This window comes from Rutilus rutilus (genome assembly GCF_951802725.1).
Source record: "Rutilus rutilus genome assembly, chromosome: 1".
Classification (NCBI taxonomy): Eukaryota; Metazoa; Chordata; class Actinopteri; order Cypriniformes; family Leuciscidae; genus Rutilus; species Rutilus rutilus.
The window spans coordinates 74862028-74934116 of NC_140209.1; the positions used below are offsets into that span (position 1 = coordinate 74862028).

The 72089-nt window shown below is 38.5% G+C and overlaps 1 protein-coding gene and 1 long non-coding RNA gene across 2 annotated transcripts; both read left to right on the top strand.

Annotated features, from left to right (window-relative positions):
• Positions 1 to 19753: 19753 nt before the first annotated feature.
• Positions 19754 to 24448, top strand: LOC311301110 (verrucotoxin subunit beta-like; the record flags this gene model as incomplete). The annotated part of the gene is made up of 5 exons (XM_084425981.1): positions 19754 to 19844; positions 20056 to 21780; positions 23096 to 23212; positions 23532 to 23660; positions 23754 to 24448. 5 exons carry the CDS (start codon positions 19754 to 19756, stop codon positions 24035 to 24037), a joined length of 2346 nt encoding a protein of 781 aa, XP_084282107.1. The 3' UTR covers positions 24038 to 24448.
• A 937-nt stretch (positions 24449 to 25385) lies between these two features.
• Positions 25386 to 35465, top strand: LOC311289673. Its single transcript, XR_014627189.1, has 5 exons — positions 25386 to 25731; positions 25958 to 25985; positions 26145 to 26390; positions 33226 to 33386; positions 35262 to 35465. It is a non-coding gene; the product is annotated as an uncharacterized lncRNA (long non-coding RNA).
• Positions 35466 to 72089: the final 36624 nt, after the last annotated feature.

Sequence of the window (72089 nt, forward strand, 5' to 3'; positions counted from 1 at the left end):
TAGACTGGTCTGGTTTCGAGCGGGCGAAAAACCTAGGACTAGTTTGCAAAAGTAGGTTTTTAACATAATTACGAATATTTAATAAACGGTTTAATTGACAGCATTAGTTCTTGAGGCAAAGTTGTTCAGCATGAGCAGATCTATCAGTTGATATGCATTTTGTGACGATAAGTGTAACACCACGTGATTACAGAGCCATAAAACTCGTTAGCGCCAACTAGTGGCCGATTTCTTTCAAAACTCTTACAGACCTCTAGGGCCATGAGTCGAACATGCCCATCGAGTTTCGTTCCGATCGGCCTCCGTTAACCTTGTCTAATAGGTGCTCAAATTTCATTGGTCGATGGCGGCCATGTTTTTCGAGATACGCCAATGTCCTCATAGACATACATGGCACCTTGGACCAAGACACTGCATACCAATTTTCAAGTCAATCGGACTAACGGTCACGTGGTCATAGCCGTTTTCATGTTTTTTTCATGTTATAGCGCCACCTAGTGATCAATCGTCGCGATTTTTTTACTGTGACCCCAGAATGAACTCATACACATGTGCACCAAGTTTGGTAAAGATATCTAATTTCATTCTCGAGTTATAGCCATTTTAGTAAAATAGGCTCCTCCCACAACATTAATTTATCACCCCCTGGCGATCAGGAATCGAAATTTCGACTTTTTTTCGATAATTATTGATAGTCAGACTCCAGAGAACATTTCTGCAATGTTTTGGATCCAATTGGACAAAAAACCTAGGACTAGTTCGCAAAAGTAGGTTTTTAACAAAATTCAAAATGGCGGACAATTTGCATACAGGAAATGAAATCGGAGATATACGTTTTGACCTTCAGGTTTCCAGCTTTCCAGTGATATAAGACACTTGAGTCTACGTCATACGGTCTAGGAGTTATGAGCAGTTTCGCGCTTTTGGTTGCTATAGCGCCACCTATGGGCCAATTGGGGTCATATTCTCTGAACCTCTCCTCGATTTTTGTACTACCATCTGGCAAAGTTTCAAAGCTCCAGCTCTTACGGTTTGGGCTGCACGATGAGTTTTACGGCAGAAGAAAAATAATAATAATAATAATAATAATAATAAAAATCAGTACAATTACAATAGGGTTTCAGCACTTCGTGCTTGAACCCCTAATAATAATAATAATAATAATAATAATAAAAATCAGTACAATTACAATAGGGTTTCAGCACTTCGTGCTTGAACCCCTAATAATTAAAGCTGCAAGCAGCATTTATCGGGGTTCAAGCAATTAAGGCCTTTAAGGCATTTAAGCACAAAAGCATCAAAAGTTATTAAGATTTATTTAGCAAGCATGTAACCACTGACATAATAGATGGAAAAGACCATTTACAGCCAATACAGGCAATTTGCCATGGGATATATATGGTTTTAAAGCTTTTTAACAGTTATAGCGCCACCTATGGTCCGATCTCCATAAAATTGTTTACTGTGACCTCAAATTGAACCCATACACATGTGTACTGAGTTTGGTGAAGATATCTCATTTACTTCTTGAGTTATAGCCATTTGAGTAAAATAGGCTCCTCCCACAACGATTTGCCACATTCTAGAATTATTTGATATGATTCTAGCATGATTTACTATCATATACCATGTTCCAGAATGATTTATTAGGATTCTAGCATGATTTACCTTGATACACCTCATTTCAGTATTATTTACTATGATTTACAATGTTTCTAGCATGATTAACCACATTACTAGCAATTATGTGAAGTGTCAGTGCAAATGAGGTGATGAACACTGACAAAATATTATTGTGTTATAATAGTTAGTTATATACGTGATTTTTAGTGTGTGTCCAAGTATGAATGCAAAAGCACATGTAAAATATATCATTATTAAGTAGAATGGCCAGCAGAGGGCACTAGAAGACCACTTATTGGCTCACTTTCACTTTAAACCAGTTTTCTGCACTAAAGCAAACCAGTTTTTCCATGTTAACTCAATGCATTCTTACACACACACACACACACACACACACACACACACACACACACACACAGCATAGTTAACCATGATTTACCATGATATACCACGTTCTAGTATTATTTACCAGGAGATAAACGACAATCTAGTATTATTTACTTTGATTTACCATGTTTCTAGCCTGATTTATCACATTACTAGCAATTATTTGAAGTGTCAGTGCAAATAAAGTGATTAACACTGACAAAATATGATTGTGTTATAATAGTTATTGCTATATAAGTGATTTTTTTAGTGTGTATTCAAGTATGAATGCAAGCACATGTTGAAATATTTCATTAATAAGTAGAATGGCCAGCAGAGGGCAGTAGAAGACCACTTATTGGCTCACTTTCACTTTAAACCAGTTTTCTGCACTAAAGCAAACCAGTTTATCCATGTTAACTCAATGCATACACACACACACACACACACACACACACACACACACACACACACACACACACACACACACACACACACACACACACACACAGCATAGTTAACCATGATTTACCATGATTTACCACATTACTAGCAATTATTTGAAGTGTCAGTGCAAATAAAGTGATTAACACTGACAAAATATGATTGTGTTATAATAGTTATTGCTATATAAGTGATTTTTAGTGTGTATTCAAGTATAAATGCAGGCACATGTGGAAAATTTTAATTAATAAGTAGAATGGCCAGCAGAGGGCAGTAGAAGACCACTTATTGGCTCACTTTCACTTTAAACCTCATGATTTTGACCAGTTTTCTGCACTAAAGCAAACCAGTGTTTCCATGTTAACTCAATAATACATACTTGCTACATATGCTACACACAATAATGCTACACACACACACACACACACACACACACACACACAAACACACACACACACACACACACACACACACACACAAATGTTTCAGTGATATTGGTGTCACATTCACCTTCATCACATTCACCTTCTGTCTTCATCACATTCACCATCTGTCGTCATCACCTGCACCTGCTCCTCATCACCCTCCTCATCATCACCTGCTCCTCATCATCATAACCGTCACCTGTTGTCCTTGTCTTGATCTGTGTATTTAAGTTCCCCTCTCATCCATTATCATTGTCGGTTATTGTTTGTGCACTAGCACTCTGTTATGTTTGTTTTCATGTTGGAAAATAAAACCTTTGTTATATTTGTACCACACACACACACACACACACACACACACACACACACACACACACAGACACACAGACACACCATCATTTATCATGATTTACCATGGCTGATACCAATACCAATATGAGAAAATGACTATTTTAAACAGCAGGGGGCAGTAAAATACCACTTATTGGCTTAACATGCCATTAATTCATATCATTTTCACCTTTTTAACTGTTATAGAGGCAAATTTTGTCCGATCTGTCTGAAAATTTTCATGCTTGTTCAGGGTGATATTTCACACGTTCTGACTTGTTTTTAAGAAGGTCTGAGCATTGATTAAAGAGATATAGGCTTTCGGGGACACTTGGTAAAGGCCAGATTTTGAAGTGAACCTATTATAGCTATCCAAATGAAGTAGTTCAACTTTTTCTGACAATTATTGATCTAGTGAGTCCAGAGAATTGTATTGCACTAGTTTTGAACATTATGATATGAAAATTATATGATCAGAGATGGAAAAGACCATTTACAGCCAATACAGGCAGTTTACCATAGGAAATATATGATTTTAAAGCTTTTTAACAGTTATAGCGCCACCTATCGTCCGATCTCCATAGAATTTTTCATGCTTGTTAATGATGTTATGTCACATATGCTGACCAATTTTTGTGAAGTTCTGAGTTTTTATTTAGGATTTATAGGCTTTTTAATGTATTTTGACACGCCCATTTTATAAATTACCCTATTACAGCCATCCAAATGCAAAAGTTCAACTTTTTTTTGATAATTATTGATCTAGAGAGTCCAGAGAATTGTCCTAGACTGGTCTGGTTCCGATCGGGCAAAAAACCTAGGACTAGTTCGCAAAAGTAGGTTTTTAACATATTAATGAATAATTAATGAACAGTTTGATTGACAGCAATGGTTCTTGAGGCAAAGTTGTTCAGGATGAGGAGATCTATCAAATGATATGCATATTGTGTGGATATTTGTAACACCACGTGATTACAGAGCCTTAAAACTCGTTAGCGCCAACTAGTGGCCGATTTCTTTCAAAATTCTTACAGACCTTTAGGGCCATGAGCCAAACATGCCCATTGAGTTTCGTTCCGATCGGCCTCCGTTAACCTTGTCTAATAGGTGCTCAAACTTCGTTGGCCGATGGCGGCCATGTTTTTTGAGATACGCCAATGTCCTCATACACATACATGGCACCTTGGACCAAGACACTGCATACCAATTTTCAAGTCAATCGGACTAACGGTCAGGTGGTTATAGCCTGTTTTATGTTTTTTTCATTTTATAGCGCCACCATGAGGCCAATCGTCGCGATTTTTTTACTGTGACCCCAGAGTAAGCTCATACACATGTGTACCAAGTTTGGTGAAGATACCTCATTTACATCGGGAGTTATAGCCATTTTAGTAAAATAGGCCCCTCCCACAACGTACGTTTTGGCGCCCCTTAGCGACCGTGAATCGAAATTTCCACTTTTTTTCGATAATTATTGATATTCAGTCTCCAGAGAACATTTCTGCACTAGTTTGGTTCCAATCGGGCAAAAAACCAGGGACTAGTTCGCAAAAGTAGATTTTTGACAAAATTCAAAATGGCGGAAAATCTATCATGGCGGAAATGAAATCGGAGATATACGTTTTGTTCGTCAGGCGTCCAGCTTTCCAATGATATAAGACACTTGAGTCTACGACATACGGTCTAGGAGTTATGAGCAGTTTCGCGCTTTTGGTTGTTATAGCGCCACCTATGGGCCAATCGGGGTCATAATCTCTGAACCTTTCCTCGATTTTTGTACTACCATCTGTCAAAGTTTCAAAGTTCCAGCTCTTACGGTTTGGGCTGCACGATGCGTTTTACGGCGGAATAATAATAATAATAATAATTAAAGCTGCAAGCAGCATTTAGCGGGGTTCAAGCATTTAGGGTCTTTAAGCACATAAGGCAGTTTAGTGAGTTGTCTGAGTTTTTGTTTAGGATTTACAGGCTTTTGAGTGTGTTTTTTGCCATACCCATTTTCTAAATGATCCTGTTATGGCTACCCAATGGATAAAGTAAAAAAAAAATTATATAATTAATAATCTAGAGCTTCCAGAGAATTGTACTGCACTGGTATATTTCCGATCGTGCGAAAAACCTAGGACTAGGTCGCAAAAGTAGGTTTTTAACATAATCGCAAGTATTTAATGAACAAATTGATTGACAGCAGTAGTTCTTGAGGCAAAGTTGTTCAGTATGAGGAGATCTATCAAATGATATGCATCACATGATTACATAGCCGTAAAACCTGTTAGCATCAACTAGTGGCTGATTTTTCAAAATTCTTACAGACCTCTAGGGCCACGAGTCGAACATGCCCATCGAGTTTCGTTCTGATCGGCCTCCGTTAAGAGCAAACTAACAGCTTTGAATTAAAATGGTGAGGTATCCTGTTGTAAACATCAACCATGCCTGTTGACAGTTCTCTTTTGTGGGAAGGGAATGAAAAGTTCTCAAATCCGCAGCACAGCACATAACATTTATATCCATGATCTGCCATTTTCACTATTGTCCTTGCTTGCTTCTTCACAATACCTGCAGATCTTCTGATGATTCGGCTGTGCAGGTCCACATTAACACTGCCTGGCCTAGAACATGGACTGGAAAATGCAAATTTGGGGGGTATAAATATTAATGATCCTGACTCCAACGTCACAGTCGGTGTTATGGTGGGATTCACTCATTTTTCAGCGGTCTTTTGCAAACAGGAGATTTACACATGAAGGAGGAAACAATGGTGTTTGAGGCTCACGGTATGTCAGTTCCATGTCCAGAACTCTTATCATTCAACTATGCCAAGATAAATACAGTTTTCAATTGTATGGCACCTTTAAAATAGATGATTAGTAATATAATGCTTACTTGGAGTCTGAAATGGCTTTAACAAAAGAAGAAAAATATTCTTAGATTTCTGTTCATTCTAATCATGTACAAATAAAGTAGCACAGTAAGATTACATTTATTTGAATGCATTAGTGAGTGTGTGATTGTGCTGTGTGTGCAGCGTGTCAATACTAAAAGTGAAGGTGTAGTTGATATCTTTGGTGATAATATCTGTAGTAATCATAAAAAAACAATTAAGAAATAAAGAATTAAAATTACAAATAATATTCTATTAAGATATGAGTTACAATAACATGATTTGCAATAGTAATAATATCAATAATATATGCACAATACACACAGATTAGACTATCAGGTCTGTGTTTTACAAAAACATTAGTATTGCAGCCAATGTGAGTCTGTGGGATTTATAAACAGACAAAATATGATTTGAAATGTTATTTTAATGATTTTATTAAGTTTAAATAATATTTCAAATGGAAAAAAAATGAAATATAATATTTTAGTGAGCAGAATGAACCAATGAGTGTTCTTCATCTGGTGGTTAAAATGTAAATGAAAACAATAATACTTAAACAATAATACTTAATACACTAACCATGCTTGAACACACACATGCACACACATTTTGTTGTAGATGGAGATATTTAAAATAAAAGATAGGTAACAAAATGATAATTGCAAATCTCCTCTGTATAACACCATTTTCAGATTTCAAATTAATCACTGAGAGGCAGAATTGTTCAAACTGAGAGCTCAGTACAAATGAAGTGATAAACTTTGACAAAACATGACTGTGTTATAATAGGTGATTTTCATGCAAGTAATTTGATATAGTCCAAAAACTAATGCAAAAGCACAGATGAAAATATTTTATTAAGTAGAATGTCCTGCAGAGGGCAGTAGAAGACCACTAATTGACTCACTTTCATTTGAAAGACTTTTTTATCCACCAGTAAAACAAAGCAGTTTCTCCATGTTCTTTCCATTAAGCATGCTTACACACACAGACACACACACAAACACAAACACATCCACACACACACACACACACACACACACACACACACACACACACACACACACACACACACACACACACACACACACACAAAGACAAATATGTTTTCAATGTTTTTAGGATGTGATATTGTGAAAATATCTTCATCTCCTCATCTTGAACAACTTTGCCTCAAGAATCACTAATGTCAATCAAACCGTTCATAATCATAATAAAAAAATAAAATATATACAAATATCATAATAAAAAAAACATCATAATAAAAAAGATTGCTTCTTAAAGCATTTGTTTATTTCCCAATACTGAAGCGAATTAAAAGATCATGCGTAATCCTGCTGCTCCCTCTAGTGGACAACAGTGGTATTATAGCTTACATTTTACAGTTGAGGTGTTTGAATGAATGAATGGGAATTAGTTTTTTTACTTATATCTCAGGAACCAAAAGGCGAAAAATTCTGAAACTCAGAGCATAGATAGTGCTTGAGGAGCCCTGTTGAATGAGACCATCAAGGTGTTTTTGGGCGATTGGGGCTGGGAGTTATGACTGTTATAAGGCATATCTGTTCGGGCTATTATCTCTGGAATGCCCAGGGCAGATAACACCACATTTGAATCGAAGCTAGCCAAGGACGTGCCCTTTCCAACGAGCTCTTACACAATGTTCGGGGTGGTCTGGGTCGGGAGTAATGGCCGTTCAAAATCGGGGGTCCCGCGGGCTGGCGATGCGCGGGGGGCGCGCTCCCGAGGCCCGCGACGACACGTTTCGATCAAGAGCCCGGAGAGGTCCTCACCATCAAAATTTGAGCGCGCAACGACTTTCCGTTTTCGAGTTATGAATGAATTTGTATTCGGGGGCGTGGCTTAAATGCCGTTATACTTTCGTTTCATTTCATTCACTTACTTTCGCCCATTTCCATATCTCAGTGTAACACAATTGTCAATAGTAATACTCAATAGATGAGTTTTGACAAAATGTGATTGTAAATGTTAAAATAATGATTTTATAAAGTCTAAATATGAATTTTATAACAATATTAGGGAGTAGTATGATGAAATGACAGCAGGGGGCAGTAAAATACCACTTATTGGCTTAATATGTCATTATATTCATATAAAATCACCTTTTGAAGAAGTTAAACTTTTTTTCTGATAATTATTGATCTAGAGAGTTCAGAGAATTGTGCTGCACTGGTTTTGAACATTATGATATGAACATTATACGATAATAGATAGAAGACACCATTTACAGCAAATACAGGCAATTTACCATAGGAAATATATGGCTTTAAAGCATTTTAACAGTTATAGCGCCACCTATGCTCCGATCTCCATAAAAATGTCCATGCTTCTTTAGCATGTTATGTCACATATGCTCATCAATTTTTGTGAAGTTCTGAGTTTTCATTTAGGATTTATAGGCTTTTTAGTGTATTTTGCCACGCCCATTTTCTAAATGACCCTATTACAGCCATCCAAATGCAAAAGTTCAACTTTTTTTCGATAATTATTGATCTAGAGAGTCCAGAGAATTACCCTAGACTGGTCTGGTTCTGATCGGGCAATAAACCAGGGACTAGTTCGCAAAAGTAGGTTTTTAACATGTTTGCGAATATTTAATGAACAGTTTGATTGACAGTAGTGGTTCTTGAGGCAAAGTTGTTCAGCATGAGCAGATCTATCAAATGATATGCATAATGTGACAATAAGTTTAACACCACGTGATTACAGAGCCATAAAACTCGTTAGCGCCAACTAGTGGCCGATTTCTTTCAAAAATCTTACATACCTCTAGGGCCATGAGTTGAACATGCCCATCGAGTTTTGTTCCGATCGGCCTCCGTTAACCTTGTCTAATAGGTGCTCAACTTCATTGGCCGATGGCGGCCATGTTTTTCGAGATACGCCAATGTCCTCATACACATACATGGCACCCTGGACCATGAGACTGCATACCAATTTTCAAGTCAATTGGACTAACGGTCAGGTGGTTATAGCCCTTTTCATGTTTTTTTCATGTTATAACGCCACCTAGTGTTCAATCGTCGCGATTTTTTTACTGTGACCCCAGATTGAACTCATACACATGTGTTCCGAGTTTGGTGAAAATATCTAATTTCGTTCATGAGTTATAACCATTTTAGTAAACTGGCTCCGCCTCCTGCGAACGTTTTGACGCCCCTTAGCAACCGTGGATCGAAATTTCAACTTTTTTTCGATAATTACTGATAATCAGACTCCAGAGAACATTTCTGCACTGGTTTGGTTCCGATTGGCCAAAAAAACCCTCTACTAGTTTGCAAAAGTAGGTTTTAGACAAAATTCAAAATGGCGGAAAAATTTGCATACCGGAAATGAAATTGAAGATATACATTTTGTCCGTCTTGAGACAAGGATTACAGTGATATAAGACACTTGAGTCTGTGACAAAGGGTTAAGGAGATTTAAGCAAAACCGTGATTTTTTTTGGTTTTTGGCACTATAGCGCCACCTATGGGCCAATCGGGGTCATACTCTCTGAACCTCTCCTCGATTTTTGTACTACCTTCTGGCCAAGTTTCAAGTCTCTAGCACTTACGGTTTGGGCTGCACGATGCGTTTTACGGCAGAAGAATAATAATAATAATAAAAATCAGTACAATTACAATAGGGTTTCAGCACTTCGTGCTTGAACCCCTAATAATAAAAATCAGCACAATTACAATAGGGTTTCAGCACTTCGTGCTTGAACCCCTAATAATAAAAATCAGCACAATTACAATAGGGTTTCAGCACTTCGTGCTTGAACCCCTAATAATCCATGTAACTACAGTGGTTTAACCTTAATATTATGATGCAACAAGAAAACCTTTTTTTGCACAAAAAAAAATGCATTTTCCATGTCATTCTCCTACGCTGGTGACAAAGTGTAAACTAAATAAATATATAAATGCTAATATAAATATATAAGCGCTATATAATTGAAGGTGACTTGACTTGACACTGTTTACACTACGTCACCAGCGTAGGAGAATGACGTGAAAGAGAAGAGATTGTTGAATAATGTTGTTATATTTTTGTCACTTCATAATATTAAGGTTGAACCACTGTAGTCACATGGACTATTTTAACAATGTTTTTACCACCTTTCTGGGCCTTGGAAGTTGCAAAGACGTTGCTGTCTATGGGTGTTTTATAAACCTCTCAGATTTCATCAAAAATATCTTATTTTTGTTTTCTGAAGATGAACGCAGGTCTTACGGGTTTGGAGGGTGAGTAATTAATGCCAGAATTTTCACTAATCCTTTAACTGAAAACAACTTGCACTGACATATCTTAAAATATGTGACTGCCACTGCTTTGTCTCAAGATGCACACCAGTAATGTTTTTTTATAAGACATTTTTATAAAAGCTGCTTAAATACCCTAATTTTATTAAGGCCTAGACCTGGCTTAAGCTAAGCCCTGTATGGAAATCAGCGCCATATTGTTAATACCCGTAGTCAGTTTAATAAATACTGTCAATACAAGGTTATTGACACAATTCAGTCTAATATATATGAATGGTAAATATGCTAATGACTAACCTCTGAACAAACTCAAGGGTGCATGCTGCCTCTTCCTGGTACTGCAAGCTGAAGTTATAGGAGGAGGCAAACAGCGCTGCCAGGCCAGTAAGGGGCCGCTCACATATCGCGCCTAAAAACGCGTCGAAAACGCTAGGCGCGCCGCATTGTCCTTTTTTCCAAAGCGCTCGGGTGGTTGCGCTCCGGAGGCGTCTGTCGTTGCTAAGCTTGGTTCTTGTCACGTGACCTGCGGTGCGCTTGCGGCATTCTGAAAAGTTGAGATGTTTTTATCTCGATGTGGCGCGGACGCGCTTGGAAAAAACGAGCGCGTCGCACCGCGACCGCGTCGCTTCCATTATAAGCGCGCATACCGCGCGGCTACATTTGAAATAACGAACTTGCGCGCGCAAAAGACGCGATATGTGAGCGGCCCCTAATGAAGTCAGGCTGTGATCCTTCACACACACCTTGACCTTCCAAACTTAATATCCAGCACTGGTTGCTTACAGATTGACCTGTAATTGAAAAAAAAAGAAAGAAAAAAGAATAAATAAAAAATATTAATAATTCAAATAACTATTGTGGGTTCCACTGTGGTTCGATGTAGTTGTCTATTCATAGTTCTACTACATAACTGTTAACCATTGTAAAAGTTCATAAAGTTCATACATTAAGAAGAATTTACTTGTTTTACTACTTACTATTAGTCTTGTGTTCTGAAAAAAATTTGCTTACCGCACTGGCATATTAGTTTGCTTGTTTTAAGCATAAACTTAATTTAAGCATATACATAATTTTGACTTATTCTTTCAGAAAACAAGACAATTTTTACTTGTCGATTAAATGCTTCTTCATGTAAGAATTTTAGATATCTGGACTGGAAACAAGAAAAAAAAAAAACTTATTAAGAAAAACATTTTTTTGCAGTGGGGTGAGTAAATGATGGCTTTTCATTTTAGGGTTAAACTAGCCTACCCCTTAAATGTTTACATACCAATAAATATAAGGCATGGACTCTCTGGCAAATGTAGATTGCTGGTCATCAGAGTTGTATGGAAGTAAAATAATGCCAAATGTTTTTGAAACAAAAAATAGGCATTGCATTAACCATGCTTGCATTTTAATGCGTTGTGTTTTTAGGGCTTGCATTTTTATGGGCTGAAATTCAACATGGTTGAATATTTAAGCTGTGAATACTTCAATTATAAACATTTCAAACACTTTTTCATTATTAAAAATTCAATAATCCATATTCACCTTTCATATTTCACTTCCAAAATATTCAAACTGTTTAAAAATACAACCTATAATATTTAACAGGCATTTTTCAATCCATTTTATTTCGAGTTGCAAATTCGCTTCCACAAATTCAGTGGTTCAAATTCGACAGTAAATTCAACATTGACATCCAGGAACTGCAGGAAAAGCAGTAGATTGCCGAGCATACTCTCCATCTGCTGTTAGTCGACCTCACCAGCAGGGGGTGCAAACAAAGACCAGCAACAGTTAGAGCAAGCCATTCATTCATAAAACTCATTGACAGCAATGTAAATGTATCTGTGATTATTTTGACAGCTGTTTTATGTTAAATTCAGTGTCTTCAAGGTTACTTTTCTTGTGTAGCCTACATGCATCTTTCTCTACCGTGAACGAGATTATAATGTTGGGTATACAGATCCAATGTTACATTTTTGAGGTTGACATTTTTCTTGGTTGTTTAGCTGCCTTAACGTTATATTGTGGCGATGTGCTGCATGCAGGCTATTAGGGTTTCCCTCAATACTTCAGGATTCCCCTGCTGGACATATACAACGCTTAACGTAGCTTAAATAATTTTTATTGTGTTTTATTAATGACAAATTTGGGGAGAGGATAAATATTCCAAAACTGAAAATACAGTATGAGAATTAACTGCACAATTACTAGACATGTTTTCCTTGGATATTATAGGCCAAATTGCAAGCACAATCTGTGGAAAAATAAAAAAGAATTGAGATGCTTCCAACTGTTGCTCTTGCATTCTTGTGGCTCAGTGACTCACCTGAATGAATGGCTCATTAAGTATGCGGTCCTAAGGTGTGAACCACTACATATGTATGATCGTCGACGCCCACTCGAATATTGCTTTTCCAAACAGAAAGTGCTTTGCAAAATTCAAATCAATGTATTGTGTTATGTGAAGGATTAGGCAGGGTGATTGTCACATAATTTTGAAGAAAAAACACTAGGTGATGACATCTATTAGACAAAAGTATTTATTTAGTATATTTAGTATGTGTTTTCTGGCCTTATTTCAGAAACTTTAGTTTCTATTTTTTTCAATAACCACGCATAAACATTATTCTCTCAAAAATGCAGACATGTACATTCTTGTTGCTCACATATTATGGTAGCCCTGTTTGTGCTAAATAGTGTGTACATTTTATTTTGCCATTACTATGTTTATAAGCAACTGAAAAAAGCACAAATGTCAGGGCATGTCAGAACATCTCAAGGACCCCAAAAACACCTTAGACCCCAGAGGGTTAAAGAAAAGGCTTATATTTACCTTTTAATAGTTTGTTTACATCTACCTTGTAAATATTTAAATAAACAACAATTCAAGTGTAATCTTTCTTTGTAAAATTAAAGTATACATTTTATCATACATATTTCAAAGTTAAGGATTTGATTGATTATTTGATTATTTTTGACAAAAAATTGGCAAACAAAAGCTTATTTGAGGTGGCAGATATTTTACAGTAAAAATGTATAATCTATCCAAAACTAATCAACGAAATGTTGTCTTTCATATGTCTGTAACATAGGTCTTTCATTTTTATTATAAGGAATATAAATGTTAATTTGCAGTTTAATACGTTGCTTATACAAATATATATCTATGTGCATACACACACACATATATATGTGTATATATTTATACACAAAAATTAATTTTATTTATATTTTTTATATACATTTTTTTTTTTTTTTTTTCACAAATTGTGCTTGCAAATTGTATAATATCCAAGGTAAACATATCTAGTAATTGTGCAGTTAATTCTCATACTGTATTTTCAGTTTTGGAATATTTATCCTCTCCCCAAATTTGTTACTAATAAAACACAATAAAAATTATTTAAAGAAAAAAATTATATTTACCTTTTAATAGTTTGTTTACATCTACCTTTTGAGGGACATTTTCCCTTATTATTATTATTCCTCACAGCGCTGCGAGACGGTGTAAACAAGTAACGATCTGAATAAACTTGTGTTTTCTCGAGCTGATATGGGGCTCGAGAAAACACAGCCCCTCACAGGTTTGCGCCGTGGATTCCCGCGAGTCAGACGCGGATACTGTGTTTGTTTTAGGCTCGCGCAGTCTTCACTCGGACGCGCGCTTCAATCCGTTGTGGAGACTCTCTTTTCGTTCCAGTGAAATTACAAAACAAAATACACACAAGCATGTCTCTGCCTGATATACAACCACTGATAAACATAATCTGATTTGACAAAAAAAAAAAAAAAAAACTATACGAGTGCAGATTCGAACTCAGAACCTCTGACACGCTAGGCAAATGTTCTACCACTAGACCACTTGAGTACACGTATTTACTCATGTGAAAACTCGGTGTTTACTCGGCGTGATCAATTCGCTCTTGAACATGCTGCCGTTCGTCTGAGTTACAATCTTCCTCTGAGGAAAAGCCAAGGTGAGTTATTCCTCGCTGTCCAGAATCATCTGAAGGGCGTCTTTACCGGAGAAACGCGCCATCCTCTCTAAACGCGATGAACTATCAGTGAATCTGATCTGATGAAACTTCGTGTTTTCAAGGCATTGATCGGGGGGGCGGGTGCGAAGCATAGATCACCTAAACTATTTACCATGTCAATAGCGCCGGGGGCGGGGCGGCCTCAGTTCATTATAGAGATAATTAGGCAGAAGGAAAAAACGGTACCTCTCCTTGCTTTCAAACGGATTACATGAGTTGAAAACGTTTGTTTTTTATATTAATTACTTCATTTAAAAGAAGAGATTCCAAGCTTCATAAAGACATATACCACGTGTCTGTGTGAGAAGTATTCGCTGAGTTATGATTCATTTTCGGACGCGTTTCAGAATGGACTACACGGACAGAGAGAAGGCAGAACTCGCTCCGTGATTATTTTTCTTAATTTGGCGAAAAGCACAACACTTTGTTTTTATTGTGAGTATACACAAAAATAATACACATTTAACAGAATCGATTGATGTATGAAACTCCTATGGAAAATCAAAGTCAACAGAGTATTTATGAGTTTCTTTTACACTGATAAAAAAAAGCGAGCTGGTATGGACTAATTACAGTGACTACGTTTACATGCAGCCAATATCCGGGTTATGGTCGGGTTAGGGTCACTATTTGGGTTTCTGAAACATTCGGAATAACCCGTTTACATGCGTGAGCAGAGAGAGTTACTCCTGTATACATGGAATTTGTAATCAGTTGGGAATATCCCGATGTAAACTGCGACGCACGGTTAGCGTCAGGACGTACGGACAACCTTAAGACGCAATATGCGTCATTTCCAATTCTTCTTCCTGTATCCAAAGACAACAACAACAGCAGCAACACGCGGATAATGAATAGTTCGGGGCAGATAGCGATCGCCTTTGTTTGCGCTTTCCTTCTCGCTCCAAAAGTGTGTTGCTGTGCTGCGTCTCGCCATGTTAACCTCTACTTCTTGTTTACTTCCGGTATACCGCACGTGGGTTTCTGTATGCGCCGTCTCTACTCAAAAGACCAAGATTCCTTGCGAATAGAACATGCGCAGAACACAAATCAATGTTCCTTTTGATGGGGATATGCCGATACGCGTTTAACATGACCAAATATTCGGGTTAGAAAAGGGGTACCCCAGGGGTAATATCCGGGTTTTTAAAAACCGGGATATGAGCATATCCGGGTTTTTGCCGGTGTTTACATGGCCGTGCGCGACCGGGTTATTGCTAATATCCCGGTTTTGAACGGGTTATTGGCTGCATGTAAACGTAGTCACTGATATAAAAGACCAAACTCGCAGGCAAGCAGATGGACTCAGCATAGTTCGGATGGAGCTGATCAACAAACGGACAGGGAACTACGTCTTCATGTTGAAAGGTCACGTCGGCGCTGGCAATACTATTTGAACTACTATTCATATTCATCAGAATGTTATTCATATAATATTCATATTTACTGAATACTATTAGTAATACTAAATACTGTTTACAACAGTAGTTGTAACAGTAGTAATACTGTTGATCAGCTCAATCCAAACTATTGAAGGTAAAAAGTCTATAAATTATATATATTTTTTGAAAATGACCTATCGTTTCGCTAAATAACAACCTCTTCTTCAGCTGTGATCGCGCACAGCCCATTTAAACACTTCAAAGACTTTTGAAACTGCATTGATTTGGACTTAAAGACGATGGTAACCAATGAAGTCCATTGTTAGACAAAAAATCCAGAAATGTTTTCCTCAAAAAACATAATTTCTCTCCCACTGAGGAAAGAAAGACATGGATATCTTGGATGGCATTGGGGTGAGTAAATTATTGGGAAATGTTAATTTTGGGGTGAACTAATCCTTTAACAAACACTGAGAAAGGGTCGCAACCGCCTCAGTATTATAGTGCGAATACTGTATATGTGCGAATCCCATGCACACAAGCAGCGCGCTGCCTCAACAGACGCGGGACCTGATGCACTGGGAATGCGAGCCTGATCTAATTGATCGAACAGGCTCAAACGGGAGCGGAGTTTTTTCATAGGTATCTGAAAACAGTTTGCACAGACAGCGCCCTCGAGCACTGCCCGTGCATGCTCCACTCCCAGACAAACACCACAGAACGAGTGCGTGTCATCCTCGCTCAAATAGCGTGGGCAAGGGGACGCACACCGCCTGAGTCGTTTCTCTACATTCGCCATATATATTTGAGATAGACAGACAACACCAAATAGGACAGTATAGTCAAACAGAACGCTTGCTGAAGATAGAAAGCTGGCTATGTTCCGATGTCCTTTTATAGCTTCCGGATCACCGTCACATGCAACGTCACGAGTGACGAAAGAGACAGCACCAATCAAGATTGGAATAGTTCCACTACAGACTTCAGACGCATCATGCCGAAGGCATTCCCCAAAGCATCGAGTACGATGCAGCGGGAGTTCCCTTACGAAAGGGAATCGATTATAATCCCGTTCATGGTAGAGAGAGCTGATAACATGTAGGCTACACAGGGAAAGTAACAATGAAGTTATTGATTGAAACATAAACACAGCTTTTGTGTGTTTATCATCTTCTCTGCATATATTGACACAGATAATCATTTTCATTTTATGAATGAATGGCTTGCTCTAACTGTTGCTGCTCTTCGTTTGCACCCCCTGCTGGTGAGGTCGACTAACAGCAGATGGAGAGTATGCTCGGCAATCTACTGCTTTTCCTGCAGTTCCTGGATGTCAGCGTTGAATTTACTGTCGAATTTGAACCACTGAATTTGTGGAAGCGAATTTGCAACTCGAAATAAAATGGATGGAAAAATGCCTGTCAAATATTATAGGTTGTATTTTTAAACAGTTTGAATATTTTGGAAGTGAAATATGAAAGGTGAATATGGATTATTGAATTTTTAATAATGAAAACGTGTTTGAAATGTTTATAATTTAACTATTCACAGCTTAAATATTCAACCATGTTGAATTTCAGCCCATAAAAATGCAAGCCCTAAAAACACAATGCATTAAAATGCAAGCATGCTTTTTTGTTTCAAAAACATTTGCCATTATTTTACTTCCATAGAGTTGCAAATTCCTGAAACAATATTTTAAAAGGACAACCATGATCAACAGAACCAAAACATAAAACATATTACAGATGAATTAGATTTGTTGAATAATCTCTGCTTATGTGCTTGAAGGGTAACAGCGTCTAATTTCTCTTTGAAGTGTGGGAGTAGTTGTAGGACCATGGCATGGCAATCAGGAATATTACATTTGTGAAAACAGCAGGAACTTGGATTTTCATGTGCTTGCAAAATTCTGACAACGATTCAAAAGCACAATCACAGAACTGACACCATAGCATTTTTGTTACCACATACATAGACTATAACTGTAACACTACTTTAAAAAAGCACTTACGTTAGCACTGGACAGTCATTGTTCAGTCATTGTCATCGTTTAATTGTTTATTAATAAACAAGTGTTTTCTGTGTCAGTGTCGGCTGCAAAGATAAAGTTGACAATGCTGACTAGCGATCGTCGCAGTAGTGAACGCGGCAGATAGAAATGTACATTTCATACGGATTACATAAGCAGAGAGCAGTCGGTTTTCTTTTGTTTTGAATTGTTCTGTTTAAAAGAAGACATTTCAAGTCTTATATAGATATATTTCTCAGGTCTGTGAGGCAAGTAGCTTATACGCTGAGTTTCGCTTCATTTATGAAACGAGCTCCATTTCACGCACCGGCGCCTCCGTGTCGTGATTATCTATTGTCTGAATATTTACTTCTTATTGAATCCAGGCAATTGGTTCATGAAACCTCAATTAAAATTAAGATACAATTAATACAAAAAGGAATTGAATTTAAAGAAAGGCTTTGTGCTTTCTGTTTGAGGTCTCTGTGAAAGTTCTAAAGCAGTCTTTTAGTGCCGTTTTCAGAGCGGTCACGTCCGTAATAGAGAGAACTGTCTCATCCGTAATATTGTTTTTTCCTCATAAATGCAAACATACGAAAAAATAAAATAAAATAAATATTTTATGTTCTATGCCATCCGGTGGGTAGTATTAGCCTACTTTTGGTTTGCGCAGTATAATTTACAGAATGGCTAAAAAATATATTTTGCCACCTTAAAGTTAAAGATTTTTTTGTGTCACGTCCGTAACGCATGTCTATTTCCCTCATATTAAATATAAAATGCATGTGTTGACTGATATTTTTCTAATGTCTGGACTATTTTATTAAAGGTATAGTAGAGGATTTTCCCGAATTTTAGAAAAGAACCGCCCTCTCCACTTTTTGAAAAAATACACATGCGCCTATTAAACGTGTGCACGACACGAGAGAGCATGCACGAGCCTAGTTCTCCTCGTGCACGCTCTGTTAACAAGTTGCAAGATCGCTAATCATAGCTTACATTAACTTTTACTAGCAGTGATTTTAAATGGATTTCTCCAAATAGCATGCCAAACTCTACCTGTCGAGTAGAAACTTTGCAACTGAGGCATCAGTGGGAAGCCCAACCTGTGCTTTTAGCGCACGCCACAGCGTGTGAAATATTCTCCCAAAAACACTCTGGTCTTGTTTCTTTCTTCAGAGGCCTTTCTCTTCTTGTCATACAATTCGTAGACACTTTTTCTCTTGCGACCCTCAGACATTTTGAAAAAACCCGGTGAGAATGGCGAGCTTCAATGAATGGCTGAAACCGTAGCTCACCACACATATACACCTGAAAGTGCGCATGCGCAGAAAGGACGAGCACGTACGGTAAACATATCACCAGAATGATTGACAATTAGGAGGACCAATAGTCTTGATGATCCACCCGGAAAAAGAAAATCCTCCGCTATACCTTTAAGGGAGTAGGCCTATGGATATATAAACATACGTTTCAATATAATTTATAGTTTTTACTGCAAATGTCACGTCCATAACGCTGAAATTGCCCAATTTTAAAGAATTTATCCTCAACTAGTTTTGTGGTGTAGGTGTGTTTTTTTTATAATGTTAACTTCAAATAATACTTATAGTAGCACAAGTTCCTGGATGGCACGTAAGTCGGAAGTAATGAGTTTAGGTACAAGGGAGCAGAGCCAGTGGTTGTTCTGTAGGCAAGCGTCAGTGACTTGAATTTGATGCGAGCGGCAACTGGCAACCAGTACAATTTAGTGAGGAGAGGAGTGACGTGTTCTCTCTTCGGCTCGCTAAAGACCACTCTAGCTGCTGCATTCTGGATCAGTTGCAGAGGTCTGACAGAGCAAGCTGGAAGATTACATTTTAAGGAATTAAAAAAATACTAATGAGAACTAATGAAATCAGTAACGAGTAAAAATAATTTTACAAAGATACAGTAGTCATTATTAAACTTCAAATGTATAAATGTCCCGATTGTTCATTATTTACTGCAGCCATGCAACCACAGACCATTGAAGTGGCAGCTCTAGGAAGACCTCTGTATCCTGGTATGCTGTATGACTGCCGCAAGGACACCTTCATTCCAGGTGGTGTACAGTATCTACTAAAATGCTTTTTATTCCCTTTTTCACCCAAATGTGAATAAACAAAACAATATATGTCTGGTCATTTTGAGACATAAGATGAAGCACACAACTATTAAATTAATAGTCTTGTAGATACAAAATCGGCATGTGCACTTCAACATTACTTCCCATCATCATATGCAAAGCCTGTTAAAGCCATTTCTCATTTCAGGTGTCACTCTGTGGGATGAGAAATCACTGAAAGCGGATTTGGACAGTCATTCACAGCTCATGACAGATTTGAAGTTCAGTAGCTCTGACTCTCTCTCTAGTAAGTCCAGTCTCCTGGATGTGAGTGCTTCCCTGAAGGCCAGCTTCTTGGGAGGGCTGGTGGAGGTGGGAGGATCTGGCAAGTTCCTGCGTGACACCAAATCCTCAAACCAACAATCCAGAGTTACAATGTATTACAGCGAACGCACAAGATTCGAACAGCTCACTATGAGGCATCTGGGCAAGATCACCTACCCTCAGGTCTTTGACCAGAAAACTGCAACTCATGTGGTCACGGCTGTACTATACGGAGCTCAGGCCGTCATGGTGTTTGATCAGACATTTTCAGAAGAGGAAAAACAGCAGAAGATTGAGGGAGAACTGGATATCATGGTCAAGAAGATTCCTCAATTTTCCATTCAGGGACAAGGAGCTGTAAATATAATAGAAGGTCATGAGGATAGGTCTGAGAGCATCTCCTGCACATTTTATGGGGACGTCCGCCTTGAGCAGAACCCCACCACTTACACGGAGGCCCTCGAGGTGTACAAGAAGCTCCCCACTATACTGAAGGAGAATCCACAGAATGCAGTTCCAATAAAAGTCTGGCTCTATCCTCTTTCTCTACTGGATACAAAAGCAGCTCAGTTGGAGAGAGAAATTAGCACAAGTCTGGTTTCCAACACTGAAGATATAATCGAGGGGCTGGGAGAAGTAGAGAGGACATGCAACGACCTCTCCAGAAAAACACTGGTAAATGTTTTCAAAGACATTAAAGAGAGGCTGCATTCGTTTCAGGGCTCATTTAGCATTTACAAAGCGGTGCTCCTGAAAGCACTGGCCAAGGTCTTGCCTGCTATACGAGGAGGAGAGATGGAGCAACATTCATTGGAATACATCCTGAAGATCCACTACAGCTCCCCCTTTAATGCTGACATGCTTAACCAGTGGTTAGATCATGCAAAGGCTGAAGTTAATCTCTTGAGTTCTCACACCGAGATACTGAAGGGAATCAAAACTGAAGACTCAAACCGTCTCAACACCATCCTCCTTGATCCTAATATTGATGTTGTGGTGTGCTTGACCTTCACATCTCTGAAGTATGAGGACCCAGAGCTTTCAGCCATGAAGAAGTTTCTGCAATCTAACAAGTTTAAAGAGCTAGATGTGGAAGTGAAACTGTTTTCTAGCACATTAGCACCTCTAAGAAAGTGGTCGAACTATCCTGATGTCAAATCAAAGATGAGAGAGAACTTCTCTCTTTTCAGAAGTTTTTCAGAGGCTAATAAAGATAAAAAGAGATATCAATTCATTATTTCTGCCATCCCCGATCCCTCCAGTCCAGGCTCCTCTATCCATCTGTATGAATCAGGGAAGCTGACAGACACACAGTTCCAGCCCGTGTCGAAGCCTCCTCCTCCAATAGTGATGAAGGTCCTGGAGCGCAGTGTGACCCTGAAACTGCAGAAGTCCCCAACTGGAGAAACTGTGCAGTACAGAGTGGAGTACCAGCAGGTGAGAGCAGATTCTGGCACTGAGGAAAAGTGGCTTGTCAAAAACACAGTTGAAGAAGACTTTACTCTGACTGGATTGGAGTTTGGAAAGCAGTACTTGATCCGCTACAGGATAGTAGGTAAAGTGGGAGTGAGTGAAGCCAGTGACACTATCGGCTCCATACCGCCTTCAGGTAAGTGACATATGCACTTTTTTTTTTGCATTAATCTTTATCTTTAAAAAAAAAAATATATAATTTGCTTTATTCACACAGTCAATGTTTGCATTGACAACCATATTACCCTGACAGGTGGGGTTATTAATAAATGTGTAACATGTTGTAAAGTGTTTTCCAAATAATCCTTAAAGACACAGAACATATTATGTATTTAATGTCAAATTTAGGCTACTGTGCTTAATCATATGAAATTCACAATAAGCAATAGAAAAGCCTTGAACAAGTGAAACGTACATTTCTCTTTATGAAAAACAATTGGACATTTAAAAACATTGTTCACATAAAAATTAAATAAAAAAATGAATAAATGGCTCATAACACACACAAACAACAAATAATCAACTTGAAACACAAAAACGGTTGACTCTTAAGCCCATTGTATCATGGCATTTCTGCAGAAAGACCTCAGGCATCTCTGAAAGCGAAATGATTATGATTAATATAAATAGTATCTTTACTTTAACAAATGCAAATCTAATCATTTATATTCTTTAATAATAGTCATTATAAATGATTCATAATAAATGTAAAGTATACAGAAGTTTATTGTGAATCTATAAATCTGTATAGACCTGTTCCCCCAGTGTGCTTCAGCACTAAAGAGCATTTCCCTCAAGAGTGCAAGCGGGTGACGAGCATCTTTTTAAAGAGCCATTCATGTTCTCGTTATGCAGCGCTACCCAGACCAATCGGCGTGTGACATGAAGAAGTGCATGCTGGTTAGAAAGTTTGTCCGATTTGAGAAAGCGCAGATGCCACGTGACTGTGCCGTATGGCGTCAAAGTACCGTGAGAGCGCACAGAGAGCAGCCGGCTGATTCATTCTGCGCAGATTCTCCAGAGCGGCTGCACAAGCTCTGATGACGACATGGCTGTTTCACGATTGGCCAGATTCACCGCATGACAGCAATCACATGTGTTTCGTGTTTATTCAGTTCCACTAATGCTCACAAATCTATTTTTTTATAACAGTAAAATCTCTTTTCATGAAGTCGCGATGTTATATTGAGAAGCAATAAGCATACAGCTTTATATGACAATAATCTGTCAATATTGCATCAGTTTGTAAAACAAATAAGCAAGCACAAATGTAGTACAAGAGTATTTTTTGAGAAACAGCCTGTCAGTGGCTAAATTGTCCATCAAGTGCGGATTACTGAAGATAACCGTATAAACATGTAACATTCTGATGAATACATACACAAACAGCAGACACATCTCTAAAGATGAAAACGATTACAGCTGACTTATCCTTTTGAAAATATGCACAGACCTACTGAAGGAGCTTGGAGCCACAGAGAAGCAACTGAAAGAGAAGCAACTAGCTCTGGAAATCCGACTTGCTAACAGTGAAGCTCAGATTGAGGAAATCAAAAAGGCAAGCCGAGGTGAGACTAGTGTTTTTGAAGACCAATGTGCTGTAATATCATATACACTGAAAAACAATTGGTGTAGGGTTTACTTTGCAATTATTTGTGAGATTTCCAATGTCTGATTGAAAACTGTTTTAAAGAAATGGCATGTATCACACACTGAATTAAATGTGAAAATTTGAAGTAGAAATAGTATTTTCCTGTAAAACAATAATATTCGTTTAATATATTTTTTAAAAATGTAAATGTGTTTCCAAAAAGTGTTGAATAGAAATTGTCTGCAGTGCTACTGAGCCAATTTTCAACATTTTAAGAAGGTATATGTTCTCCGCAGGCAAACCAAATGTGGCGTTTTCAGCTTCATTGGGATCAGATGGTTTCTTTGGACCAGTTAACACAGATACAACACTGGCTTACAAGAAGGTCTTCATTAATGTTGGTGAAGCCTACAACCCGGCCACAGGTATTGTTAATCCACACTGCTGAACACAATATCAACACTTGTATAATTCATGTCTACAGCTGTTAAATGGAGATCTGTCTCACTCTTTAACAGGGATTTTCACAGCGCCGGTACGGGGAGTTTACTATTTCAGTTTCTTCTACCACTGTGGAACTAATAATCCAACAGTGTTGATCTTGTATAGAAATGGAAAGTATATAGCAAGAACAAAACACCACAAGTGTAGCAGTAACACAGAGAACGGAGGCAACGGTTTAACGCTGCTGCTGGAGAAAGGAGATCAAGTCTATATGGTACTCGAAAAGTACGCATGGATCTGGGATAGTATCTTTGATAATGTCTCAATGTTCAGTGGTTTTCTTATCAATGCCATGTAAATAAAATACATCCTGGGAACAAACATAACAGTTTTGAAACATGTTATAGGGTTACAAGTTAGGGTGAAATATCAGGCTACTTAATCCAGTCTTTGTTTGATGTGAATAGAACTTTGCAACATCAAAATAACAGCCTCAAATTACTTTAAAATGGCCATGTACTCTGTTTGGTTAATACTACACAAGTGTTTGTAGCTAGCATTTGTTTCCATGGTTACTTGTTTGATTAATGCACTGCTCCTGTTTCTAATTTCTCTCTTTGGTTTGGTTTAGTGTATAAATAGTATATCCTATTTTCTGTTAGTCTTTGTTCGATGAAAGTGGGTTGTTTGGTTCATGCTTTTTGAGAAATCTGAGTGTACAGCTATTTTTGATTTTGTTAATAAATGGAGACTGCTGAAATTAGATCCTACTTTTTTGTGTGTGAAAAATCTGTGCTGCAACAGCCATGGCAGTTTTATGTTTTGTATTGTATTTGATTCTTCAGGCTGTTATGGCAGTGGAAGAAGAAACACCTCGATTTTATTCATACCCATACAAAAATGTAATATATGGCCATATATGTACTTATATTTTAAATAGCATGACATATATCTATACATATATTTGACTTATATGAGAACACAATATATGCCTGCAACATATATCTATACATATATTTGACTTATCTGAGAACACAATATATGACTGCAACATATATCTATACATATATTTGACTTATCTGAGAACACAATATATGACTGCAACATATATCTACATATATTTGACTTATCTGAGAACACAATATATGTCTGCAACATATATCTATACATATATTTGACTTATCTGAGAACACAATATATGCCTGCAACATATATCTATACATATATTTGACTTATCTGAGAACACATTATATGCCTGCAACATATATCTATACATATATTTGACTTATCTGAGAACACAATATATGCCTGCAACATATATGAACATTTATGTGTCCAAACATGTGAAGAAAATATTTGAGTTCATCCATATATGATACCATATATCTGCATATATTACAGTATAGTATTGGTTTCTCGCATATATGGACAACATTAATTATAAATATGTGACATACATATTTGTTTTCAACATATTTAATAAATGTATGTAAACATACACTGTAACCCTTTACTGTAAATTTATAACGAATTTCTTACAGAATTGTACTGTATTTCCATAATACAGTATTAAGATGTATCTTTTACAGAACAGCTGTAAATATACAGCACATTTCTGTTTTCGTCCTGATAAATTCGTTACCATCAAACTGACTGAAAAGTCATTGCATTGTGGGATTGATTTCTTTCGCGCTCAATTCAGTTCAAATGTGACGCGTCATGCGAGCAGCAGCAGCAGACAGTAACGTTAGGCAGCTACAACAGGCAAACTCGTTTTGTCAGCGGGATTCAACTGAACAAATAATCATTCCTGTTATCAAGATAAACAATGTCTGCGAATCTGTGAGCAATTTTAAAGCTTGTTTGAGGTTCGGTTCGGTTCGTGTTTCAAACATTAGTTGCCTGTGACGCAGCAGAAAATGGACGACGTTAACGGTAGCAGCTACCTGAAGACGGATGGAAGAATTTGTCATTGAATAATCTAACCTGCGCGTGACGATAAGTGGGATTTAGAGTTTGAGAAGATGGAGAATTGTTCAACTGAGTGATACGGTAAGCCAATATATAAGTTTTTTTTTTTTTTTGCGTTTCTACATTAATTGTTTTCACGTATTTGGTTTGATTTTGCGAACGCGGTTTAACGTGGCCGCGCAAGCAATTCACTGACTCTGTTCCACCTGTTTACCAAGTAACGTTAACTTCGACATTTCATATAATAGGCAACCTTTACCATGCTATTTGCATGACGTGCATTTGATATATATTTTTTTCGTTTTAGGCTTTGTAATCTGATGGCCATTGTTAATGTAAGTGCTTTTAAGTAGTGTTACAGTTATAGTCTAGCCTATGTGGTAAAAAAAAAATGCTGTCAAATTCTGTCAGTTCTGTGATCGTGCTTTTGAATCGTTGTCAGAATTTTGCTAGCACATGAAAATCCATGTTCCTAATGCTGTTTTCAAATGTAGTAGGCCTATTCCTGATTGCCATCCCATGGTCCTACAACTACTCCCTAATTCAAAGAAGTTAGACGGTGTTATCCTTCAAGCAGATAAGTAGAGATTATTCAGCAAATCTCATTAATTTGTAATATGTTTTATGTTTTGGTTCGTTTGATCAAGGTTGTGCTGTCCTTTTTAAAAATTGTTTCAGGAATTTGCATCGCTGATGTCCAGCAATCTACATTTGCCAGAAAGTCCACGACTTATTTCCTGGTATGTAAACATTAAAGGGGTAGATGAAACCTAAAATGAAAAGCCATCATTAACTCACCCCACTGCAAAATATGTTTTTCTTAATTAGTGTTTTTATTTTGTTTCCAGTCCAGATTAGGGATGGGCATTCGATTAAATTTTCTTAGTCGATCGTCGGGAGAATTAACGATCGACTATCGATTAATCATTAATATTTTTATATTGAAATTCATTATTTCTTTAACTTTTTATGAATTAAAAATGCTATGAAAATACAAAAATACAGTTTGTTTGTCCTCGATGAGATCTTTATTACAAGAAGATCAACAGTGAAACTGGACGTTCGGTAGACTTGAAGATATGCCCTGCGGTGCTCTAAAACAGCGGAACCTGCATGTCACGGTAGACGTATTCTCTGTTCCTTTTAGTCTCGTGTTTATGTTGTTGTGTGAGCGCGTGTGTAGTGGGTGTGAGTGTATGACATCACCTGATCCGCTCCAGCTGATCATCATCACTTCACCAGCTGCAATCAATTCACCCTTCTATAAATACTCACCGTTGTTGTATCATCCTTGTCAGATCGTTTGTTGATGTCCTTCGTGTTGGTGTTCCGGTGTCCGTTCCTGCCTTGTGTTCCTGTTCCCGTTCTTCGTGGATTCTTGTCGTCTTCTCACCGTCACCGTCAGCACGTCATCACGGATCCTGACCATCTTGTCCCTGCGTCACCCATCTCACATCTGCTTGTACTGTTGACTGTGTTGCCGTAATAAATACTTGCACTTGCTTCCTGTCTCATCTAGTCATTATGACAGAACGATCTGACCACGGAATGGAAGCAGCGAGCGCGTCTTCTGGAGCGTTGGAAGAGTTCATTCATCACAGTATCCGAAGAATGGATTCGCAACAACAAGAGATCGGCGACACGGGTCGCGCAGTACAAGCCCTGGTGACGCAGGTGTCCGAGCTCACCCAGCAGATCCATCGCCTACAGATTCCCGCTGCGCCGCCCACACCGGCTGTTCCCCCCGCAACATCTACAAGACCTTCCCAGTCCGAGCCTCGTCTACCCACACCGGAGACCTATTCAGGTGAACCAGCTTTTTGTAGAGCATTCTTGACACGTTGTTCAATGCACTTTGCTCTTCAACCACAGACTTTCAGTACTGAACAGGCCAAAGTGGCGTTCGTTATCACCTTGCTGACTGGGAAGGCGGCACTCTGGGGAACGGCGGTGTGGGAGAATCAACATCCATGCTGCGCCTCGTTCCAGACCCTCTCCGCCGAGATGAAGAAGGTCTTTGACCGAGCGCTTTCGGGGAGAGAGGCTGCCAGGACATTGGCGGATCTTCGTCAAGGTGAAGGATCAGTTTCAGATTTTTCTATCGAATTCCGGACCCTGGCGGCGGAGTGCGGCTGGAACGAGGAGGCGCAGTGGGATATGTTCCTGCATGGGTTGGCTGACCACGTCCAGAAGGAGATCTACACCTTGGATCTACCCACCACACTGAACGGGTTGATTGACTTAGCTCTGCGGGTGGACGCTCGTCTATCCAGGATCGAGCGCCGAGTTCCGTCCACCCGTACCTTCGGAGGGGTCGACGGTTCAAGATCCAACGGCAGGGACGTGGTCAGCCCAGTCTACGATCCCGAGCCCATGCAGGTGGGTCGAGCTCGGCTTTCCCGGGAGGAGAGGGAGAGGCGGAGGTCCCAGGGCCTTTGCCTATATTGTGGAGGAGCGGGACATTTTTCATACAACTGCCCGGTAAAAGGCCAAGCCCGATAGTAAACTTGAGGCTACTATCGGGTGGGATCTCCGCCAGGAAGACCTCATCAGCTGTTACATCTACCTCCACGCTCCTCCCGGTAAGACTAAGGTGGTCAGTCCACCAGCACGACTGTCGAGCACTTCTGGATTCTGGGGCTGAGGGTAATTTTATGGACCACTCATTCGCACAACAGTTACAGATTCCCCTTAAACCACTCACTCACAGAATCGCAGTTCACGCTCTTAATGGACAGATACTTCCCACCATCTCACTATCCACTGAAGAGTTAACCCTCATCACTTCTGGCAACCACTCTGAGACTATTTCATTCTACATCATGGATTCACCTCTGGCACCCGTCGTCCTCGGACATCCCTGGCTCATTCAACACAACCCTCGAGTGGACTGGCATCATAAAGTCGTGCTGGAGTGGAGCAAGGAATGTCATAAGTCTTGTCTCGTGTCTGCTTGTTCGTCTGTGCCTGTTTCTGTTTTTCAGGAGGAAACAGGGGATTTGTCTAACGTGCCCGCGGAGTATCTGGACCTGAAGGAAGTGTTCAGTAAGTCTCGTGCTGCTTCTCTTCCTCCGCATCGTCCCTATGACTGTGCAATAGATTTACTGCCAGGTAAGTCTCCGCCTAAAGGCAAGTTATATTCACTCTCTATTCCGGAGAGGGAGGCTATGGAGAAATACATTTCTGATTCTCTAGCAACCAAGTTCATTCGCCCTTCCTCTTCTCCAGCGGGGGCGGGGTTCTTTTTTGTGGGGAAGAAGGACGGTTCTCTGCGACCTTGTATTGACTACCGGGGGTTGAATAACATCACGGTAAAGAATACTTATCCTTTGCCGTTGATGTCTTCAGCCTTCGAGAGGTTGCAGGGAGCGTCCATCTTCACTAAATTGGACTTGCGTAACGCTTATCATTTGGTTCGCATTAGGGAGGGGGATGAGTGGAAAACTGCCTTTAACACCCCCAGGGGGCACTTTGAATATTTGGTCATGCCCTTCGGGTTGTCCAACTCCCCGGCAGTTTTCCAAGCACTGGTCAATGATGTGTTGCGAGATATGATCGATCAGTTCATATATGTCTACCTGGACGACATATTGATTTTTTCTTCTTCTCTCCAGGAACATGTGCAACACGTCCGACAAGTGCTTCTGAGGTTGCTAGAGAATGGGCTTTTTGTCAAGGCGGAGAAATGCGAATTCCATGCACAGTCAGTTCCTTTCCTTGGGTACATCGTGTCATCTGAGGGGATGCGGATGGACCCTGAGAAGATCAAGGCTGTGGTAGATTGGCCAAGCCCGGATTCTCGCAAGGCCCTGCAGAGGTTCCTGGGGTTCGCCAACTTCTATCGGCGTTTTATTCGCAATTTCAGCCAACTAGTCGCACCTCTGACCGCCTTGACCTCCCCCAGAACGACGTTCAGGTGGTCTAACACAGCCGAGGCTGTGTTTACCAAACTGAAGAGCCGCTTTGTTTCAGCCCCCATTCTTGTCGCCCCTGATCCATCACGTCAGTTCGTGGTGGAGGTCGACGCGTCAGAGGTGGGAGTAGGTGCAGTGTTGTCCCAACGCTCTCCTGTAGACGACAAGGTGCATCCATGCGCGTTTTTTTCTCATCGGTTGTCCCCGGCAGAACGAAATTACGACATTGGCAACAGAGAGTTGTTGGCAGTTAAGCTAGCGTTGGAGGAATGGCGCCACTGGTTAGAAGGGTCAGGGGTACCTTTTATCGTCTGGACTGATCACAAGAATTTAGAGTATATTCGCACTGCTAAAAGACTGAACTCCAGGCAGGCTCGGTGGGCACTTTTTTTCGGTCGTTTCGATTTTTCTATCTCGTACCGCCCGGGTTCTAAGAACATCAAACCCGACTCTCTATCTCGCATATTTGATTTTTCCGCACGCCCGACTACTCCCGAGTGCATTTTGCCCGAAACTCTAGTCGTTTCCACACTCTCATGGGAGATCGAATTGAGGGTCCAGAAGGCCTTAGAAGGGGTAACGCCTCCGCCCGGGTGTCCACCGAGCCGCTTATTCGTGCCGGAGGGATTACGGTCCGACGTTATCCAGTGGGGTCATGGTTCCAACGTGGCGTGCCATCCAGGAGTAAATCGAACTAATTTTTTAGTCAAGCAACGGTTCTGGTGGCCACGTATGGCTCGCGACATTCACGATTTTGTCTTGGCTTGCTCGATTTGTGCCACTGGTAAGACTTCCAATCGACCTCCTGATGGGTTACTTCAACCGCTGTCGGTTCCTTCGAGACCCTGGTCCCATATCGCTCTAGATTTCATTACCGCCCTCCCACCCTCTCAAGGGAACACGGTCGTTTTGACTGTGGTGGACCGGTTCTCGAAGGCAGCCCATTTTGTCCCCTTACCCAAATTACCCTCAGCTAAGGAGACAGCGGTAGCCGTCGTAGACCACGTCTTTCGCTTACATGGCCTCCCGATTGACGTGGTCTCTGACAGGGGACCCCAGTTTGTGTCCAAATTTTGGCGAGAATTTTGTAGATTACTGGGGGCGACGGTTAGTCTATCCTCAGGGTTTCATCCCCAGAGCAATGGTCAGACCGAGAGAGCCAACCAAGATTTGGAAAGGGTGTTGCGATGTTTGGTGTCCAAGAATCCTTCCTCTTGGAACCAGCAACTCTCTATGGTGGAGTACGCTCACAACACGTTGCCAGTGTCGGCCACGGGCCTTTCCCCATTTGAGTGTAGTGTAGGTTACCAGCCACCTATTTTTCCCAGTCTGGAATCCGAGGTTGCGGTTCCCTCCGCTCACGCCTTTGTCCAGAGGTGTCATCGTACTTGGACTAGAGCCCGTGAGACTCTTCTCCAAGTGGGAGCGCGCACCAAGGCCAAGGCCGATCGCCACAGGTTGAAGCCTCCCGTATACGTCGTGGGTCAAAAAGTGTGGCTTTCTACTAAGAACATTCCTTTGCGTACCGTCTCTAATAAGCTTGCACCTAAATTTATTGGCCCGTTTACTGTCACCAAAATCATTAGTCCGGTGGCAGTCCGCCTCAAATTGCCTCCCGCGTACAGGAGGATTCATCCCGCCTTCCATGTGTCTAAAATTAAACCAGTGTTTCATTCTCACATTAATCCGCCTGTCCCGGTTCCTCCCCCACCGCGACTCGTAGATGGGGAGACCACTTATTCGGTTAATCGTATTCTGGACTCTAGGCGGAGGGGACGCGGATTTCAGTACTTGGTGGACTGGGAAGGTTACGGTCCGGAGGAGAGAAGTTGGGTACCTGCTAGAGACATCCTGGATCACTCCCTTATCGATGATTTCAATCGACAGGTAGGAGGGCCTGGGAACGCCAGGAGGCGTTCTTAGGAGGAGGGGTACTGTCACGGTAGACGTATTCTCTGTTCCTTTTAGTCTCGTGTTTATGTTGTTGTGTGAGCGCGTGTGTAGTGGGTGTGAGTGTATGACATCACCTGATCCGCTCCAGCTGATCATCATCACTTCACCAGCTGCAATCAATTCACCCTTCTATAAATACTCACCGTTGTTGTATCATCCTTGTCAGATCGTTTGTTGATGTCCTTCGTGTTGGTGTTCCGGTGTCCGTTCCTGCCTTGTGTTCCTGTTCCCGTTCTTCGTGGATTCTTGTCGTCTTCTCACCGTCACCGTCAGCACGTCATCACGGATCCTGACCATCTTGTCCCTGCGTCACCCATCTCACATCTGCTTGTACTGTTGACTGTGTTGCCGTAATAAATACTTGCACTTGCTTCCTGTCTCATCTAGTCATTATGACACTGCAGCTGCGAGCAGGCATTCTTAAACAGAGACCCATGGCCACTTCATCCGTTTCCTGTGATCGGATAGCTATCCGATTGTGAAAAGCCCAAATGTAAATGCCCTCCGAAACGCATTCGAGACGGATTTAAACCCGATCGCTCAAACCACTTCAGGAGGAGATCTGAGACGCATTCCAGACGAAACTGGACAAGTGTAAATGCATCTGGTTGTTGAAACCACATATGTAAATTTGACTTAACGTTATCCCAAAAATGCTAAGAAATAAACGTGTGAGAGCGTTTATTTCTTAGCATTTTTGTCATTTTTAGCATGACATGTCATGTTATAGCCAGATATGACGACGCTACTTCAACACGCATCACCACAGATGAGCATCTATTCATCAAGCCAACGTGCAGACTATCGCAAATCAAAGTGAAAGTCATTCATCAACACACAATCATCTTCATTAAAAGTAAAGAACTGAAATGATCTTACCAGGGCTGTTGCCGCAATATCTTGTTGCGGACGTCTTTGATTTAGACATTTTCGCTGATGATCAATAAAATGCAGCTCATATCAGTTGCTTTCGGTGACGTGCAACAATTTAAATGCATTTAGCGCGGGAATTCAAGATCGGATTTATATCCGTTTTGCAAAAACACATTTATGTGACCAGGTGTAAATGGAATCGTTTTGATAAATCAGATAGCTATCCGATCTGAGAAAACGCATGAAGTTCCCATAGAACTTCTGCACCAGTCTACTGATTTCTGTTGAGAAAGATAAGCATGTTGACATGATCTGGGATCAGACGTGACCGCAACCTGGTGACAGCCAGTCCAGCCGCCGAAAACACCCGCTCTGAGGGGACTAACGTTGCCGGGATGCACAGGTACCTCCGCGCTAAAATGAATTCCATTGCTTCAAGACTCACTCTACGCAACGCAACCTGCATTAGATTAATCGATAACAAATAAACGTGATCGACGAAATTCTTAACGATCAATTATCGATCGTCGATTAATCATGCCCATCCCTAGTCCAGATATCTACAATTCTTACATGAAGAAGCATTTAATAGACACGTAAAAATTGTCTTGTTTTCTTAAAGAATAAGTCAAAATTAAGTGAGTTTATGCTTAAAACAAACAAAATTATATGCCAGTGCATTTTAGCATTCTAACCAATTTTAATTTTTAGTTGAAAAATGTAATTCATAGAACTATGAATAGACAACTACATCGAACCACAGTGGAAACCACAGTAGTTATTTTAATTATTAATATTATTTATTTATTCTTTTTTTTTTATTATTCCATTACAGGTCAATCTCTAAGCAACCAGTGCTGGATATTAAGTTTGGAAGGTCAAGGTGTGTGTGAAGGATCACAGCCTCTTCATCACTGGCGTGGCAGCGCTGTTTGCCGCCTCCTATAACTTCAGCTTGCAGTACAGGAAGAGGCAGCACCTTGAGTTTGTTCAGAGGTTAGTCATTGGCATATTTGCCATTCATATATGTGTATATATATATATATATATATATATATATACATATATTAGACTGAATTGTGTCACTAACCTTGACTTGACAGTATTTATTATGTTGACTACTGGTATGAACAATATGGCCCTGGTTTCCATACAGGGCTTAGCTTAAGCCAGGTCTAGGCCTTAATAAAATTAGGGTATTTAAGCAGATTTTATAATAATGTATCATAAAAAAAAAAAAAAAAACATTACTGGTGTGCATCTTGAGATAAAACAGTGGCAGTCATATATTTTAAGATATGTCAGTGCAAGTTGTTTTCAGTTGAAGGATTAGTGAAAATTCTGTCATTAATTACTCACCCTCATGTCGTTCCAAACCTGTAAGACCTTCGTTCATCTTCAGAACACAAATTAAGATATTTTTGATGAAATCTGAGAGGTTTCTGAACCACCCATAGACAGCAACGTCTTTGCAACTTTTAAGGCCCAGAAAGCTAGTAAAAACATTGTTTAAATAATCCATGTAACTAGTGCAACCTTAAAGGAGAACTCCGGTCAATTTTAACATTGAGCTAATTTTTTTGTAAATTTGGAGTGCTGTCAGTACAGAGAACAACGACAAAAATCGGTGTTGCCTACACCGTGTTATCCTCTTTTTAAAATTTGCACCCTGTTGACTTCAAGTTTTAAACCTGCTTTTAGCCTCTTAACATCCTTGATGTGTCATTACAAGTGCCCAGCCATGTGAGTGATTCCTTCAGAGTGAACACGAGTGAATCTGACTGCAGTAGATGTGAAAGATCTTGTTGAAACATCTACAAATGTCCGTATATAGGTGAAAATGCCCCTTGAAATCAATTTAAGGTGGCAAATATTACCCCTTAATAAAAAATGTTAATTTCTGTCACTGCTGTAAACTGACCACTGCATAGAATATGAAAAATATGAATATCTTTGTCAGTCAGCTGTCAACAGGCCTAAACAAGCCATGGCACCAAGCACAGAAACACAATCAGTAAAATGTTATCTAATTATTATCAAGAAAACTTTGAAAATATCGATCGAGGCATATTTTGTCAATATTGCACACCCCTAATGCATGGTATTAATTTTGATTTCTTCGGGTCTTAAAAGGCCTTAAATTTGACTTTAAAAAATGTGCAGAAACCCTGCATCATAATATTTAGGTTGAACCACTGTAGCTATATATTTACCAATGTTTTTACCACTTTTCTGGGCTTTGATCAGATTTCATCAAAAATATCTTCATTTGTGTCCTGTAGATGAACAAAAGTCTTGAGGGTGAGTAATAATGACAGAATTTAAATTTTTGGGTGCAAACATGCATTTTAGTCTGGTAAATCATGTTGTCATATATGCAATAAACATTGCAAGGCTTGCAATTAAGTTAAATTATTTCTGTCACAAAGGTTTGGGCTGGATTCTGGCAGTGTGTGCTCTATATAAACGGAGAGTCTAAAGACTGCCTTTCCACTGATACTCTGATGGCACCGGATGAGGGGATGATATTAATGAGCTGGGTGATGAGTAGACAAAAGTTGTAGAATAAAACTTTAAATCTGGCAACCCCACTTCCAAAAATTTAGTTAGTTGACAGTGCGCATGTAAACAGACACATTGAGTTGATGTATTTTACCAGGGCAGAAAAAATATCAGTTATTGATCACAACATCCAACATTGCATTTTTTTTTTTCACAACATCCAACATTGCATTTCTTTTTCACAACATCCTACATTGCATTTTTTTTTTTATGTTGTTCAGTTTTAGACAGCTTTTGTGCTGTATCTCTTTGTCAAAATATATACACTCAGTTAATAATATTTAATTGTTGTTTTTTTCTGCCTTTTAGACGCTTTCTTGACATCAATCCTGAACGTGGATCAAAAACAAAGAAAGGACAAGTAACTTCAAAGAAAACTGGCCAAGTTGTGCAAAACAAGAACACCACTGTAAGCCTACAGGTGTCCTCACTTCTGCGAAACCTTGCAGACTTTGAATGGGATTTCGTTTGCACTTTTATGGACTTCAAAAAAGAAACAGCATTTCACTGTCGTTATAAAGCTTGGAAGAGCCAGGACATTTTTTAATAGAACTCTGATTGTATTCGTCTGAAAGAAGAATGTCAGATACACCTAGGATGACTTGAGGGTGAGTAAATCATGTGCTAATTTAAATTTTTGGGTGAACTATTCCTTTAATTAAGTGCTAACTGTTACCTGTTTGTTGTTAAGTGTTAAAATTGCATTTTATGTTTAAAAAGTAATTCAGCCAACATGTTCACAGAAGGCAATTTAACTAAATAAATGTTTTAAAACCCAGAAAATGTTGTTTTCTTTTTCCTAGTGTGACTACTTTTATGAAACCTTAAAGTATAATATTTTAATTATGTAATAATAAAAGCAGTATTCCCTGTAAAAATACAATTTATTGCTGTCGACAAGTTTAATAATGTAAAATGTGGTATATACTGTATTTGGTAATTACAGTGGAGTACTGTAAATGCTGTTTACTGTAGTAGTGTTGTAAAAATACAGTATGTGGATAGCAACCCAGCTGCCAGTATTTAACTGTAAATTTACAGTGAAAAGTTTTACAGTGTACATGCATGTGATACTGATGCATTTTTAAAGCTGTGGCATATGGTTATGGTACTTTGTGGATGTATTTGTCAAAAATGACAAAGAAATACTATATTTGGTATTACTATATTAAAATACTATATTTGGTATTTACACAATAGACAAAATCTCCAACTATAGGCATTTAATTTCAAGGCATTCAGATATAAGATTTGTATCCCTAATATATGTTAAAGTATTTACTATAGAAATAAGTACATATATGCACAGGGAAACCGCTCAGAAATTGTACGCCGGGGCAATGCAATACTTCGCAGAGAAGTGGAGTGTGGAAGTGGCTTTTATGTGTGTGTGTGAATGAGGTGCAGGTGTGTGTAATCAGTGCAGTGCAGGTGTATGAAGTAATCAGTCCAGGTAGATGCAGGATGGGAAATGTAGTCTGTGAGTGAATATGATAGTCCGGTGTGGAGTGCCCTCTGGTGGCTCTCAAGGGCACTTCAGCTGGTGACCGTTACAAATGCATTTTGTTGCCTAGAGTTTTTTCTTCAAAATGATGTGAAAACCATCCTGCCTAATCATTCACATAACACAATACATTGATTTAAATTTTGCAAGACACTTTTTGTTTGGAAAGGCAATATGCGGAGTGGGCGTCATGATCCAACACCATCATGCATATTTAGTGATTCACACCTGAGGGAGACAATGGCCCTGCATAATGGGGCTGCATACTTAATGAGCCTTTCATTCAAGTGTGTCACTGAGTTCATTCTCATACTGTATTTTCAGTTTTGGAATATGTATCCTCTCCCCAAATTTGTCACTAATAAAACACAAAAAATAGTTTGTTTACATCTACCTTGTAAATATATATTTTTTATTAAAAGGGTTACAATTACAACAACAATTCAAATGTAATCTTTCTTTGTAAAAACTAAAGTATACATTTTATCATACATATTTCAAAGTTAAGGATTCATTACTTTGAATATAGCCTAAGCTACATTGGAACAAACACTATAACATATTATTTGATGACTTTATTTTTGACAAAACATATACTGTATTTAACATATGAGCAAAAATTGGCAAACAAAAGCTTATTTGAGGTGGCAGATATTTTACAGTAAAAACTTTATAATCTATCCAAAACTAGTCAACGAAATGTTGTCTTTCAGATGTCTGTAACATAGGCCTTTCGTTTTTATTATAAGGAATATAAATGTTAATTTGCAGTTTAAAACGTTGCTTATACAAATACATTTTATTTCAACATATTTCAGTCGATTTTTACTTATCTCAGTATAGCAATACAGTTTGCTAAAACATCATCATTCATTCACACACAGAAACGCGATTTAAATTTAAACTGTCTTTTTGCAAGCTGTGGTAAACAGCGCGCGCGTCTCTGCCGTTCATTCATTTACACACAGAAACGATTCACTTGAGAAGGAAAAAAAAACTTACTACAGTATTCCTCAGCTCGGATCTGTTGCTCCTCGAAATACCAGCACTTCTGTTCTGAGGTACATTTTTCATTATTATTCCTCACAGCGCTGCGAGACGGTGTAAACAAGTAGGCTACAATGATTAAACTTGTGTTTTCTCGAGCTGATATGGAGGCGTTCACAGGGTGCATGGATTGCCTCAGTCATTTGCGTTTGAATAGCGCGCGCTCTCGTTGGGCGGGGTCACATTAAAAATAATTAGATGAGATGAGAACGACTGACATCTCGCTCTTTTCTTACAGATTACATGAACTGAGAATATTTGTTTTTTATATAAATTACTTCATTTAAAAGAAGAGAATTCAAGCTTCATGCCTGTGTGTCTGTATGCCTGTTTGACTGAGTATTCGCTGAGTTATTGTTCATTTTCGGACGCGTTTCAGAATGGACTTCACTGACAGAGAGCAAAATTAATCTCTTTTGAACTGATAAAAAAAGCGAGCCTATCGCGCCGGCGCGATTGTCGACCTCAGGGGGTTAACATACACGTAGATAACACAAATGATGCGTTAGGGGCTGCGTTTACAGATTTATTAAACTCCTTTGGGGTCAAGCAAAACGTCACTGGTCCCACTCATCGTCTTAATCATACACTAGATTTAATTATATCACATGGAACCAGTCCAACCGATAAAGAAATTATACCGCAAAGTGATGATGTCACTGACCACTACATGGTAAGTTGTATACTACGTACTGCTGAAATTTGTCATGTTGCGCCGCGTTATCGACCAAGCAGAACAATCCTTCCAACCACTATAGATAGATTCTCGAATAGCTTACCTGATCTTTCTCAGCTGCTCAGTGAACCCAAACAAACAGATGACTAGAGGAAATGACTAGCACTATGAGCACCAACTAAAGCACCATGGTACAACAGTGCTACGCATTTTATCAAGAGAGAAACCCGTAATTTAGAGCGTAAATGGAAACAAACTAATTTAGAGGTCTTTAGAATCGTGTGGGAAGACAGTATGTCACATTATAAAAAGGCCCTAAAAGCAGCCAGGGCTGAGCATATCCGCAAACTAATAGAAAACAACCAAAATAATCCCAGGTTCTTTTTTAACACCGTGGCTAGACTAACTAATAAACAGACATCACCTGAGCAAAATATTCCGTTACAGTTTAGTAGTAATGATTATATGAATTTCTTCACTGAGAAAATAGTCAGCATCAGAAACACAATTGTAAATGTACAATCTTTAACGGTGTCCTATGATTCAGCCTCAATTAACGCCCCTCAAGAACAACTACACCGCTTTACAACTATAGGACAGGAAGAGCTAAATAAACTTATCATTGCATCTAAACCAACAACATGTTTATTAGATCCAATACCCACTAAACTACTGAAAGAAGTGTTACCTGTAGTGGAAGAGCCTCTTCTCAATATTATATGTTCCAAAATTTTCAAGTTGGCAGCTATAAAACCTCTCATTAAGGAACCACAATTAGATCATAATAACCTAGCAAATTACAGACCCATTTCAAATCTTCCATTTATGTCTAAAATACTAGAAAAAGTTGTGTCCGCTCAATTGTGCTCTTTCCTGCAAAAAATTATATCTATGAAAAGTTTCAGTCTGGATTCAGACCGCATCATAGCACTGAAACTGCGCTCATTAAAATTACAAATGATTTACTTCTAGCTTCTGACCAAGGCTGTATCTCAATACTAGTTTTACTCTATCTTAGCGCTGCGTTCGACACTATAGATCATAAAATACTCCTAGAGCGACTACAAAATTATACTGGTGTTCAGGGACAGGCATTATGGGACTGGTTTAGATCATACTTATCAGACCGCTACCATTTTGTCTGTTTAAATGGGGAAAAATCGAAGATAACGTCAGTAAACTATGGAGTGCCGCAAGGATCTGTGTTAGGCCCTCTGCTATTCTCAATATATATGCTGCCACTGGGTAATATTATAAGAAAACATGGAATTAATTTCCACTGTTATGCTGATGACACTCAATTATATATTTCATCACAACCAGATGAAAACACTAAATTATCTAAATTGACAGAGTGCGTTGACCTGTTAACCGTTGCCAGTTTTTTTTTTCTTTTTAGTTCAAAGTTACTATCAGATTTAATATTATACATTGAAAAACTATACATCATTAAAAAGATATAAGACTCAAGTTTCAGTATTTGACCACTATTGTATTCTGAAAAACTTATAGTGACAGTTATTTCTTAATTTGTGTCAGGAGTTATGAAATGAAAAATGAGTCGATACCTTTAATTTGAATTATGTGCGTCAGCCGTTTCATTCATAAAAACACTCCTGTGCTGTCGTCATGACAGCGATTCACAAAACAACGTCCCTCATGGCTTTTAGCTCAAAAATGTGCAGATTTGGAGAAATATTATATATTCTCATAGGTTTACATCAGATTTCTATAGACAGGAATCATTTTTATTGGATTTATACCCAAATGCGTCGATGTAATCATTATGAGTGCTTGGATACTCTGATACTGTGTTTTCAATTCATACCAGCAGCCTGAGGGTGCTATATGCACAATAATAGTCCATATATGGAACATGAAGAAGAGCCATTATCATGTGACATTCCAGGAAGTCCCGAACACACACAGCTAACAAGAGATCGCTGTAACATGCAGATACAGACGTTTTGAAGACAAACATGTTTGCAATGAAATTTGAGTTGCCTGTGTTCTCCAAGCCATGTCAGGTATTTTCATAATAATAGGTTGTATTTATAATGTAATGCAAATCTATATAGACTTTATCGTGGAGAATACTATACAATAATATATTTTCTGTCTGTTTTTTTTTTTTTTATCTGAAGCCAAATTAGATCACAGAATATTATTTAAAGATATAAAATACTGGATGACGTGTAATTTTCTGCTATTAAATTCAGATTAAACGGAGGCCCACAAAACCTCTTGCAATACAACTTTAATTTAGAAGGATGTCCTGTTACTTTATCCACTATAGTAAAAGACCTGGGTGTTATACTAGACCGCAACTTGTCTTTCGAAAATCATATTTCATATGTTACAAGAACAGCCTTCTTCCACCTTAGAAACATTGCTAAGCTACGTAACATGCTATCTGTTTCTGATGCAGAAAAGTTAGTTCATGCATTCATGACCTCGAGACTAGATTACTGTAATGCTTTATTAGCTGGTTGTCCTGCATCCTCAATAAACAAGCTACAATTGGTAAATGGTAAATAGACTGCATTTATATAGTCCTTTCACAGACCTATGGCCACCAAAGCGCTTTGCATATTGCCTCACATTCACCCATTCACTCACTCATTCACACACCAACGGCGGTGTCAGCCATGCAAGGCGCCATCCAGCTCGTCGGGAGCAGCTGAGTGTCTTTCTCATGGACACCTCGACACTTGGTCAGGTGGAACCGGGGATTGAACCACCAACCTTTCAGTTTGTAGACAACCTACATGAACCACTGAGCCACTGCCACCCCTACAGTTAGTCCAAAATGCAGCTGCTAGAGTTCTTACTAGGGCAAGAAAATGTGATCATATAACACCAATTCTATCATCTCTACACTGGTTACTTATTAAGTTCCGTATCAATTATAAAGTATTACTTCTGACCTATAAAGCCCTAAATGGTTTAGCTCCTGGGTATTTAACAGAACTTCTTTCGCCTTACAATCCATCTCGCTCTTTAACCCTCTGGGGTCTGAGATGTTTTAGTAATTGTGCAGTTAATTCTCATTTTCAGTTTTGGAATATGTATCCTCTCCCCAAATTTGTCACTAATTTAACACAATAAAAATGATTTAAAGAAAAGACTTATATTTACCTTTTAATAGTTTGTTTACATCTACCTTGTAAATATATTTTTTTATTTAAAAGATTACAATTACAACAACAATTCAAGTGTAATCTTTATTTGTAAAAACTAAAGTATACATTTTATCATACATATTTCAAAGTTAAGGATTTGATTGATTATTTGATTATTTTTGACAAAACATACTATATTTAACCCTCTGGGGACCAAGCTGTTTTTGGGGTCTTTGAGATGTTCTGACATGCTCTGACATTTGTGCTTTTTTCAGTTATTTATAAACATGTTAATGGCTAAGGTGTAAATTCACTCTATATAGCACAAACAGGGCTACCATAATATGCGAGCAACGTGTATGTAGATGTTTGTATTTTTGAGAGAATAATGTTTATGCGTGGTTATTGAAAAAATAAAAATGAAAGTTTCTGAATTAAGTTAATTAGTTTAACTTAATAAGTTTAATTAAAACACATTAAATATGTGTCCACAAGACTTTTGACTAATGGATGTTGTCGCTTCTAGTTCTGACTTCAAAATTATGTGAAAATAGTCTTGCTTTATCGTTCACATCAAATATCAAAGATTTTACGTTTTGTACTTTTTGCGGATGATACTAATTTTTTTGTATCGGGGAAAAACTTAAAAATATTAATGAAAACTATTGAACAAGTATTGGTCCTACTTCAGAAATGGTTTAATAAAAATAAACTGTCGTTAAACTTAAGTAAAACACTATTTATGTTGTTTACAAATCAAAAATGCCCTGATAACGTTCGTTTGACTTTAAATGGAATAATTATTGAGAGAGTGTCAGAATTGAGGTTTTTAGGAGTACTCATTGATGAAAAATGTAACTGGAAGTCACACATAGCTTATGTAAGAAATACAATTTGTAAAAACATTGCCTGTTTGAGTAAAGTAAAGTTTATGTTAAATTACAAGGCAATGAGAATCCTACATTGTTCCTTTATTTTGCCATATTTTATGTATTGTTTGGAGGTATGGGGTAATTCTTATTTCACTAATTTAATGCCCTTATTTATTTAGCAAAAAAGGGCTATAAGAATAATTAATGGAGTTGCTCCAAGAGAACATACAGGACTGTTTCTGAGGTCAGGACTACTCAAACTGAAGGACTTGGTTTCTTTACAAACTTTATTAGTTGTTTATAAAGCAAAACACTGCCTGTTACCACATGGACTGCAAACCCTTTTTACTGTAAATAGTGAGAAAAGCAGAAGAAATAATGACTTTAAACAACCTTTTGCTGGAAATACCCTCAAACAAATGTGTTTCAGTTTCTGGTGTGAAAAGATGGAATTTTCTAGAAAATGATCTAAAATGTTGTTCAAATATTCTTCAATTTAAATATAAGTATGAACAGAAGATACTTAACTTGTACAAAGATGAATGTGAAAATTGATAAAACTATAACAACAATGATGGTCTCGTCGTTGTTTTCGTTGCCAGAGTTGTCATAATTGCATCGTTGTTTTTGTTTGTTTAGTGTTGTATAAGCAGAATTAATAATACAAATAAAAAATGTAAAAAAAAATTAAATTGAAAGTAGATTACATCTGGTCTGGGCTATTTTGTTATTTTTTGGCATGTCGGTGAGGCCATCTAATTTGTAACTTTCTTAATATAAGAAGGAGGAGTTTATAAGATTTGATTCTTCTTCATCCTCCTGTTCTTCTTGTCATGGAATGTATTTTTGTTGTGTTTGTTGGATTGTTGTTGTTGGTATTTCGTGTTGCATTTCCATGAAAAGAGAATACATAAATAAATTAAATTAAATAATAACACTAAAACAAGTTATCGCGAGAACAGATTTAGATCAGGCGCGTACTAATGGGGTCCTAAGCTCTGACTCACCTCTTCAATCGGACTCAATTGTTCACCACACCGGATCAGGGAACGTACCCGCCGTATCGCCAACCGTCAGCGGTCCAAAGCTCCCAGGTATGTGTGTGGACAGAGAGTTTGGCTCTCCACACGCAATTTACTCCTTCAGACGCCCGCTCGGAAATTGGCTGCTCGTTTTATTGGGGCTTATGCCATCACTAAAATGATCAGTCCGGCAGCTGTGCGGCTCGGGTAGCCACATTCCCTCAAGCGCGTCCATCCTGTTTTCCATGTCTCGTGCATTAAACCTGCTGTCCACTCCCCTCCCTCTCCCCCTCCCACTCGACCCCGGGGACGGGGCCATCAGGATCAGTGCTCGTCGTTTCCAGTGTCACTTTCTGACAGCAACTACCTGTGTCACCCTGCCTGGTCCTTCTGAGTTTCTTTATCCTGTTCTGCGTCCACCTAGACCAGCGGTTTTATGGGTCGCTCTAAACCCTGGGTCGCAACACACCCTTAAAGGGCACCTATTATGACTCTTTTCACAAGATGTAAAATAAGTCTCTGATGTCCCCAGAGTGTGTATGTGAAATTTTAGCTCAAAATACCCAACAGATAATAATGCAAATGAGCTGCTGCTGTCCGCACAGGGGGCGGAGCCTCACGAGCTCGCGCTCAGAGCCAGGACAATCTCATCTGATAATATCAGTACAGAAACTCTCAGTTGCGGTGTTCATTTCGACCAGGAGTCGGACAATAATGCCCACAGAGCCAGAGATTATTTGCTGTATAGAGATAAAACAGGTAGAAAAGTAGAAATATCACAGATTCTTTTTTTATATTTCTTTTTTCTGTATGACCATAAATGATGGAGTAATTTAAGTTTAAAGTGCTACAATGTGGAGAAAATCCAGCAAAACGCGCCGGCGCGTTTGCCGACCTCAGAGGGTTAATGACAACAAAGCAGATAATTTAAGGAAAATGGACTTGCATTTAAAAAAAATAAAAATAAATTGTTTTCATAAAATCATAGTCCATAGGCCTATATAAAATAAACACTCAAAATATGGCTATTTAAATAATGAACAGAGTAATGAAATGAAAGAAAACAACTGTGCGACAGTATGCTGCGGAGTGTGAGGCGCGGCGCTCCACAAACAAGCTGAAGGAAAGGAAACCGAGATGTTTGTTTTCTTTGTTCACGTTGCAGTTTTGAATGATGTCCTGTATGAACAAAATGACAGAGTATGTTTATGTTTCTCCTGTTCGATTACGCCTGCGAATTTCAGTGCCATCTCTTCAATTACATTCATTTCATTAATTTCATTCATGACAATTTTACCCATCTCTGTGTTTTCCCTTCAGTTTTCATAGAGCCAAGTCCCATGTGCACCCCAACTGTTCCCCCTTTCTGCCAGCAGCTATGCTACTTCTTTTAGCTAACACCCCAGCTGACCCTCCTAATCACCCCAACCAATCAATAATCATCTTGATCCACAGGTCCATCATTGTGTAGCTGCCATTGCAGAATGACCTGTTCATCATCTATATTTTGTTGAATCTTGCTGTGCTCATTAACGACAGTAACTAAAGCAACTAGAAGGAAAATGTATCTAAATGATCATATACCAAAAATTATAATCCCAATCCACTAAATACTGGGAGCTGGGTTTCTCCCAAGGTTTTTTCCTCCGTTTTGTCACCTCCATTCTAGATCACCTGGGTCTCATGCCACTGTCACTTCTGGCCTGCTTAATCAGGGACACCTAATATTCAACAACATCATTATTCTGACTGTAGGCTACGACATCACTGTTTTCTCCAAAACTGCTTTATAGATGAAATTAACTAGTTTAAGAAGTGATATTTACAATGGAACTGAATCAACACTGAACTGACTTTAGCTGAACAACAGCCGAAATACATTATTGTCCTGCTATCGCTGTAAAGCTGCGTTGAAACACTCTGTATTTCTGTATTTTTCTCTGTATGAGGGCAGTATTCAACAAAATATCATATTTACATCTTTACACCACAAGAGGGCAGTATTCACCAAAATATCATATTTACATCTTTACACCACAAGAGGGCAGTATTCACCAAAATATCATATTTACATCTTTACACCACAAGAGGGCAGTATTCACCAAAATATCATATTTACATCTTTACACCACAAGAGGTCAGTATTCACCAAAATATCATATGTACATCTTTACACCACAAGAGGTCAGTATTCACCAAAATATCATATGTACATCTTTACACCACAAGAGGGCAGTATTCACCAAAATATCATATTTACATCTTTACACCACAAGAGGGCAGTATTCACCAAAATATCATATGTACATCTTTACACCACAAGAGGGCAGTATTCACCAAAATATCATATGTACATCTTTACACCACAAGAGGGCAGTATTCACCAAAATATCATATTTACATCTTTACACCACAAGAGGGCAGTATTCACCAAAATATCATATGTAAATCTTTACACCACAAGAGGGCAGTATTCACCAAAATAACATATGTACATCTTTACACCACACGAGGGCAGTATTCACCAAAATATCATATTTACATCTTTACACCACAAGAGGGCAGTATTCACCAAAATAACATATGTACATCTTTACACCACACGAGGGCAGTATTCACCAAAATATCATATTTACATCTTTACACCACAAGAGGGCAGTATTCACCAAAATATCATATTTACATCTTTACACCACAAGAGGGCAGTATTCACCAAAATATCATATTTACATCTTAACACCACAAGAGGGCAGTATTCACCAAAATATCATATTTACATCTTAACACCACAAGAGGGCAGTATTCACCAAAATATCATATTTACATCTTTACACCACACAAGGGCAGTATTCACCAAAATATCATATTTACATCTTTACACCACAAGAGGGCAGTATTCACCAAAATATCATATGTACATCTTTACACCACAAGAGGGCAGTATTCACCAAAATATCATATTTACATCTTAACACCACAAGAGGGCAGTATTCACCAAAATATCATATTTACATCTTTACACCACACAAGGGCAGTATTCACCAAAATATCATATTTACATCTTTACACCACAAGAGGGCAGTATTCACCAAAATATCATATGTACATCTTTACACCACAAGAGGGCAGTATTCACCAAAATATCATATTTACATCTTAACACCACAAGAGGGCAGTATTCACCAAAATATCATATTTACATCTTAACACCACAAGAGGGCAGTATTCACCAAAATATTATATTTACATCTTTACACCACACAAGGGCAGTATTCACCAAAATATCATATTTACATCTTTACACCACACAAGGGCAGTATTCACCAAAATATCATATTTACATCTTTACACCACAAGAGGGCAGTATTCACCAAAATATCATATGTACATCTTTACACCACAAGAGGGCAGTATTCACCAAAATATTATATTTACATCTTTACACCACACAAGGGCAGTATTCACCAAAATATCATATTTACATCTTTACACCACAAGAGGGCAGTATTCACCAAAATATCATATTTACATCTTTACACCACAAGAGGGCAGTATTCACCAAAATATCATATTTACATCTTTACACCACAAGAGGGCAGTATTCACCAAAATATCATATTTACATCTTTACACCACAAGAGGGCAGTATTCACCAAAATATCATATGTACATCTTTACACCACAAGAGGGCAGTATTCACCAAAATATTATATTTACATCTTTACACCACACAAGGGCAGTATTCACCAAAATATCATATTTACATCTTTACACCACAAGAGGGCAGTATTCACCAAAATATCATATTTACATCTTTACACCACAAGAGGGCAGTATTCACCAAAATATCATATTTACATCTTTACACCACAAGAGGGCAGTATTCACCAAAATAACATATTTACATCTTAACACCACAAGAGGGCAGTATTCACCAAAATATCATATGTACATCTTTACACCACAAGAGGGCAGTATTCACCAAAATATCATATTTACATCTTTACACCACACAAGGGCAGTATTCACCAAAATATCATATTTACATCTTTACACCACAAGAGGGCAGTATTCACCAAAATATCATATGTACATCTTTACACCACAAGAGGGCAGTATTCACCAAAATATTATATTTACATCTTTACACCACACAAGGGCAGTATTCACCAAAATATCATATTTACATCTTTACACCACAAGAGGGCAGTATTCACCAAAATATCATATTTACATCTTTACACCACAAGAGGGCAGTATTCACCAAAATATCATATTTACATCTTTACACCACAAGAGGGCAGTATTCATCAAAATATCATATTTACATCTTAACACCACAAGAGGGCAGTATTCACCAAAATATCATATTTACATCTTTACACCACAAGAGGGCAGTATTCACCAAAATATCATATGTACATCTTTACACCACAAGAGGCCAGTATTCACCAAAATATTATATTTACATCTTTACACCACACAAGGGCAGTATTCACCAAAATATCATATTTACATCTTTACACCACACAAGGGCAGTATTCACCAAAATATCATATTTACATCTTTACACCACACAAGGGCAGTATTCACCAAAATATCATATTTACATCTTTACACCACAAGAGGGCAGTATTCACCAAAATATCATATTTACATCTTTACACCACACAAGGGCAGTATTCACCAAAATATCATATTTACATCTTTACACCACAAGAGGGCAGTATTCACCAAAATATCATATGTACATCTTTACACCACAAGAGGGCAGTATTCACCAAAATATTATATTTACATCTTTACACCACACAAGGGCAGTATTCACCAAAATATCATATTTACATCTTTACACCACAAGAGGGCAGTATTCACCAAAATATCATATTTACATCTTTACACCACAAGAGGGCAGTATTCACCAAAATATCATATTTACATCTTTACACCACAAGAGGGCAGTATTCACCAAAATATCATATTTACATCTTAACACCACAAGAGGGCAGTATTCACCAAAATATCATATTTACATCTTAACACCACAAGAGGGCAGTATTTACCAAAATATCATATTTACATCTTTACACCACAAGAGGGCAGTATTCACCAAAATATCATATGTACATCTTTACACCACAAGAGGCCAGTATTCACCAAAATATTATATTTACATCTTTACACCACACAAGGGCAGTATTCACCAAAATATCATATTTACATCTTTACACCACACAAGGGCAGTATTCACCAAAATATCATATTTACATCTTTACACCACAAGAGGGCAGTATTCACCAAAATATCATATTTACATCTTTACACCACAAGAGGGCAGTATTCACCAAAATATCATATTTACATCTTTACACCACAAGAGGGCAGTATTCACCAAAATATCATATTTACATCTTTACACCACATAAGGGCAGTATTCACCAAAATATCATATTTACATCTTTACACCACACAAGGGCAGTATTCACCAAAATATCATATTTACATCTTTACACCACAAGAGGGCAGTATTCACCAAAATATCATATGTACATCTTTACACCACAAGAGGGCAGTATTCACCAAAATATCATATTTACATCTTTACACCACAAGAGGGCAGTATTCACCAAAATATCATATTTACATCTTTACACCACAAGAGGGCAGTATTCCCCAAAATATCATATTTACATCTTTACACCACAAGAGGGCAGTATTCACCAAAATATCATATTTACATCTTTACACCACAAGAGGGCAGTATTCACCAAAATATCATATTTACATCTTAACACCACAAGAGGGCAGTATTCACCAAAATATCATATTTACATCTTAACACCACAAGAGGGCAGTATTCACCAAAATATCATATTTACATCTTTACACCACAAGAGGGCAGTATTCACCAAAATATCATATGTACATCTTTACACCACAAGAGGCCAGTATTCACCAAAATATTATATTTACATCTTTACACCACACAAGGGCAGTATTCACCAAAATATCATATTTACATCTTTACACCACACAAGGGCAGTATTCACCAAAATATCATATTTACATCTTTACACCACAAGAGGGCAGTATTCACCAAAATATCATATTTACATCTTTACACCACATAAGGGCAGTATTCACCAAAATATCATATGTACATCTTTACACCACATAAGGGCAGTATTCACCAAAATATCATATTTACATCTTCACACCACACGAGGGCAGTATTCACCAAAATATCATATGTACATCTTTACACCACAAGAGGGCAGTATTCACCAAAATATCATATTTACATCTTTACACCACAAGAGGGCAGTATTCACCAAAATATCATATTTACATCTTTACACCACATAAGGGCAGTATTCACCAAAATATCATATTTACATCTTTACACCACATAAGGGCAGTATTCACCAAAATATCATATTTACATCTTTACACCACACAAGGGCAGTATTCACCAAAATATCATATTTACATCTTTACACCACAAGAGGGCAGTATTCACCAAAATATCATATGTACATCTTTACACCACAAGAGGGCAGTATTCACCAAAATATCATATTTACATCTTTACACCACAAGAGGGCAGTATTCACCAAAATATCATATGTACATCTTTACACCACAAGAGGGCAGTATTCACCAAAATATCATATTTACATCTTTACACCACAAGAGGGCAGTATTCCCCAAAATATCATATTTACATCTTTACACCACAAGAGGGCAGTATTCCCCAAAATATCATATGTACATCTTTACACCACAAGAGGGCAGTATTCACCAAAATATCATATTTACATCTTTACACCACATAAGGGCAGTATTCACCAAAATATCATATGTACATCTTTACACCACAAGAGGGCAGTATTCACCAAAATATCATATTTACATCTTTACACCACAAGAGGGCAGTATTCCCCAAAATATCATATGTACATCTTTACACCACAAGAGGGCAGTATTCACCAAAATATCATATTTACATCTTTACACCACATAAGGGCAGTATTCACCAAAATATCATATGTACATCTTTACACCACAAGAGGGCAGTATTCACCAAAATATCATATTTACATCTTTACACCACAAGAGGGCAGTATTCCCCAAAATATCATATGTACATCTTTACACCACAAGAGGGCAGTATTCACCAAAATATCATATTTACATCTTTACACCACAAGAGGGCAGTATTCACCAAAATATCATATGTACATCTTTACACCACAAGAGGGCAGTATTCACCAAAATATCATATTTACATCTTTACACCACAAGAGGGCAGTATTCACCAAAATATCATATTTACATCTTTACACCACAAGAGGGCAGTATTCACCAAAATATCATATTTACATCTTTACACCACAAGAGGGCAGTATTCACCAAAATATCATATTTACATCTTTACACCACAAGAGGGCAGTATTCACCAAAATATCATATTTACATCTTTACACCACAAGAGGGCAGTATTCCCCAAAATATCATATTTACATCTTTACACCACAAGAGGGCAGTATTCCCCAAAATATCATATGTACATCTTTACACCACAAGAGGGCAGTATTCACCAAAATATCATATTTACATCTTTACACCACATAAGGGCAGTATTCACCAAAATATCATATGTACATCTTTACACCACAAGAGGGCAGTATTCACCAAAATATCATATTTACATCTTAACACCACAAGAGGGCAGTATTCACCAAAATATCATATTTACATCTTTACACCACAAGAGGGCAGTATTCACCAAAATATCATATTTACATCTTAACACCACAAGAGGGCAGTATTCACCAAAATATCATATTTACATCTTTACACCACAAGAGGGCAGTATTCACCAAAATATCATATTTACATCTTAACACCACAAGAGGGCAGTATTCACCAAAATATCATATTTACATCTTAACACCACACGAGGGCAGTATTCACCAAAATATCATATGTAAATCTTTACACCACACAAGGGCATAATACTGCAGTCTTCGTATCAGCTGTGTGTGTAAACATGCAGTATAGTAGGCTAGACTCAGGTAAATGGACCAGAAGAGGTTAGAGCTGTTCTTGACATTGTTAATAATTCTTAATATAACAGTCTGAAATCCATAAATATCTGGGAGAACATTATAAAATCAAATACTCAAGTACTTCAGTTTGCACCAGATTCAAAGAAATGCAATTTAACATTGTACACAGAGCTTATATGCTAACAGTAATAAACACATCTCTCCAGTGTCCTAATGCCATAACAGTATCGGTCTCTGGGAAGGCACCCTCATCTCAGATGTGTGTGTGAGAAGCCATCACCTGTATAAGTGTAGCCGTTTGTGTGTGTGTGTGTGTGTGTGTGTGTGTGTGTGTGTGTGTGTGTGTGTGTGAGAAGCCATCACCTGTATAAGTGGGGCGGCGTGTGTGTGTGTACTGTGCACATTACCCTCTTCATGTCTGGAGGATTCAGATGTTTTTATCATTTCACTGATGTTGGGTTGGAAACTGCTTATGATTAAACTGTGGGTAAATAGCTGAAAGTGTCTTGGCATTGATTACAAGTTTACCGTGTATCCTCAAATGCTACTGTATTTTTTATTGTACTCTCAATGCTGATTATTCTGAAAATGCAATACACATAATTATAATTATAAAACATAATTAAAAAAAACTCGCTCGCTCTCCCCTCAAACACACACAAGTTCTTGCACAAACATTGGTGTTGACAGAAGAAGACGTTTGCAAAAAGCATTTTTGGGATTTAAACACGTATTAAACATGACTTTCTGGGACGGCAACATGCTGTGAATTACTGAATACAGAAAGCATTAAAGCAAAACATCTACAGAGACTTTAAATCACACTTCTGCCGTTTAGGGAATCACAAAGTTGCTCTTGTTCCTCCTCAGCCTGTCATGACTGTAACTCTGCACATTAGTTTTTTTTTTTTTTTTCATTTATATAGCGCTTTTAACAATGTAGATTGTCTCAAAGCAGCTTTACAGAGATAAATGTATAATTTAACGTAAGATTGTTTTGGCTTTATAGCGGTTCTTTAATAAAGTTATTTTCCAGCTAAAGTTAGTTTTGATTGACTCGCTTCCGTCGCAACGATCATTTGTTTTTAAATTAGGGCCGCCAAGACGACACCATTCCCTCTACACAGACTTTAAACGCGAACCTGTGAGAAACGCTGATGGCGTTCAGATGCGCATTAAGAACGGGTTCTATAGTTATGTGCGTTTGAATATATGTGTGCAGGTTTGGAATTTCCTACAAACCAAGCCTAAACAAATTACTGGTGTTTCCTTATAGTTTTGATTCAGAATTTTATTTTATCAATTCGGGGTAGATACGCAAATTGAGTTTTCCCGACGACGCGTTATCTGTAGAGTGGGAAAGGGATCCTCCATAGGGAGAGACTAGTTGGCACTTCAGCACTGCGTTGACACCGGGTCCAGGCGAAGGTCCTTCGTCAGATCTGGAAACGGCCTGGATCCGGCAGGCTGCGGGAAAACCTTGGGATAAACAAAGACACTAAAATTAGCGTAGATGCCATTCTTCTCATGATGTAACAAGTACATCAGGATTTATGGGAAGTGTTCCCGGTTCCAGCTGACCTAATCTATGCAGCCTAATATTGAATTATAGAAGTCTATAATGTATTATGTGAACGCTATGTCAAAGAGATGTGTCTTTAATCTAGACAGTGATTAGTGATTATACACTATTAGTGACCTGTAGTGTTTGCTGTAATAGAGCCGCTGGTTATCTAGCGGCTGCCGGAAGGGCTAGGGTTATATCAACGCGTCTGGTGTGTTATCAGAGGCCCAGGGCCGTGTTTGCCGAAGGGAGTGTGTGTGTGTGCCGGAGGGAGTGTGTGTGTGTGTGCCGGAGGGAGTGTGTGTGTGTGCCGGAGGGAGTGTGTGTGTGCCGGAGGGAGTGTGTGTGCCGGAGGGAGTGTGTGTGTGCCGGAGGGAGTGTGTGTGTGTCTGTGCCGGAGGGAGTGTGTGTGTGTGCCGGAGGGAGTGTGTGTGCCGGAGGGAGTGTGTGTGTGCCGGAGGGAGTGTGTGTGTGTCTGTGCCGGAGGGAGTGTGTGTGTGTGTGCCGGAGGGAGTGTGTGTGCTACACTTCGATAAGCTGCTCTGATAACCGACACAGCAAACACAATTAATGAGCCCCAGAGAGAAGCCTTGGTTTAAATACACGAAATACATTTAAAAGTGTAGTTGTTGAAACGTACATAAGGTAGAGATTTGTGGACACTTTAATGATTTTAGATTGGTAGAGTAAAAATGTTAGTTTTTATTTTGAGGCGAAAAGATTATACAAAATGTGACCCTTTTTTTTTTTTCAATTAGGCAATTTATTTGCGAAACACAAATGATGTCCCTTCATAACACATTGGCTGATGCATCATCATCCCAACCTGGTCTCATAGGAAATACGTGCCTCTGCACACTTTTTACCACATATGTACCACCCAGTTTTGGTTGTGAAACACAGACGTCCACTGGGGGCGCTGAAGAGCGACATTACACAGACGTCCACTGGGGGCGCTGAAGAGCGTCATTACACAGACGTCCACTGGGGGCGCTGAAGAGCGACATTACACAGTCGTCCACTGGGGGCGCTGAAGAGCGACATTACACAGACGTCCACTGGGGGCGCTGAAGAGCGACATTACACAGACGTCCACTGGGGGCGCTAAAGAGCAACATTACACAGACGTCCACTGGGGGCGCTGAAGAGCATCATTACACAGACGTCCACTGGGGGCGCTGAAGAGCGTCATTACACAGACGTCCACTGGGGGCGCTGAAGAGCATCATTACACCGACGTCCACTGGGGGCGCTGAAGAGCGACATTACACAGACGTCCACTGGGGGCGCTGAAGAGCGACATTACATAGACGTCCACTGGGGGCGCTGAAGAGCGTCATTACACCGACGTCCACTGGGGGCGCTGAAGAGCGACATTACACAGACGTCCACTGGGGGCGCTGAAGAGCGACATTACACAGACGTCCACTGGGGGCGCTGAAGAGCGACATTACACAGTCGTCCACTGGGGGCGCTGAAGAGCGACATTACACAGACGTCCACTGGGAGCGATGAAGAGCGACATTACACAGTCGTCCACTGGGGGCGCTGAAGAGCATCATTACACAGACGTCCACTGGGGGCGCTGAAGAGCGACATTACACAGACGTCCACTGGGGGCGCTGAAGAGCGTCATTACACAGACGTCCACTGGGGGCGCTGAAGAGCGACATTACACAGACGTCCACTGGGGGCGCTGAAGAGCGTCATTACACAGACGTCCACTGGGGGCGCTGAAGAGCGACATTACACAGACGTCCACTGGGGGCGCTGAAGAGCGTCATTACACAGACGTCCACTGGGGGCGCTGAAGAGCGTCATTACACAGACGTCCACTGGGGGCGCTGAAGAGCGACATTACACAGACGTCCACTGGGGGGCGCTGAAGAGCGACATTGTTTATAACTCAATATTATCTACTGACTCGTGATCGTGAACACGGATTTCCCCTTTTTCCGTGTCAGTCAGCTCGACTTTCAATCTAATGAATCTCTTTCCAGAGGAAGTATATGTTGTGTCTGCGCCACGTTCTTCTTTCTGCCACTCGGGAACATTGCTTTATTTATTAACTGTAAGCGCTACATTACTCAGCATTTAATCAGAGATTTCTTTGTCCTTGTTTTTATTGCTTTATATTCTGTAGGCTTCACACCATTGTAAACCATCGTCAGTGGTTCCTTCCAGTCAAAATACAGCAAACATCTTCTCCTGGTTAATTACCGAGACTGCAGAGTTGTGCTACGGCTATCGCTTCTAAAAGCTGCTGTTTATGTTTTGAGAAATAGCGTTTTTCTATCGGTTTGTTGTGTCAGATCTGACGGTAATCTACAGTACCCATGAGCCTTATCGACATTATGACCATCAGTTTAACTGTTTCTCCGTCGATTGTGCGAACAGGGGATTCGTTTTGGATATTAATTTAATTAAAATGAATTAATTTAATTAGTGGACACCCGTGATCCTAAGCATCCGTTGCTATGGAGACGCAGCCAGTCGAGGTTTATATGTAAGTTACGAGGTTCATACGTAATGATCACGTTTTGCTTAAATGTTCAAATTGATGCCTTTCTTTGTCATTACATCTAGTTACCTAGAAGATGTCATTTTCTCTCGCACATCATTGTAATGTGTCAGTAGGGATGGGACGGTATGAAAGTTTCATATCACGGTAATAGTGACCAAAATGATCGTGATTATCAATATAATCACGGTTTTGTTAAAACGAGATGAAAGTGTTAAAATGTAAAAAATGTATAAAATATGAGTCAGGTGTTTCTATCAACTGGTTTGGAGGGAATGAATTAAGATCCTCCCGCACTGAAGCCGTCCCAGTATTAGTTGCTGACCCTTTCCCAGTACAGTATTGGGTAAAGTCATGTGTTTATATTACTATAGTTGTTACATTACCATCAACAACTTTACTTGTTGCTACCATCAATTACTTTACTATTTTTTCATGCTGACAATATTTGCTTATAAAAGACTATACCCTGTATCACGTCATCCATGAGAGGCCTTCATTTTCTCCCTCGCCGTCCACATGGTATATCCCAGGGGTCGGCAACCTTTTTGTCATAAAGTGCCATTTTTAAGTTTCCGAGTTCATCACTGTGCCTCAACACACACATAGCCTATATATATATATATACACAGACACACACACTCATATAAATACACAAACATTTTACATTTTCATAATGGCTTACACAGAAATAGTACAGAAATGTAAATATTTCTCTTGAAATTTGTTTTAGATTTAGACAGTTTAATAGTATTTATAACTCCTAACTAGAGATGCACCGATTACAATTTTCTAGGCCGATTCCGATTTCTGATTTTTCATTGAGTTTGACCTGCCGATACCGAGTTAATTTTTTCTAACCACTTTACAGCACACACCAATATTTATTTTCTATATATATTTTTTTTAAATAAAATAACATATCCTTTTACCCAAACTGAATAATAAAAGCAAGTTTAAATGGGTAAATTTTATATAAATATTTTTGAGTCTGCATTTTCTTTTCTGACATAACCTAATCCAGTTCTTGTTAAAACACACTAGACATGCACATTCTGTGCATTTTGGGCGCTTTTGTTTTAAATCATATTTATTTTGTCCATCAAAAGTGTGCTTTCACTTTAATTGAGCGTGAGCAGCGCAGACAAAATAGACTCGGCGGCGAAACCCCCGCTTCACTGCTGCTCACGCACTGCTCCTGCTCCCGGTGTGAATGCACTCATTGATTAACATGCACGCCGGAAAAAATATGCGTGAAGCGGCTGTAATTCACGAGGTTTCCTACATGTGCGTTCCTTGTGCACGTGCGATGCTGATGTTGCCGGTCGCCGGTCATGGCCGGTCACGCGAAAATCCAAATTTGTTTAAACTTTCTTTATATACCAATACATAATTAAAATGTAAGTACTCTGAAAAAGAGAGTATAAAAATCGAGTGTCTGTAGTCCTCTCAGGTCTGCAATAAACACAGCTACTTATTTCCATTCGGAACGAATGAAATGATTGGCTGGGCGACTGTCACTCTCCTTCGCTACCATGGCTACCACCCCTGCCGCTACAGGAGCTGCCCACATGCGCGCACCCGTTTGACTCCAGGAGGGGAAGAGGCACGGAAGCTAGGAAGAATCACAATAATGGCAGAGAAAGAGCAGACAAAATCCCCAGTACCTGCATATACAGTCAGCGAAGGCAAACAAGGCAAACAAAGGGAGCTAGTAAGGTAGAAAGGTAGGCTACTTGTCACCGGAGTGTGACGTTAGTCCTCATCAGAGCCAACAGTGCTTTCATCGTGGAAGCTCTTACATGCAAAACACCGTATATGTTATGAATCTTCCACGAAATTCACCTTCATCACAGTGTAACTGATGGTAATGGGAAAGCGTGTATCAATGCAACCTGTTTTTAGCTTTGCCTTATGTTACTAGCTCGTTACCGAATCAAACTCAATATATTTTAAACTTTACCAGTATCGATATGCTAGCTTGATAGTGAGTACTAACAGCCATGTTAGTTGTTTATATTCATAATGATAAAGTTAGGTATTTTATTACATGTGATTCTGACATGATGTCACTACATGCGCTGGCAGGGACGTGCACAGACATTTTGAGGGGCAGGGGCTCAAGTGAAATAAAGGGCACTTCTCATAATTAGGTTTTTTTTTTTACAAAAAAGTGTATATATATTAACGCAACTGACTTCCTTTTTAAAAAATGTATTTAAAAAGTTAATTAATTTTATCTTCCTCAAACTCACGCAATTGTTTCATTTTCAAAAGATGCAACTAGTTTCAAGTATATATTTAGAATAACCTAAATAACTGCATCAAGCAGAGGGGCGTGTTTTACTAAGAATTTGTTTATTTTTGCACAAGGCACTATACATCATTTTAATTATTTTGGTGTTATCAGAATACATACTTTAAAATCAACACAAATATTCACTCTAAACTGAAGAGGGCTGTTGCTGCTATTTTGTTAACTTTACTGAAAAAAATCACTGCAAAAATGATTGACAAAATACAAAAATACAGCAATTTAATAAAATTATTACAAAAAAAAAAGGTCTTCTACTTCAAAATAAAATCTGTTACTTCCATTCCCTGGTTGTCTCTCCTTCCTCCCTTACAGCGGCAACCTTCTGGGGCCATGTCCCTGTAGATGTTTATGCATGTACACACACACACACACACATACGGGTTTTTGTGAATTACAAGGACACTTCAGCCCAAACCAGTCTGTTGGTGTATTAGGGGGACACCCATTTCCACTTGCTCTACAGAGATGGGGAGGGTATCAAAAAATCTGTTTTGAGCCATACAACACAGATTTCACTTCAGAGTTTGTTTACACACAACACAACGTATAATGTAACAACCTGAAAATATACTTAATTATGAGGACAAATATAATTAGGTGTCTAAACCCCGCCCATGACACAAAACGATATTATAAGGACAGTTGCTATACAACACAAAATTGTCATTTAAGTGTATTAGAGGGACAAACATGAATTAATGGGACATGGCTAAACACAAACACACTGTGCATTAAATGGACATACCTGATTTATGAGGACAAATGATTAGACTAAAAACAATACTGTGCACTGCAAACACATCCTCACCTGTGGGCTCATACTCCAACAGACAACAGAGCCAACCATTTAAAACTATGATATTCTGATATTTTGAATATTAATTCAGCCAAGTCTTTAATAAGGTGCATTCAAGAATCTGATATTTGTGTGATATGATATTCACATGACCTTTTAAAAGACATGAGGACATATAACAGTATGCACCTTTAGTGAACAAGAAGTTGTTTAATTACAGCTTATTTTCAACATTACAGTTGTTGCTGGCAATATTAAACAAATACTCCAAACAAATAACATAGGACGTAACACTATCCAATTTTTTTTTTTTACCTGTAAACTATCCATTTACAGCCTTCAACAGAAGTTTAAAACATTTTTCCCACATTAGAACAAAACAGCAGCAACAAAAAAACGAAAAAAATAAATAAAATAAAATAAAATAATAAACTTAAACATTTTGTACCTGTTTCCTTTTCAGTGATACGCCCCGATTCCTAACAAAGTCTCTAATGTTTTGCACAGAGCGACCAGCTAAAGCAGGATACTCGGCAGTCTTGCACTGTTGACATTCAATTTTACTGACAAGTTTATGTTATGTTTAAGTTTACACCCTTGCAATGTGGTTCCGGAAATGTTTCAGTACTGCTGCAATTTCCTGTTGGAGACCATGTCTGTTTCGCTTTCCTTCTTGCATCATGTGTGGCTGCCTCAAAAATCACTACAAAAGAACAACAGATTGGGTTGAACACCACGAAGGCCAGAACGCATATTCAGTCTGTCCCAACCAACCACACACTCCTCACCCTCATCTTGAGTCTAGTTTACTGATTTCTAATCTGAGTCAAAAGTGAAGGGCTTCTGTTTTTGTTTAACAATTTTCAGTTTTTTGTCCCTGATCAACATGACATCATGACTTTGCGTAAACATACACGCCACTTTCAAGTCAAAAGTGGCGTGTTATTTATACGCATTGAGCTATCCGCGTGTATGTTCACGCCGAAACGAACCGTCATCTTCCGCGTGTATGTCTACGCCGTTAAATGTCCGAGCGATACGGAGCAAAATGTACGTGAAATTAATCATGTTGGTCCCCTTTGGAAAACGTGTAGATGTCACAGTTTAACAGCCTCAGACGTGAATCTTACACGTACCATTATCCCCGGACGTTTGCTAATCCTACCATCTAATCATAACCATTTCTTAAAACTACGTAGGCTACAATTATACAGAAAAACAAAAGACAGACAAATATAATCACAATAATAATGAGAAAATGTCAAAATCGGTACCAAAAGTTGTTCACGTGACGATGTGTCCTCTCTGGCAGTGGTTTTGTATGAGGTAACAGAGCAGAATTTAACTTATTAATTCAAATCCATGAAAATGTTAATCCGTCTTCGGTCCGGTTCGCTCTGAGGGCTGCCGCCTGCGCGGTAGTGCGCGCTTCATTTCAAATGTGAATGTGCATGACGCAATCTGTGACGAAGCAGGCGAGGCGAGAGCCAATGAGCGTTTGATATTACTGCCGTAACATGATATCGTCATATTGATGACGGATATTTTTTATCCATAAAATGGGTATGTTTAGGTGTGGGAGTACAGTTAAGGGATCTTACATTTATAATCTATACATGGTATTAACCCCAGTGACGGGTAGGTTTAGGGATGGAGTTGGGGTAGGTCATATTTATAATGTAACGTTAAGTCAACGGCGTTGATAAACACGCTGAAAAGCGATTATGCGTGTTGATAGCACGCCAAAAATGGAAATCGAATTGGCGTGTCATACATACGCCATTTCATGAGATCAGCCTGCCCTGATACAAATTTAACAGCTAACATGTAACTGTATTAGTCAGGTGAAAATCAATCATTTTGCTTGAATTACAAGAGCAGATTGATTGCAATAAAAGATGGGAAGTGCTTCCACTCATTATGTTCCTGGTGTTAGCAACCGACTACTCAATGTAATAAACTGCACATAATGCAATAAAAATTTGGATGGATGGACTGACGGACAAAAAATAAATTAAAAAAATAAAATAAAATTCACCAAAGCAATCTAAACTAGTGCTGTGCCAGTAAACTTGACAACCAGACCACTGCGGTGGCCCACCAAAACACATTTTTTTTGTATGTGAATGCTGTTGTACATAAATATTATGACAGGAGTGAAGCACAAAGCTTTGTTTACAAAATAAATAATAGGTTAGCAATTAAATGTTAAATCGCAGCCATGGAAACGTTTGGATTCATGATGAATGAGAGAGTTGTGCGTGAGCCCATAAATTTAAGCTTCGTCTGCTTTGTATTCCGTTTTGCGATCTGGTCACCCGATTATCAGCAAATTTAAAGGGATACTCCACCGTTTTTTCATATTAAACGATGTTATTCCCTTAACTAAGACGTGTTGATACATACCTCTCTCGTCTCAGTGCGTGCACTAAATCGCTCTGTCTTGCGGCGGAACTTTGTTAGCACTTAGCTTAGCCCAGTTCATTCAATATGGGCCAAGCAGAGAAGCTACCAAACACCTCCACGTTTTCCCTATTTAAATACAGTTACTCGTGCGTTTTGTTAACCTTGTTGTTAACTCAGTTAACCGTCCTCGGTCGAGTTACACTGCACGAGTAACTGTATTTAGGCGGGAACGAGACATTACGTCAGCGTGACGTATATGGGAACTCCTGCCTTCTCCACTTTAGCTGAAATCTTATGGGCTAATGCCAGCTGAGGACTTTTCGCAAACCTTGCAAATACTGACAGGTTCGCGGCCAGTATAAAATGCATGGGCGGACTAGACCATGAGAAGTCTGCTCCGACCTTATCAAAATTTGCATATCCCAACGCAATGAAAGCAAAGGCTGCACTGATCAGGGCAGACACAAAACAATAAGCACCGCTGCATCAACCTTAATAGCCATTACACAGAGTTAGCAACATAATGGTAACTAGAAAAAAGTTTGTTAAGTCAAACTTTAAGTTGGCTTGAAAAAGCCGGACCAGAGAGTTTGAAGAAGTTTGATAGATAGATTAGTTAGAAAGAAAGAATAGGTAGAAACAAAGAAAAAGATTAGTTAGAAATATAGATAAATAATAGATAGAAATTAGATAGATATGTTTCAATGAAAGAGATTAGTTGAAAAAGAAAAAGATTAGTAAAGAAAGAAAGAAAGAAAGAAAGAAGGAAAGAAAGAAAAAGATTGGTTAGAAAGAAAGAAAGAAATGAAGATTAGTTAAAGAAAGAAGGAAAGAAAAAGAAAGATTGGTAAGAAAGAAAGAAAGATTGGTTAGAAAGAAAAATATTAGTTAGAAAGAAAGAAAGATAGATTAGTAAGAGAGAAAGAAAAATAAAGAAAAAGATTGGTAAGAAAGAAATGAAGATTAGTTACAAAGAAAGAAAGATTGGTAAGAAAGAAAGATTAGTAAGACAGAAAGATTAGTAAGAAAGAAAGATAGATTAATAAATAAGAAAGATGTTAGAAATAAAGGAAGAAATATAGATTAGTAAGAAAGAAAGAGATTATGAGAAAGACAGATAGATAAGTTAGAAATAAAGATTAGTTAAAGAAAGAAAGATTGGTTAGAAAGAAAGCGAAAGATTGGATAGAAAGAAAGATTAGTTAGAAAGAAAGAAAGATTAGTAAGAAAGATAGAGAAGTTACAAATAAAGAAAGAAAGAGATTAGTTATAAAGAAAGAAAAAGAGATTAGAAAGAAAGATGAGTGAGAAAGAAAGAAAGATATAGATGAGTAAGAAAAAGAAAGATAGATAGATAAGTTAGAAATAAAGAAAGAAATGTAGATTAGTTATAAAGAAAGAAAAAGATTAGAAAGAAAGATTGGTTAGAAAGAAAGATTAGTTAAGCCCCTTTCACACAGAGATTCCGGAAAATACACGGATAAAGTGACCCGGGATGAGATCATTCACACTGCCAGTGATTTTCCGGAATCAGAGAGCGCGTTCACACACAACCCGTGTATGTCCCGGAAAGACACAAAATAGTTTCATTCAGAAACTATGAATGACAGAAATCATTCGGCCTTAAATTATAAACGGGACATATCATAATCTGCAAGGAGGGATGTGCTGAGTCCCAATTCGCATACTATCTTTCGTCTACTACATACTCAAGTACGCGACGCGCTAATGGTGTTTTCAGCATCTCACAAACAATACGAGGACATGAAAACATGAACATCTCCAGAGCTGCTCTGAGAGAACGCCTAGTGAGCATTTTCATCATTTTATTTGAGAAAAACCTTGTCAAATACACTCTGAAACAGGACTTCACTACAACCCATCAAAATAAAAGTTTGGTTTAACTAACGTCAGAAGAAATGATGACACAAATATATAACTATTGTGGGCCTACAATAGAATGTACTTCTCACAATAATATTAACAACAACAATAATAATACAATTTATTTAAACATTACTTAAGGATTTTTTTGTCCATGGTTTAATTGAGTAAATCTGTTTTGCCAAAAAATAAAAGGATAAAAAAAATATGTTAAACTTTTATTTGATTACCACCGATTTGGATAATATATTTGTTTTAAATCATAAAAAGAAAAAAAGGATTTTTATGAATGAAATAGGCTACATTTCATAGAAGTCTATTGTTCTTGAACATTTTAATAAATTATTAATGATAAAAAAATAAGTTGTTAAATGAGTAGTTCACATTAAAATGAAAATTACCCCATGATTTATCAGCCCTGAAACCATCCTAGTAGGCTATATGACTTTATTCTTTCAGACAAATACAATTGGAGTTATATTAATAAACACTCTGATGATTCTGAGCTTTATAATGGCAGTGGATTGCAACCATCAGTTTAAAGCTCAAAAAAGTACGCCATACGCAGTCTACTTACACCTAAAACGCAACTTATGCAACTCAAGACATCAGAAGTAGTGTAGTGCGTCCTGGCGTAGCGTAAATATCAGCAGTATGTCGCATTACTCGCATAAGTTGCGCTTTAGATTTAAGTCGAATCCATATGTTCGTTTGGCCGGAAGCTATCGGGCGCCGTTTGTAAAGCGGCTCACGCTGAAAATAACAGCAACATTTTGTCACATTTAGCTTAAAAAAATGTTTAAAAAACTGGCATGATTTTTTTGACGGTCACTTTTTTAGCACATTTACAACAATATTTGTCAACTTAGAGATATTTTAAATAGTTAAATCTAAATATTAAATATTACACCTAAATGTTAAATGTTAAATCTAAATGCTAAATCTAAATGTTAAATCTAAATCTAAATCTAAATGTTAAATCTAAATGTTAAATCTAAACCTAAATGTTAAATCTAAATGTTAAATCTAAATCTAAATCTAAATGTTAAATCTAAATATTAAAGGGGTCATATAATGCCATTTTTGTACAAGCTAATATGATTCTTTAGGGTCTAAATTAAAAGTTTGTAATATACTTTAATTAAAAATTCTCATTAGTATTGTAAGAAAACACTAATTTTACCTGGTCAAAAACAGCTCTGTTTTCAGCACGCCGTTTCAGTGCATGTGTCTTTAAATGATAATGAGCTTTGCTCACCCCGCCCCTCTGTTCTGTGGGTACACCGTATTAGACATTCTCTGACCGTATCTAACACAATAACCACGTGTTATTCGTTATAAACGTGGGATTATGAATTATATTGAGAACGTCGTACATAGAAAACATGCCGTAATGTACCCTGAGTGTAAACCTTAGACGCATTCATCGTGAAGCCTGCAGCAAGGTTTGCAAATTTCGCAAAGATTAATATAAATACTAATATAAAGGTTAATAAAACAATACACTCACATCTTCTGGAGGTTCAGCAGGAACACGTTGGTACCGATCCGTTTTTTTCTCGTTTGTGAAGCTGTCTGGTGTGAAATGATTCGCGCAAACATGAAAGCACAGACGATCGTGGGGAATCCCCGTGAGGGAATCCCCGCGTCAATCCTTTGGGCATATGCTTCAAAAACAAAACTCAGCCACTGCTTCTTCAACGGCTCGGATTTAGGAACATCCAAATGACTGCTGTGTTCCTTATTACATCTAAGAACAGAACACCACAATCGCTTAGACGCCATTCTACTCCAGCATATCAACAATGGTGGACTACTATGACGACGGCTGTCACAGCTTGCTCAGGGCGGGTCTTGTGTTGAATGACGGCTGTCAATCACAATAGCGGGAGGGGCGTATGATCTTATGACGTCACAATATCGAACGGCTTGATTTCAGAGATGGTCAAACATATAAGGAGATTAAAACAAAACCACTGGATGGATTTTTATCATGATAGGATGGTTGTGTACAGGCATTGCCAACAGACATTTCAGTGCAATCAACTTGTAAAAGTGCATGTACCATTATATGACCCCTTTAAATGTTACAACTAAATGTTAAATGTTAAATCTAAGTGCTAATGCTAAATCTAAATCTAAATGTTAAATGTTAAATCTAAACGTTAAATCTAAATCTAAATGTTAAATCTAAATCTAAATCTAAATGGTGAATCTAAATGTTTCGGGTGAAACTAAATATTTAACTAATATGCAAATTCAAAATGCCGGTAACCGGATTTAGATTTAGATTTAGATTTAACATTTAGATTCAACATTTAGATTTAGATTTAGAATTAACATTTAGATTTAACATTTAGATTTAGATTTAACATTTAGATTTAACATTTAGATTTAGATTTAATATTTAGATTTAACATTTAGATTTAGATTTAGATTTAACATTTAGATTTAACATTTAACATTTAGGTGTAGCATTTAATATTTAGATTTAACTATTTAAAATATCTCTAAGTTGACAAATATTGTTGTAAATGTGCTAAAAAGTGACCGTCAAAAATGTATACCAGTTTTTTAAACATTGTTTGAAGCTAAATGTGACAAAATGTTGCTGTTATTTTCAGCGTGAGTCGCTTTACAAATGGCGCCCCATAGGAAGCTAGTTATTTTACTTTATAAAGTTTTAAATATGAATATCTTTCTTCACAAACTCAACGTTTTGTTTCAGAAGGCCTTTATTAACCCCCCGTTGCCGTGTGGATCACTTTTATGATGGATGGATGGATAGATGTACTTTTACGAGCTTCAAACTGATGGTTGCAATCCACAGCCATTATCAAGCTAGAAAGCGTCAGGGTGTTTATTAATATCAGAGGCTTCCTTCACCTCTGTACAGATAAAACATTATCTAAATGATTCCAGTTCGCATGGATACACGGAAGCGACATTTTTGTTTTGTATTATGCAGGTCAGACAAGTAATTTGGTGAGGTCAATTTGTAAAGAAAGACTACTCGCATGCACACATTCAAATGCACATAGCCTACCTATAGATTAAACATGTAATACACATGTGCATGCTGTCAGCGTTTTCACAGATTCACATTTTTGAAGTTTACACAGAGATGGTAGCGTTTTTATTTCAAGGTTTACATTCTTGAGCTCCAAACACTGTTGTCGTGCAAATGAACGGCCAGAACACATTAAAGTTTTCTGTTTTCTGTTAAAGCGGTGTCGTGTTAGCGGCCCCTAAGTTAATAACTAATGATCTTTGCAACAGAAGTGAATCAATCAAAAATTAATGAATCAAAAACTAACTTTAGCTGGACAATAACTTCCCAGCAAACACAGAACGTTGGCACAACGTAGCCAACCTTCTAACAACGTTTTAACAACATGGCCAAAAGGTTGCTATAACTACATTGTGTGGTGAAGTTGTTACAGCGTTGTCACAATGTTGACATTAAACCACCGTTCAGGGCCATTGCTTAAGGTTGTGCCTAGGGTGTCTTGACAACCACTGGACTATGTACTCGTCACTGCCCTGAAGCGGGAAAATCAGCCTTTTAAATTCCAACCACCTGTTGTTGGGCTCATTGTGTTCTCATTCATCATCGAGCAAGGATACGTGAGTATTGCGTTTAGCCTAACAGTTACCTCAGCTATCAAACACAACCTACAGCTTTAATTTCTAATGTGATATGAAGCCTCGCTCGCACTGTTTAGGTTTTCGTTTGATTTTTCCGCTATTTAGTCTCATTCGTTTCTTTGCTCCTCTGGATTTGTGGATATGTTTCCCCGGTGACACCTGCTCGGCTACTGTCTGCCATACAGACCCGGTTTTGTTCATTAAATGTTCTGATCTGCCTTTGCTTTTCATGTTTTATTTATTACACTTAAAATAAATGTGTATTCGTTCATTTTTATGTTATTTTTTTTCCACAAATGTATGACTTTTGGAAGTGCAATTTGATTATATGCAATTTTAATAAAGTTGAATTAACGAAACCTTCTGTCATTTTTACTTTTTAAAGTGTAGGCTACACTTGCAGGTGTTGATAGCCCCATTAAATAATATAGATAAACAATAAATGATAAAAAGTATAATTATCTAACAAAATACACCATATAAAAATATTGTCAGAACGTCGTCTCTCAGTTGCTGGATGTCGCGCAACAACGTTGCTACAGCCCTGTCACGTCTTACAATTCTACGTTGTTACAATGTTGCGAGCACGTATACAGCGACGTTGCCATAGCAGAAATGCAACGTGCCAGAGACGTTGCCACAATGTAAATGTGTTTGCTGGGTTTATTCTAGAGCTGCTGTAAAGCCAAAACAATCTCTGCTACTTTAATTTCCTATTATCACTGTAAAGCTGCTTTTAAACAGTCTATATTGTTAAAGCGCTGTATAAACAATCTTCGTGATATTTGCCCGCCCGTTTTTTTATCCTGAAAACACTTTTTTATTAGACATTTGCATTATCTTGCATTGTAAACAAGTCCCCACTAGCATTGATGTTTGTGGTTGCCAGATCTGAACAGCTTAAATCTCCCAAATTACCCAAACAGAGCTTTTCTCTTACATTTTATTCCCCGTGTTTTACTTAGTCGGTGCAATCTGGCAACCGTGCGCGCGCGCGCTCTACACTGCGGAAAAACCACTGATCTCCACAGCGATATTCAGTTTGCATGAAATTGTTACACAGCCAGTCTGTTTCTTCACAAGCCACTTGTGCTGTTTGTGTGACTAAATCTGTGTCTAAAGGAGTTTCACTGGTCTATTTTTTTAGTTTTTTTTTAAGTTTAAGTTTTTACCAGTTTTCATGTATCGTGAATCAGTTGAAAACGACAGCCACTGCCCGTTTTCAGTGTGTATCAACAAGTAGATTATTTTTCTTTGCAGTACGAATTTGCTGAGCGATCTGGATCTTCACTTTGTCTCAATTTCAACCGAAATGTGTCGCTTAGAAGATCTAATGTTGACTCTTGTTCCTGCTGACAATTATGAACCATATTTATACACACATATTTAAGCACTTTATTCTTTTCTTTTTCTCTTTTCTTTGTTGTCTACCTTTTTTAATTCAATTGCTTGTTCTATGTGTGTCATGTGTTTGACTATGTACAGTTGTACAGTATGTCCCTATTTATTCCTGTAGCCTCTTGGCCAGGTCATGTTTGTAAATGAGAAGTGGTTCTCAAACAGTTTACCTGGATAAATAAAGGTTAAATAAAATAAAATAATGTGAAGACGCATCACAAAGCGCTCATCTAACGTTAAATCATGCCATTTGTATTGGCTTGCTGTCTGAGGAAGTTGTAGTTGGTTAAATGAAGTCTGATGGTTTGAAATTAACACCCGCCAACCCACCAAATGCAGCTAAAAATTAACTTTGGCGGGTATCGCTGTCAAATGGCCAATTTGGCATGTTATTATGTTTACTCACTTTGCTGGGGAAATTCGTGTAAACCAAATCTGCTCGGATTTTGCGCAAATACTCATGCAAAACCGTTAACTGTCTCTTCTCTTTCTCTGCAGTTTCTCAAATGAGAATAATCGTGATTAATTATCACGATTATAATTTTGAGCAAAATAATCGTGATTATCATTTTAGCCATTATCGTGCAGCCCTAATCTGATGTAATTTCTTATATGCCTTTAAATGCATTTTACATACTTGTCCTGTTGTGAATGTCTTTCAGAAAGGATGTGACCTCATCATGCTGCAGGTTGCTCCATCTCCTCCTGCTCATTTTCAGCGACTCTCCCACAGACACACACACACACACACACACACACACGGAGGAATGGACGCTGGGGAGCTGTGACTCTCTCACACACACACACACACACAGACACACACACACACACACACACACACACACACACACACGGAGGAATGGACGCTGGGGAGCTGTGACTCTCTCTCACACACACACACACACACACACACACACACACACACACACACACGGAGGAATAGACTATCTATATGTATGTAACAAATAAAATCCATGTGTCCTTAATTAGACTTATGAGTGTGAAATCCCAAGTAGTTTATGACCTATTTGTGCATGAGTTAGGCTATTCTCCTTGGTCACAGATTGCATTACAAGTAGCAGCGTGAAGATGTGGTGTCAGTAGGCTACACACGGTGTGGTGTCACGGGTACGCTGGCGATTACGCCGCTCCGTCCGGCATCTATGTGCCAATGTCTTGTGTCATGTTTTGCGGACAGCACGCTCCCAAAATTGCTGGCCATTAGGCGACCTCTCCGCAGGGCATGCCAGAGGTGGTTATCCTTTTGGCCCACTGTTGCTGTCTGGATGGCCATCATCTGGTTCATGGACAGCCTTAAGGCAGCAAGAACAGCATCACTGCCCAGGGGTCTCATTTATAAAGCGTGCGTACGCACAAAACGGGGCTGGAAACGTACGTACGCCAGTTCCCACGCAAAGGTTGTGATCTATAAAAAACAAACTTGACGGGAGAATGTGCGCACCTTTAAGCAAACTTTGAGCCGTGCGTACGCACATTCTGGAGACAAAGGGAATTGGCGACACCGATGGTGAGCTGGAGTTAAGTGTCTTTTTGGTCACTTTTAGACAGACAATCTAAAGAAAATTTAACATATACAGAAAGATAATACAGATATAATTTCACTCACCAAGCCTGTCACTTGAAGCAAATATCCATCCCTTCTTAAATGTCCGCGGCAGCGAGCGCGTTGGGCCGTTTAGTGAAACTGATGCAAATAACAGTTTAAATAAATAAAATAATGATTTAAACTAATGGAGTTAAGCACTTAAACATGAAATCATTACTGAGAAGTTACAACATTTTTATATTCAAATTCAGTCAATAGAAATATTTGTTGTTAATGCGGTGTTTTTGAACACTTTTCCTCTGGCATGCTGTGTTTTAATGTTTTAACCACAGAGATAACTGCTTATCATGATAATACCAGATTGTCTGAGAAAATAGTTTCGTGCAAATAATGCCCAAGGACTATCTGTTTCCATTAAAAGTATTAAAAATACAGTTCGGCCACTGGAAAAGATTGAGAAAAACTTTCTCTGAAATGTGTTTTACACTATTTGATTTATGTATTCAAAAACAAGGCAAGATATAGGCAACTACTTGATTTTTATTCATGTAATGTGTCTTGTACCTTTAAACGTTATCACGTGGATGAATAATCATATGCAAATGATATGTAGATGAGGATCTGCATAGTAAAACTAGGCGTTGTAAGCTCCATATATGGTTATTTCGGGGTGGAGACGCATGTACGCACAATCTTCCGCTGACTGGGATTTATAAAGTGAATTCTGCGCAGGTTCTGGCGTACGAACGGTTTTATAAATCCGAATATTATTTTGCGTACGCCATTTTTGGCTTTCGGGCGCACGTACACTTTTAGTAAGGTTCCTACGCATAGTTTTATAAATGAGACCCCTGGTGTTTATTGGCAGTTACAATGCTGTGACTGCAGAGATGAAGAAGGGATCCCTGCTGAGTTTCTGGCTCAGGAGTGAGCAGCCAGGAAACCCCCGTGAAGCGACCCTGGAATTGATCCAGCAACCACTTACGGTCCTCCGGGGTCACTGAACGAGTCAGTGGCTTGTAGCTACATCCAGGGAAAAGTTCCTCCACTGCCTTGACTGTGTCTGATGGACCACTAGGCTTTTTCCACCTGCACTGCACGTCCGTGGAGCTCAGGTTATGCACAGCCCAGATCATCAGAGCAGCAGCGTGACTGCATTTATATTCTCCACGAGGACATTCACAGGAGGTAGAGGTGACATCGGCCGAGTCACCAGTGGAAACCTGAAGAGAAGAGAAATAATGAAAAATCACACTCAACCACCTATTTATTTCACAGATTTGTGACAACTTCATCTATATGTTTAATGCATCAATGTGATGGTTCTAAATAAACTGAAATGATTTACATTGTTATTCATTTGTTTATTTATTCATTGATTTAATCTCATGTTAGAATATTGTCATAGCTGAAAGGTGTAGAGATATTTCTGTTTGTGTTAGCTGGTGAATGTCAGATGATTGTATAATGTATAATTTCACGCCATCTGCTGTAGCCATCAGTACCACTGCCAATCTCAAAACAAGCACTCGACCTTAACCCTCTGACAATGAGAGTAATTGGTTTTATCCTGACAAAGACTATTAGTAAAATTCATCCAGTGACTTCAAAAAAAGAAAAAAGAAAAAAAGAAAGAAAATTAAAATTATTTTGTGAAATGACATTAATCTGTGTTTAATGAGATGGTTTAGCATGTGTGTAGTTTGTGTGTTTATTTCAAAGCCCTTTGTGACACAGGACACTCTACTGACAGGACAGGTTGAAGATGTTTCTGTTCAAAGGTTCCAAAACATGTGGCATGCATTCTACAACTTCACCAGACCCGACATGTCAAACTCTAACGACTCCATTCAACAAACGCCAACAAACAGATGGCCGGCGCACACTGACCCAACTGTTGGTGTTTGTTGGAAAAAGCTCCTTATGATGCAGTAGATCCGACTTCTTTCAGTAAGTGACGAGGGCTGGAGTGAAATGGAAGTGCTGCAGCTGCCTGACCCATTCTGGAGATCCAATCCGCCCCAACCCATCCAAAATTGCCTATGCGTTAAACCCAAACCCGACACGAGAAGCTCTCTCTCGCTCCCCACACACACGCACACAACATAGGCTACAACTATCCCACATCTTTCATACCTCTAAGCAAGTAGGCTCCGCTTTTCTTGTTGACCTTCAAAAAGAGCCTAATGTTAAGGAAAACGTAGGCCTAATCCCAAATTAATCAAATAGGCTGGATTGGGCTGTGAAATATTATGGACTGTTGTAGCCTACGGATGGGAATCACCTGTGCATGCCATTTGAGCCATAAAAGAGGAAAAGGTGTAAATCACACGCAATTTTGCACATAGATATATTCATTTTATTCATGAAGTTATAGTTCATCCTTAATTTTAATAGCATTTAATGTATTTTCTTAATATCCACAACAAGTGAAAATTAAAAAGTGATGGTCAGCAAACCAGAAAGTGCAGCACGCCACCGCTCTGATGCATGGACCGGTGCATGGTCTGCTCTTGGACCACCATCATATTCAGTTTATTAACTTGCCATGAATTATTACACAAATGTTCAGTAAATGCATGAAGAGGTATGCCTAGGCTAAATATTGTTTTGACAGTGGCATCATGCTTGATATGACTCATACCATATGAAGGCTACAGAAGCCTAGCTAAAGTGAACGATAATGCTAACTAACGTTACCAACCTCCCTGCAAAACTCAC